The 72,089-nt window shown below is 43.7% G+C and overlaps 1 protein-coding gene across 3 annotated transcripts; it reads right to left on the bottom strand.

The window, feature by feature from the left end:
• Positions 1-22,415: 22,415 nt before the first annotated feature.
• RNF152 (ring finger protein 152) lies at positions 22,416-71,632 on the bottom strand. 3 transcript variants are annotated; one of them, XM_032992018.2, is made up of 2 exons: positions 71,592-71,632; positions 22,416-27,341 (listed from the first exon to the last, which is right to left on the bottom strand). In XM_032992018.2, exon 2 carries the CDS (start codon positions 27,189-27,191, stop codon positions 26,580-26,582), a length of 612 nt encoding a protein of 203 aa, XP_032847909.2. In that variant the 5' UTR covers positions 27,192-27,341; positions 71,592-71,632; the 3' UTR covers positions 22,416-26,579. The 3 variants fall into 3 exon arrangements, with proteins under 3 accessions (XP_032847909.2, XP_042662882.1, XP_032847910.2); XM_042806948.1 differs by lacking the exon at positions 71,592-71,632 and adding an exon at positions 70,987-71,101; XM_032992019.2 differs by lacking the exon at positions 71,592-71,632 and adding an exon at positions 70,261-70,331.
• Positions 71,633-72,089: the final 457 nt, after the last annotated feature.

Raw genomic sequence — 72,089 nt, 5'->3', positions numbered from 1 at the left:
TTTATCTGCTTTACTTTCTTGCTACTAGTAAATCTGTCAGATGAGTTTTCAAAGTACTCTCTAAATTCATCCCTCCCAATGATTTCACGTATCTGAAAGCACTGCTCATTACTGCAGAAGTGGTAGATGAAGCTACAAACCAAATTCAAACAATTTTGAAAATACTGTTATTTATCTTAAAGCTATCACTATAGCACAGGAGAGAATGGTTCTACTGAACCATACATGGTATCATGCAAAGTTTTTATTATGAAAAGAGTTAAATGTCTACCAGTGAGTATAAACCAGAATACTATGGATCAGCTCTTGATGGAAATATAAAGCAGAGTGAGTTTTGTGCTGGGAAACATTCCATGAATGAGTCCAACATAGCCATTTCATTTGATAAAGGAGATGTCAGTCTGTAATTCATAAGGCACTTCAGTTCTGTGAGCATTAAAACCTGAGCCAGCTTAGAAGATTGCATATATTAATGTCCTGGTCCCTTAGTCAGGCAAAATAAAATACTTTGCCTTCATCAAGGAAAAGCTTTGCCTTGAAGCCTTCAAGATTGGACTATAAGGGGGAAATATTGCCCTCTCCTCAGGCAGTAAAAGCCTGGCATTCAGTGTGCCAGTACACTTCTCAGGTATAACTATCACAGGATTTCTGAGCAAGGCGTAAGCAAAGCCATTTTGGAGATGCATCTGCACACTGATCGGAGTCTGAGAAGGGGGCTCTCCTCAGTGCTGTGCAAACTCCACTTTAACTGTAAGACTCTACTTTGACTAAGTACCCTTTTCAAACTTTGTTTTGAAAGGTAATTCATAAGGAGTAATCACACATGACAAACAGTGTGGGGTTGCTGCCTTCAAGGAGCCTTGAATTGTAATGACTCGGAACTATCAAATAGCTTCTGCTGAGGAGAATGAATTTGACTGAGGGGAGATGATTTGCACACCAGGGTCACCTATCAACACACCAAGCCAGCATGGGCCTAAGCCCTTCAGAAGTAGCTGTGATGTCCCCTGTTGACAATCTGTTGCGTGGCCAAAAGAGGTATCTACCAAGTCTGGTCAGAGCATGTGAGCACAAATGCTTTTGCCTTTATCCTCAGAGAAGTTAGGAAACAGCCACTCACGGAAAAGCAAAGGTGCTGTTCCACCTGACCCTTTCCCAATCATATAAGCCTGTGCAAAAAGACTTACAATTTGTGACTGCGTGTGGATGTGTATAATAGTGAAACTGTCTTTATCAAGCCTACAAAAAAATAGCTACAAGTGCTAGCTCTCTAGAAAAAGCTAGGTCTTTCCATGATGTAAAAGCTCTCTGAGGTCAGAAAGTGCTTCTTTCTCCACTACCTGCATCAGCTTGCAGGGACTGACAGAGCTACTACAGAGCTGACACAGACCAGTACTGAACTGGGAGGCAACTTCTGCACATTTAATTCAGAAAACAATTCAGTGAGAAGGACCATTCCACAGAAGAATATATTTCTGCTGTCCCCAAAAAATAGATACTTATCTAGCGCATTCTTTAAACTCCATATTTAAGGAGACTGAGCAGCAAATTATCAGGATAGAAATCTGCATTTAGCCAGCAGGGAGATAAAGGGCAGTCTGCTTACCCAGGACTTTCAGGGCTGACTTCCACGCAGCATCCTGACTTCTGTGAGTGAGAGCAGGGAACTTCCAAGTCTGCTGTGAAGACAAAACATATAAGGGTCGGGGGGAAATATGAGGACCACAACAGGGAAGTTAGGTGCAGTTATCTCAGTATTTCTGACACCTGTGGGTTTCAAGCAATACTGTTTGAAAAAGAAACTCATCAAGCAGTCATCTACTCCCAAGGTGTCTTGCAAGGCTGAGGACATGTGGCCAAGGCCTTCATAACGTAGGATGACTCTACTGTTCTCAAATACACGGGTTTATTTTTGTAACTGTACTGAGCACTAACTGTAACAAGACAAAAGTTTCTATGATTAATAGTGTTTCAGCTAATAGTGTATACTAAAAATAGAACATATTGAGAAAGACACAAGGAACTCCGCTATTTGTCCTGTGTTTCTTCATTCAAATGTTAGAGGTAGTTTTAGACAGTTAAGATGAGCATGAGAAACAAGACTACACAATACCAGCCTCAAGTATATCACAGTCTTACCAGAGAAGGTAAAATTTGGGCCTGAAAAAAAAAAAAAAAAAAAAAAAAAAAAAACAAGCTTCAGTGTTAGCTAGCTATTTTCCTTCCATTGGCATTTTTGAAAACACTAGAGGATTTCCCCCTCTGCTCCCCAGAACAGCCTACTCCAAGTAATTGTTTTCATATTGAAATTGAGTTCTAGTGAGGAAAATCCTACAAGCTATGAAAATACTCTGACATCATTGTATTATTTTTAAAAATTTTTCTCCATGATTTACCTATGAAATACCAAGTCTAATGTGATCTGGTTTTCTCCACAACTTTTTAATAAATCTCTCCTGTTCCATAACAACCACTTAGGAGGATATAAACAGAGTCAATCCCATACAGAAACCTTTTTTTCTAGTGGCTTTCCAAAGCCATTGAGTGCAGTATTTTCTTCATCACTAAAACTGAATGCATTGCTATCCTCAAAAGGTTTAAGTGAAAGGGATAATAAATAATTCCCCTGATTTTATATAACAGTGATGACTTAAAAGGATCACAACATGATTTGTTATTTAGTAGGTATTACAGACCAGATTTAAACTATGTTATAATCAGTGGAAATCTTTACTTTGAGCTTAAGTTGGCTCCGTATCAAGACACACACTGAAATTCCCTCCTCCTCTCCAGCACATCCAAAATCTCTCAGGTGAAACGTATGATCCCTGTTACACCAGTTGCTGTAGCCTCCCAGTTTAAAGGGAGATGGAAGTGTCATGACTCAAGCAACTCAGTGCTGTAAAGTCACAGCTGCCTACCCTCTGGGAAAAGGGCACATAAAAATGGAGAAAATGTGTATATCCCACATACACAAACTGCTCATATCTGCCTGCACCTCCTGGTGCACGCAATTACTGCAAGAGCAGTGGTTGCACAGCTGGGCCACCTTCACAAGGCTCCTTCTTTTTACAGACACCACTTTAACTGACTTGGCAGCTCTTCCACTTTGGTGCATGGCCAGTGCTAGGTTCAGCCCAGCAGGCAAGAAAAAGCGGTTATATGAAATGCCCTGACCCCCCCACAAACCAGCTGTTCTCTGTTCTGACTTCATTCTTCACATCTTTCTCTTCACACTTGTATCCTCTTCCCACTTACCTCCCACTGTCAAAATGCTTGTTTGTTCTACCTCCCTCTGGCCAAGACTTCTCCTATAGCATCCTGATCAGAAAACTCTGGTACGCTAATTCTTCCACATCTTCCCCTGCAAGAACTAAATTACTGGATTTCACTTTGGGGTAGAACACATGATAAACAGCCAAGCCTGAGACCGAGGACACCTTTGACCCTACAATTAACTTCCTGTGTACCAGGGAGAGAGCAGCTTCATCCCACACCCATCTAGGAGGAAAGCTTCCCAGACCCCACTCTAATTTCCAAAAACAAAGAACAGCTAAGTAAGTGCAATACCTCTTTTGTGTTCCCCTTACACTTTTAGCCACTGTTTGCACCTTTTTACCTTATATCTAGAATTACAAATGCTTTTTCCCAGTCTTTATCACTCCTCATAGAAATTAAATAGCAGCAATGGGGGAATACAGTTCTGAAATTAGATTTATTTTATTTTTTCCCCTCTAAGAGAAACTGCAATATAGAAATTAGATTGTGTTGTACAGAATGTGACTGGTCATTTTGTGCCAGAAATTATCTTATTATATTCATTAACCACAGGACAACAATATCTCAAGGTTAGTGTCCAAGGTCTAAGAGTTTACAATTTAGGTGACAGCAAATGCGTGAGCCATGAAAAAGATCACACTCAGTTAAGCACTCTTTAACATGTTGTCTATGTCTGCATGGCAGAAATTATGGCATTATGTCCAAATCCTGTGATAACATCCATGTCTGAAACTGAAATCCTATATTTAAATGATAAGACAGTGATGAAAGTTACAGACTGTATGAGAAAGAAGCATCCACAATCTCAGTCTGAAACTCTGAGCTGACAGGAGAGGGAATGCTAAAGGAATTTATCACTTTTATATTCTACATTCATGACACAGAGAGAAGATACTACATCTGAACAAATAATGCACGATGATCCTGATCTCTGAATACTTTGTGATTGAAAGGAGTGAGCATAATACATTCACAGAGCTGAAGGCCACAAAAAGCAGAAATGCATCGATCCAGTATGGCTCTCTGTATTTTAAAAGTGATTAATGCTCACCTAACCTAGTCTTGTACTGGAACCAGTATTTTGTACTTGAAGTACACTTTCCAAAAAGAGGTGACATGAATGTCAGAAGATGGGGAAAAAATCTATGGGGTTTTTGTTATGTTGTTACAGAGAGCTCCTAGTTCAAAAATCTGTGCTTTATTTGCTGTCTCCACTAGTGTAATTTTAGCTTCCAGCTACAAGATCATGTCACACGCTTGTCTAGACCTCATTACTCTCTCTCCTTGAAGGAACTTCTGCACTGTAAACCTGTCACCTCTTGATTCTCATTGCTGATAAAATAAACTGAGATACTTTAGTCTTGTTTCAACACCAGATTCCCAAGCCCTCAAAAAACATTCACTCACTTCCTTTGTGTTTCCTCTTTAGTTTTCCAAAATCCTTTTGAAACAGCAGACACTAGAAGACTCTATAACAATCTCACTGTGTCCAGACATATCATACGTCACAAACTATTATTTAATGAGTAAATTGGTCACAAGTATTTATATTTCACCACTGCTAAAGTAAAAACAACTCTTGCTTCCTTTATATCCTCTTTCTCTATCCTTCCTCACCTGCTTTGAAAGAGGTGCTAGTTTCTGAATTCCAGTGTTTTTTCAAGACCAGTACTTCACTCCAGCAAAGCCTGTTTATACCCATAACTATAACTTACTAAAACCAAAAAAGTACCAATTTCCAACAGTGTTAAGACACCACAAGTTTGACACTCGTTTCACCTATGTTTGTTAGCCACTGTTCTTTTTTCTATAACAGAATAAATTTTGCTCCTTATCAGCCAATTGTATTACTCTGGACTTATATCAGTGAACTGTACCAGGTGCTAGGAAAGCTCACAGGCTTTTCTGATCACACTTCTGAGGGCAGATTTCATTTAGATCTCAAATTTAAACCAATTTCCCTGAATATTACACTGAAAAAAAAAAAAAAAAAAAAAAAAGTTTGTCACAAGCTGGGATGTTCTGCATGACAATAACTACTGTATGTAATAAAGCACTTGATAATCTCTTGGGACTCATTATGTCTCAGAATAAAGTCTTAGCCCTAATAGTAGTATTTTGCAGGTCTATAAATTTTGATGTTGACATCAGCAGTAGTTAATGGGCTTGACTGAGACCTTGATTGTATAGATAGAGAATATGATTGAAATGAAAAGAAGCTGAGTAAATCTGGAAAAAGACGGCACACTGGGGCAATGTTTTTACATTAATATGTGGAAGACAAAAGTCAGACTGGTCTTTTGGTGATGTACAACAAAATCAGTCACTTATCAGGATTTGGAATATTGGTCAATGAGCAACAAAGAACTTAAATAATATTTTGAAGTTTATAACTTGAATTCTACCATTGGGGAGTGAATTTTCCTATTAATTTTAATGATCTGAATCATGCACAGTCCTGAATCTCTTGAATCAGCAAAAGTAGTGGTGGCATTCTCATGGTTTACATTTCCAGTGTTCAGCTCATCCCTCTCTTTTCAAGCCTGAATACAACCTCTGTTCTGTTTGGGATATCTTTTTTTGTGACAGTTGTCTGTAGCAGACTGTCCTTTTCAAAGATCTCCCTCATGATCCTAAAAACTGAAACTGGTACACTCCCTGCAACAGAAGGAAGACATAAGATCAGTGAGAAGAGACACTTTGGAGAAGCAGCTGACCCCTCTCAAGACCAAAAGCTCCTTGTCATTTTCTAGTGACTTTGCCGAGCAGGACAAAGCAATTCAGATTTAAGAGCTCATTTATAATGTCATCCTCCAGGTCAGTCTCAGACAAACAGTACAAAGCAAAAGCACTTTTCTGTTCAATGAATCATGTTGCAGGTTTTGAATATGGAATGTGAATGAGCTTGTTGCTGAGGGAGAGCAGTGGGCAGGAGACTGAAGTGTCAACAAATGGAGAAGTAGATATGAAAAATTAGGTTGTTTGCGAGCCTTGTGAATGGAGAATGAATGGTCAGCAGGATGAGAATGAACAAAAATGAGAAATCACTTGGCAAAGAAGTAGCATTATTTTCTACAAAAAAGCCAAGATGAGTATCTGAAGAGCAATCTACAATCTCTTCTCCCTGACAATCACAAACTGGGTAGGCTTAAATTATGAAGTTGCAGAAAGCTTCATCTAAGGCCAATATTACTATGGGTAGAGGGTGCCACCATTTTAGGTTAGCCAATGTGAAACACTCTCATGGGCAGACATCTGAAGGGCGTGAAGGCTCAGCAGTTTCATTCAACACGTCTCAGAGCACCAAAACAATGAGGCTTTGTTGCTGCTGACAGACAGAAATAATCAGTCAGGGATAAAGGAACAAACATGAACAAAGCAAACCTCTCATTTCCTCAAAGAAAGCTATTTTTAGGTGCAGAATTCGACATAAGTGGCATACAGCCAAATTTCAGTAGATGAGTGCGTGAACAAATGTGCACATGCAGGTAGCCACTCTGATCCTGGAAGAATTTCCCCCTAACTTATCAAAGAGCAGAAATAGACACTAAAATCTAATTCCATGGCCTGGATTCTTCTGATTCTCTGAGCAGCTGCATCGATTTGACCTGTGAAGTATGGGGCTGCTGGAAGTGAGAAATTGTATCATCATCTGGACCCAAGGATTTTGTGAACACATATGACTTTGAAAAGAACCAAAGATATAAACATTTTCTGAGCTCTAACCACACAACTGGTCCTTGTAAAGCTGTCAGTGCAGCAGACTGACAGACAGCAGTTGAAAGGTCATAAAAATTGATACACAGAAAGTCAGCTCATGGAAAAGCTAATAGGAGAGTAACTGCCCTTTGGCTCAAAGCAGGAGAGAAAGGTACACATCCCTGATGGTTTCTAGGTGGCATCTTCTCCACTGCTTTGAAAGGCCAGAGGGGTGTCTTTGTTTTTCTACGTCCAGCTTATTTTTGCAATCAGTCCAATTAGCGGACACCAGAATAAGAACAGTTGTTAAATCTGGAGGTAAACACTATCTCTCCTGGATGATTTATGAGTAAGGAACAAGAAAGGTATTATATGATTTTCAGGCTTTCTGGATGGGCCGCAAGCATACCTCCTCTGTGCAAACTACAAAAGGAGCAGAGCTGGGGTGCAAGCACAGCCTGAACAAGCCCTGTAGCACAGCAGTGCTTTTGAAAAGCCCAACGTTCGTTCACTCCCACCCCACAGCCATGAATGATTTCAAGACTCTGCTCTTCCTTCCAAGGAACAAACAAACACAGCTGCATAGCACTTTTCCAATCAACAATCTCTGTTCTGGGACATGTCAATGGAAGGAAACCCATCCTCTAGCTTATCAGTGTTTTTCAGTCTGTGCCTGGACAGTTTTGCACAGTGGCCAAAAGTCCATGGGCAGGATTACCCTGGAAATTATGTATTTGTTCTCCTACATGAGGTGGCAACCATAAAAAAATAGAAAAATGAACTATCACACTGCAGGTGAGGGGAAAAAAAGTGAAATACCCACAGAGAGGATTACAAAAGATATGACACATAACTTGCTATACTGTAAGAAACCCCAGTAATTCAGTTTAGGTTACATGCACATGTGCATAATGCAAGGGGCATTTACTCCAGTGGCCTTTTCCCAGCAACCTTCCTGCCTCCAAGCCCCACAGCCTAATTTATTTTACCTGGTAAAACCCCAACACAAGGTCTCCCACAGAATGTTTTGCCCATTTTCAGCATTCAGCTCCAAGTTATGCAACTTACCTGGGCATACAGATTATTCCTCTGCGCTGTTTCCAGTGCTCTGGAGGGGTTATAGACTGTAAGTGTGAGAATGTGGTGCTCTAGCAACAGCTGTACTTTGGAGAAGCTTGAGAGAAAAAAGTCCAAGAAGTGTTGCAGCAAAAAAGGAAGGTCCTATTAATCAACAGAACAACCAGAAATAGGCAAGAGTCTCACCTGCATTCAACTGGCAGTGAAAACACACTGGCAACTACCCCCGTTGCTGTGTTAACTGGGTAATGAGTTCTGGAGTGTCCACTTGTGTTTGCTTCCCTCAAATACTTAGCCAAGGGAATAACAGCAAAAGCAACCATATTAAGAGTATATTGGCAACAAATGATTTTTTTATTTTGAATGTTAAAAAAAAAATCAGCAAAAAGAAGACAGATCCATATGATCTCCACTGATCCACAGTTCACCATACTTTTGCCTTTCACATACCTCTCAATTTCTGATGACTGATGAGCAAAAAAGCATGGCTGAGAATACACTGGGGTACTCACAGACAATATGTGGTCTACTATAAAGTCCACCCAGCTTTGTTGTGAAGCATTACTCCAGTTTTTCATGTGCATATATTACATCAGTGTATAATATAGATCAATTTGTATAGGACATTCACATCAAATTATTTGCAAGATGAAAGAGATATGGAGATGGTATTTTAACATTAGACTACCAGTATCTAGTAATTTGGAGTCACATCGTATGAGAAGGTATAACCATGTGTGTGCTTGCATCAAAGAATAAAAGCACAGAGAGAGAACGTTCCTTGCAAAGCTGAAAAGCTCCATGTTGAGGTGAGTTGCATTGAAGAGTAAAATATCCAACCTTATTATTTTAGATGAAAGGTTTTTGCAAGCTTTTTCCCTATGAGTTTTTTATAACCTGAAAAAAAAACATATTCTATGCTCCCAAGGCTTCTCAGGGAATGCCATGAGAAATTTCACAACATATACATAGCATTAAAGATAAACATACATCTATATGCACACACACACCCATACATGTATATATATACATGTACATTTATAAAATATGCGTCAGCTTGTGCTATTTCTGAATTTACACATAGGTTTTAGATAAATGTGAAGGAATACCTGACTCTGACATTTTTAATTCTTTTTTTTTTTAATTTCACACAAACACTTTCAAAGAATAATTGTTATTCACAAACTTATCCAGTTCTGACATGATACCTCCATAATACTTGCTGTTTGACTAAAACCATACAGGCATACAAGAGGAATAGCTCACCAACACTGATACCTATATTACCAAAGTAAAGGACAAAATCATGTTTGTCTGAAATTTTTACTTTTGTTTGCCTTTGAATTTATAAACCATTAAATATTTTCCAGAGCAATGGTTAAATGTTTTAATTACATTAATATGCAGTTTTGATTTTGATACATTGATATACAATTCAATTTTGTAGTGGTTTTCATATAAACCATATTCTGAAATGTCTTTCTGCATTAAATAATGCATGGCAATATTTTAAACAAGTTTTAAGCAGGTTATTTTGAATTCAGCCATGTATTCTCAAGTGATTAAGGTCAGAGCCTTCATTTAAAAACAAGACCTGAACATATTTTTAAAAAGGTATTTTAAGATACTTGCTGCACAAGATCTGCAGGATTTGTAAGCTGGAGGATTAGTAGTTTGGTCAGATTTTTTAGTCTTGCAGAAGTAGGTTATCCTACATCTCAAAAAATACATCATTATAGAACCTAAAGTTAGCAGGGATCATTAGAGCACCTAGCCTGATCCCATCCATTTTCCCAGTTTCATCCAAATATCCTGATGCTACAGGTATGCATCACTGCTCCAAAATCCAAGTCATGGGTCATCTGTGGAAATCAAAAAAGAGGTATCATCTCCACCTGACACCTCTCCAGTGTTGGATCCCGTGTGGTAGATGTGTGCAGGTGAACCCAGCAACTGAACCTCTCTGACCATAAAAATATGGAACACCAACACCCATCTGACCCTGGAGGGATATTTTCTTGCTGCTCTCAGCTTTGTTGATCACCATGGCCCAAAGCACATGAGCAGAGCATGATCATCAGGCATCTCAGAGGATACTCAGCACCAGAAGTGAGCTGCTCCATTTGATATTCTGCCTACAAGCACTGAAAAATTCCGTGTGTTTATCAGCAAGGTCATTATTAGCTTCCCTACCATGTTCAGGTGCCTGCATACATTTACGAAGTCACCTCCAGATCTCCAGCCAAACCAGGGGAGGAAGTTGAAATGTTCACCCTCCTCTCAGAACTGGCTCTCAACTTTGGCAAAGTAACACATTTTTTAGGGCAACAGATTGTCAAACACAGGAAAACACCTACAGCCTAATTTCCTACCTTCCTTAAACCAAGCCAGCCACTGGGGAGGAAGAGGATGGGGACAGGATCCTGACACAAGGGCTACCGCACCGGCAGTTGTCTCCACCCTCCTTTTGCCACGGCGGTAGCATGCCCAACACTCCAGCCCTGCTTCTTTTGCCCAGACACCCCACGTTGGGAAGGGAGGTCGTTCTCAGACCCGAAAGCAAAATGGCCCCTGGGAAACAGCACATCAAAGAGAGTAGCCAAAGCAGGGCTGAGAGGGGAACCGTGAGACAGGACAAGGTGGGAGGGATCTGCCCAAGGGGTTGGTGGGGTTTCACCTATGGAGAGGGGCAAAGCCAGAGCTGCCATGTCAGCTGATGCTGCCCCAGCAAAACCAGTCATGACAGGAGAACATTTGGGCCCCCACCACGCTGCTGCCCACCTCTGCAATGCAGCCTTGGTACTGGGTGTCTGCCTGCAGGCTGCCTTCAGCAACCCCATGCCAAAGGGGATCTGTGTTAATCTAATAGCACACAACTGTTTTGATTTCAGCAAGATCCCTTTCAATACGTCCCCGGGGAATCTGGCCTTGTTTCAGGCTACAGTTTGCTTATGCTAGCTCTTCCTGGAAAGGGAACTCTTTACTAAGCCATTGTAAATTTGTTTTCTTGCCTAGGTACATTAGTACTTCAAACCCGGCCGAAGACAATAAGAGGTTAAGTATAGCCTTAAGATTTAACAGCTGAACTCCACCCAAGTGCTTTTATTTTACTGTGCTACTCAGACCTTATCCATCCCTTGGTCTCTGTGTAGACATCTCTCTTATCAATATTTGAATACACACAGAAAAAATAAAAAGCAAACAAAACAAACATAATTGGAGACAAGAATCTCAGGGTGTAAGTAGAGGAAAACACTTAATTTCAGATAAGTGCTTGGCACAGTGTCCTAATGTGCTGTTCAGTAATACTTACTCATGCTGAGAGTATTTTACTCACCATTAGCCCCAGCACTTCAAACACCTCTCCTTAGAAGGCATCTTGCTGCATGAGAGTAGAGGTGGCAGAACTGGGCCTTCATGATTTATCCACCCTCCTTGTAGAGCCACCACAAAAAGCTGCACAAGTCGCATTATTCCCCTTATGTAGGCATGACTGAGGCTGCTCAGAAGTGATACATTGGTGCAATTAATGTGCCCATCTGCACCTGTGACCAATTAATTAGGCTGGGGACACAGCTGAGCTGAACAGTGGCTTGGGAGCTGCTTGCATGCCGCAGACAATTGTCCTGGCTTTCTAACCAGGGCAGCAATGGGTGAAAACACTGGTTTGTTTACTTATGTGTGTGCTTTGATTCTCCTGAATATGGCCTAAATTATAGCCTTTCCTGCACCCTCCTTTTTTTTTTTTTTTTTTTTTTTTTTTTTTTTTTAATTTCTTCCCAAATACATGTAGGATGCAGAGCTGGCTTACTAACTCTGCAGGAGCAATCTCATTTGCTGAAGTCTTGGAATTTTGGTCTGTCCAGGACACATCAGACTTGAAGACAAGACCAAGTATTCAGATGCCTCAGCAGCAAAAGCTTCATATAAGGCTGATGAAAGGCTCAAATTAATTCATATGAGTTTGGAAACTTGATATTCTGTGGTAAAAGATAGTGTCAGAGTGAAAACCACTGCATATTCATTGTCAGCTATGCCACTGTATTTATTCTACTAATACATTTTTCAGACGTGCCGGGGAGCACAACCAATACCCTTCTGCTCAGTAAGGCTTCCCGAAGGATTAATTTAACCCATTGTATTTTGCAGTCAGCCCCTGCCCTGGCAGCCTTCTGACTGTTGCTTCACAGGTCTCAGGCCATGAGAGATGATAGAAGCACATAGAGAAAAAAAATGTGATAACCCCACATTAGGATAGTGCTGGCAATAATCTGTGTTGATGAAGCTCAGCCCAGGGTGTGTATTTACCTAATGCTGACAGCAAAACAAATCAGCTAGTCAGTACTATACCTTCCAGTTAGGACTTTACAAGCTCATTTGCAGCCACTCCTCTGAGCTCTTTGCTTTGTCCCCCCTTCCTAGTGCCATAGAAGGCCTTACGCTACATCTTTAAACACAGGTCATGCAGCCTAAAATACCAATGAAACATCGCAGCCTTACTGCTCCTACTGCAAGGTCAACTTGCAAGCATGCCTTTTGAAAGTAGAGGGAACTCACTCTGACATGGCTGCAAGAGAAAGGAGTAACAGGCTCTTAGCTGGGGAAATTGTTACAGTATCATCAAGCCCAGTGAAAGAAGAAAGTAAAGTAATTAAAACCATCCATGTTAAGAAGGCTGTATTTTGGGCATTAAACACACAAAGCAATATACTCACCTGTGTGAAGCTTAAAAATGCCACAGATGACAAACAGCAGGCAGCAAATCAATCCTTCAGATAGCAGAAGAAACTTTTGAAATCAGTCGTTAATTTGGCTACCGTGATGAATTCCTCTATGGTGAAAGCAACAACCCACTTCACTGCTTCACAGATTCATTGCCGAGGAGGCTGTGAGGAACACTGTGATAATTTAACCTGTCTTCCTGCATAAGACTTCAGCTACCAGCAATCTTTCATAATGCCTTCAGCTGGCAATAAAGCCATGGTTTTGATGAGACAACATCTTTCATACCTTTGTGTGCAGCTGTTGCCTCGCTCCACTTCTCGTGGGGAGCCTCCTCACACCGTCCCACATAGGCAACGGCAAGAGAAACCCCAGCAGCAGAACAGCCACAACAGGCCCTCCTTTTCTTTACTTTCACACTCAGTATGGAAACATCGCACAAAAAGGCTCCAGCAGCAGAGCAAACCTCCACTGCACACTCTCCCTACGTGCCCCATACGAGAGTTACACAAATAGCTGAGCAGGTTATGGGTGGCCAGATGCTCACCCACATTATATGGTGCCATATATGACTCCCATGTTGCAGACACAGCCCTTGTTTGCAGCAGTGTAGCCTAGGGCAGACACAAGTGCAGGATTCAGGGGAACCTGGGTCTCCTGATGGACCCCCAGAGAAGCCTAGGTCAGTCTTTTAATTTCTTTCACCCTTCTCCTTCTCCGTCTGTTTGTAGTAGTAACTGCCAAAACACAGTTTCTGCTCCCCAGATGTGGTTTTAGTGCTTAGCACTCTTTAAGCTATTCTAGTTAGCTTGATAACATAAAAAAGCCTTTTACTCAGTGAAGCACTTCATCAAGTCTTAGAACAAATCTCCCTTATATGAGACTTACACCACTTAAAAACATAAACTTCTCTTTTTTTCAGCTTTACTCAGAAGCCCTATTTGGCATTACTGAATTTAAAGACACTGGAACCATCCATTATAGCTGTCTGTTGGTGGCACAGAGGAAGAAAAAACACTGTTTGAGAATGTTTCCATCTAGCCTGGGAATTAACAGTTGTACTGGATCCTGGATTTCCTCTTCTGTTAGACTGGGATCTACTGAATATCAGTATTTAATGCCACATTAGAAGTCTCCCTCTGGCCTTTTCTCCCTTAACCACTTGAATTTTTCACTGGTGAAATTGCCTCTTTCACTCTCTACCTGTTCTGTTTGGCTAAGAGCTTTCATGACTCTCAATAAAATTTCCTCTCTCCTCCACAAATCACATCTCCCTTACTCTCTCAGTACTCCAACTGAGTAGCATAACCAAGGCAAATTCAGGCCAATTGTCATCTGGCTGTATCTAGTTTTGATGTAGGCTACTATTATTGCATGCTTGAAGAAGATGAGCTTGTGGGCACAACTCATGTTTTTTCCTCAGTTTATCACTTCACCTGACAAACCTAATTTATACTCTAAGTTCATCCCAGGTAAAACAACCATCTTTACTAAGCTATCATAAATGACAGAGCACTGTATGGTTTTGCCTTACATTTGACATTAAAAAATAATCAAACACATCATCTTCAGGCATCTCCCTTCTTTAATGATGCTCCTGTATGGTTCTGCCAATTGGTATTTGTCCCATCACACGAAAATTGGGTGACCCAAGCTTAATTGCTTCAAGTCACTAAATGCAGAGCCATGTCATATAAGTTGTGTCATGGCACTACTAATTAATAGATTCAGTCTTTTGGGACTACAGAACTCCACTTGCCCAAGGCTATATACAGGCAACACGTACCACCATAATTCATTGCTCAAGACTAAAATATATATATAAAATGCTAGAGGAGGCTGCATTTCAAAAGAAAAGGAATTACATGAAGAGAAGTAAAAATAGAATCTAATTTCCTATTCACTGTTGTCTCACTGTTCACTGCAAGCTCCAGTTTAAGTTTTTCTTCTGCTTGAGTCATTTATTAGGGAGCATCTCCCATGTGGTCTTTCTAATTTCTAATAAAGTTCAAGTCTACACTGTAGCTTTTCACAGTTTTGGCATATGGAGGATCTGTCTCTCTCTTCCATCTACTCTTCTGTCCACACATCATCAAAACAGAAATTTAATTATCTTTTAGATGGCTATCACTGTGTTAAATTTGGTTTGAAAGTGGAAAGGGACACACAGACGCAGAGCATGACGGCGCGTGTCTGACTTCCACAGGAAACCAGGCTTAAAAATGGAAGGTTTTCAAGGAAAATGAGCTGCACTTTTGCTCACAACAATATACTCATTGGAAACACCAGAGATTGCTGAGTACAAAGAATTTATATCTATTGGTCCTCACCCTGGATGTTGTAAATCCTCCAAGCTCCTCTCAAGTCATTTGGTTTACATTAATTAATACCAGCAGACCATTAATTTAATGTTTATAAGGACATGTGACAGTTAAGGAGGTAAGAGAGTATTTCTAGACCTACACACGTAAGTGTAGGCATGTGTGTGCAAGAGCACATGTACACTCAGGTCTCACAGAGGATTTACAGGGAGATGTCACAACAGCTCCCATCCCAAAGGACAGAGATTTGCACCCAATTTAAAGCCAAAGTTTTATCAACCTTGCAGTGGTAAAGTTGCCCAGGGAGAGAAGGGGAGCACAACCCATTCATTTTTCTCCCTTTCTTTCACAAGCTCATAAAAGCTGCTTTCTGATGGACCACTTGAAAGTCACCTCCACCCATCTGAAACTTGGCTGAGGATCTCAGTCCTCCTTTATTACTGCGCAACTCTATTAAAGCTCTCAGTGGAACCGATGAGTGAATGTCCCAGCCAATTTTACTTTTTGCATTAAAAAAGAAGAGCACGCACTAGTCTATTGAAAATAATTTTGAAGAATTTTAATCATAGCAAATGTGTCTGAACAGTTCTCATAAAATCAGTGCTTCCACATGTAAAAAGGACAAGACTCCAGAGATTGGCCTACAAAAATACCATGTATTAAAACTGAGCGGGGGGAGGGAGTGGTTAGAAAGTCAGCAATGTTTGAGACGCCTTCTAGGACAGACAAAGCAAGCAAAGAATGTTTCTCCAGACATTCAGATTTATCAACAGCACTTTGATTTCACCTTTATAAAGTCAATATTTGGCAAGATTTTGACACAGTTCATGTATCTGTAGAGGCTGGTTAGCCCTTCATGAGAAAAGAAGGGGGAAGTCATCTAAAACCAAGTTATATGTGTTCTTGCTTCTGAAACGTGTCAAGGACTTCAGTTCACAGCCAGTGAACAGTGCCAGCCTGCTTGTTTAGCTAGAATATAATTAACAAGGGGCAGGGAGAGAGCCCAGGGAGGGCAAGGGACCATGTAAAACGGAGTGTAAAACAAGTACCAGAGATGGTGGCAGAGCTGTAGGAGACCCATGTGATATCCGTGTGCCCAAGGCTAGACCCAACCTTCCAGCTTCTGGTGCAACTATTAACGAGCCTGAAAGTCCAGAGTGGGAGGGAAGAGGACATTGGCACTACCAGGCAGAAGGAGGCCTTTCTGCCTTCTATTTTTAAAATAAGAGCTAAACCTTCATTCAGGTCTTGTTTTAATTAAAATACTATGTGCATGAATACATACACACATCCTGAAGGTTGGCACTGAGATAGAGAACTAGCTCTCACTTCAAAGCTGTGCTGAGGACACTTCAGCTGACATAAAGATTGTTGAGGATTTTTCCTTTCCCTTTTTGTTTTAACACCCGTCAAAGTTTATTTGTCATCACCAAAAAAAAAAAAAAAAACAAACAAACAAAAACCCAACCATCCAACCATCCCCACTCCCTTCTATCTTCCTCAGTAATACAGAAACCTTTGCTAATAAGGGCAGTACAAAGACAGACCCTGTGGGATGGGCTTTTTAGGTCTGCTTTAGATTACAGCTTGCAGTGCCTTTGGAGCAATTAGGGACACTGTAGCTGAAGTAATCTAAACTGATATCAACTGCAAGTAGCTTGAAATACACACTGGGAAGCTGACAAGCAGCTCCCCTAGAGAATATGTGCGTGTGTGCAGTCAGTCCTGCCCTCCCTGCTGCAGGCCTGCGCCGCACAGGCCCACAGGTCTCCAACCACAGGGACTGCAGCAGGGACAATCGCCTTGCTGCAAGGACTGCTGCTGCTCCCTCTTTGCTTTCCAGCAACCAACGTCTGCATCTGCTGACTCCTGGGACTTAAAAGTATTTTTTTTTTCGGAGATCCTCTGCTTAGCAAGGTTTAGGCTCCAACACAGGAAGCCTATTGGGATTCATTTGGAGCATAGCTGAAATTCAGGGGCACCTCTGCCTTCCCTCAACAGAGTTTAAATAGATACAGAACAGATGGTATAAACATGGCCTGAATGAAGAACAGCTTTACCCTTCTTTTTGTTTTTCCAAAACAATTATAAGCAAAACAAGAGTGGGGGAGGAGGAGGAAGGATGAGAAACACTTTTTAAAGCCTACCACAAAAGAGCATCTAAGCAGCACACCGACCCTCAGCACCGCGACAGATGCAGCACCCTGCCACGAGGCAGCCCACTTTGGGACTACCTTTCTCACTTGAAGCTGAAAAGAAGGGCAAGTTCTCCAGTTTGCAGGATACCAGGGGGCCAGGAGAGCTTTACATTTACGATGACATAGAAAGCTGAAGGAATCTTAAAGAAAGGTTCTCACAGTCCTTTTAAACCTTAACAGTCATATCTACATCAGAGGAACCGTACAACCCCACACTCTGACCAGAGATGTTACGTTGGACCATTACAGCAAAGGAGAGTATTCACAGCGTGTCCTTGCAGGGCCATTGTTTCAACATAGATTTGTGGTGGGTCACATCCATGTTTCACCTGGCTCAACATCTGCCCCAGCATGCCTCCTCCTCTTGGGCCACCGAGCAAACGCAGCAGGAGCAGACTGTGTTGAAATGATTTAACCAAATTCACATCCTCCTTTGGCAAAAGTCAGGTCACTGACCTGATCAAGGATTTAACAATTTCTCAAGGAGGTGGATAATTTGCCCTCAAAATCAGTAAATATCTCCTTATCGAATGCTGCTTGCTTTAGATCTATAAAATGAGGACTGCCACTGCATATGGGACATATGACAGAGATCCTCAGAGGCCAAGTCCACTAACGGCTTTAAATGAGGCATAAGACTCAAGTTTGATCTCAGAGAACTGAGTCAAAAATAATTCCACGTATAGTGCTCTGTGTGCTCGACATCCAGAAAGTCCAGGCTCTGCACATTTCAGCAGGCATTTTAAACGTAATAGGCAGCACGTGACATTTCATTAAGATTTTGGTGCTATTGCAGTTTTCAGCTGTTAGGTTTATGAGGTATTACAAAACAGAAGCACATACATACATTTCAAAACACAGCAGACCTAATCGAAGCCATGAATATGGATTTTCTTATTCCTTATCTCCCTCCCCCACCAGAGGAAGTAGAATCACAAAATTAATGTCACTGATACACTGAAAAAAAAAAAAAAAAAAAAAAAGCTGTTAATGAATTATCTTATCTTAAAAATCAGATTGTGAAAATAATTTCTAGTCTCCAAGTTGTTTTCTCTTGTTTTGTTATTGGTTTGGGTTTTTTTCAAAAATATTTGGGCTATAGTAAACAAAAAATAATCCAAAATACTCATTTAGAGAGGACCTGTGATAATAACAGCAGACAAAGGGGTATTGCAAGTAAGACACTGTGTGGAGCCTGAAGATGTTCCTATTTCTGTGGAGACTCGCTACCATTTTCATCACTGAAAATGCAGTAGAAATTTGCAGTCACTCATATATAAAAAGGTAAGTTTCTCCTTGCAAATCTGCAGGGAGACAGGATGGCCAAACAATGGGCTGGAAGAAGAGAAAACAGGAGATGGCACGCTCATAAGAAAGTAGTATGAAGTGCTTTTTAAGCTCTGTGTTATAAAGGACAAAAGAAAGAACCCAAACCCAAAGATGCCACGCATCAGCAATAACAAACACAGACAATACCTGGGGTATTAAAAAATATCCTCATTTATCCAGTACTCCTGACAACATTTCTCTCAATCCCAGAGGTTTGCTGGAGTTGCTGCATGCTTGTTCTGCCTGGATGGCTGCCGAAAGACGTTCAGTGTTGCAATCCTTTGTTTATCACAAAACCACACTTCTTGCTGGTAACATTTTACAACTCTTATCACCCTGTTCAATCCAGCTACAACTGTCCAAATCTTGTCTTCTCTAAACCAGAAGAGGTCAGAAGGGAAAAGAAAGAACACACTATGTATCCATTGCAGTTAGCCAGTTTAGCAACTATAATCATTAAGCAGGGATTCAGTTTTATCAACCTGCAGGTTTAGCAAATCCCTCAGCATTTCAGCACAGCAAAAAGGAAGTGATTAGAATACAATTTATTTCTCCTGAGTTCTTAAAATCATCATCACACTGGATTCCTAGGGTGGGTTTTGGTATGGGTTTGAACTGCAAGCTTTTTTCTTTTCCACTATGAGTTACAAATTCTCAGCTATGTACAATGAGCAATTAAAAGTAGGAGTTATAGAAATACAGGTTTCTACACTCAAGTGCTTGAAAACAGCTGCCTGGGGGTGTTACAGTCTCTCCTAGTCAACATGCTTTCAGATTTCAAAATTAAACCTTCTCAAAAGCAACACTTATTACTTCAAATGTTCTTTAAGAATCATGCAGACTAGCCAAGTATCAAGAAACAAAAACCTAAGTGTAAAGTTCACCTCTATTCAAGAAAGTATTTAATCATGTGTGACCAAAAACCTTCATCTTCCTTAGATTTAATGCTTTAGTGCTTTCTGCTAGCATATTTTCCTAAATCATGTCCCAAATATTTCACTATATTTCTTAAGCAAATCTTTGAGAAACATCTGTGACTATTATTTCAAATAACTTAAGCAAGAAATTGTTCATTTGCAGTTCAATCAGCAAATTGGCCATGCTTGGGAACTGAGCTTCCTTTTATGCTCAGTCAGCCACACACGTCTACCCCATGACACGCTGCTTTGAAAGTATTGTAAGATTCACCATCGTTCTTCAATTCTTCAAAGTGAGATCACACACTTTACAACAACATGAATTCAAACCATCTTGCAGGGAAGATGTTCTCCGATCTTGAAGCAGATCCAGATTTCTCACAAGCAGATGCAAACCTCAATGATTCAGACCTAGTCAGTGCATGCAGGCACCTGTAAGGCAACGATTCCAAAACTGATCAGCGCAGTGACAGCACACACACATCTTTTTGTAATTCTTGAGAAGGCAAGTAAATAACATTCAGCACAAAACTACTTGGGTCTCTCTTTTTATTTACTCCATCTAGAAAACCAAGCCAGAAAGCTACAGACCTCTAAACTAATCCTATTTCTTTTGAGTACAATTGCTGTACCAAATAGCCACTTCTGTTTTCAGCTTCTCAGACCTAATAGGTTCAATAAATCCTGTCTTTAGCTGTTTGGCATTATCAACTGTCAACTTCATTATTTGTCCTAGGAGATGACCACCTGCTTTTGTACCTTTGGTCAACACACATGCAAATAAAACAAGTTTTTATTTTAAACAATGTGATATATCTGCACACACGAAGAATTCAAGGTTTTGCTTTCTTTTTTATTCCAGCTTCTTCCTGCTGAATTCCTGTTCTGCTTGTGTCTGAGTCTTGAGCTTCAGTGATGATTCAGCACCCTAAAAAATTTCTGCACATGCATCAAGTTTCTCAGTCAGGTGGAAAACTGCACTTTTGAAATAGGCAGCTTCCCAGCTCAAAGGTGTCAAAGGAAAAGCAAGATCTGGAGTTTCACTACCATTCTCAAGATAGAATTTGACAGAAATGACATATGCAGGGCACTGCAAAACATGCCCAGTAGATTTCTTTTTGCACATACAGATCTGAATTTTCAGGCTACTGCCTAATCCATTTGCTCATTTCCAGCTGTCCTTCTCCTTCTACACCCTTTCTTTACTCTTTCAAACCAGTTCAGGGCAAGTATGTATGTTGCCTTCAAGCTCTCAGGAGTGCTTTATGCAGTTCTGTTCCGAAAGACCTCCACTTGAACTTACAGACCCCATATAAACTAAAAGCTCAGACATCTGTCTGTTCCTTTTTGAGTGGACAACCCAGCCTGGAGAAATGATTTGGCTCTTCACCTGAATCCCAGACAAGGCATCACCTGTGGAGCAGTGAGTCCCATCCAACAGCAGGAGTTGGTTTGCAGGCAACAGCTCAGAGAGGGGGCAGCAACTCATCCCACAGGAAATCCAGGTAGATTTCATGCTACCAAGCTCTCTCAGCACCTCGTGTACATGACCTTCCTGAGAAAAAAGAGCCCGAGGCCCTCTACTAATCCTCTTGGCCTCTCTACTACACGTGAGCACGTGCTGTGTGCAAACCTACCCCCAAGCACAGAAACATGTTCCTGTGTTCATATGTATAGGGGTTCCATACGTGCCCATGAGTTCCTGTTTGATCCCCGCACTTAGGTTCTTCAGTGTGATATAGGTGAGGAGAGTAAAAACAGATTTGTGTAGATCTGAAGAGGACTGTGGGATGAATGGAGGGGGATAGGAAATATTTTCTTCTGGCTGTGGATCTTACCTAATCCCTCAGAATTGCCTCTGATGTTCCAGAACATGCTTAGCACAAAAATTACAGGAATTATTTAGAACCAAAATTAAAATGTATTAAAGCATAAGGGAGTGCTTGAAAGAAGCATTTTCTGAACATTTATTAAGCATTACATTTCACTTAATTTTTTTCATTAGAGATGCTCAGGGCAACTTAAGAAATGTCTGTAAAATTGTTCAATTTGAGGATGAAGCAAGCAGCTTTGCTTGTGGACGCGAGCATGCAAGACCTAAAGTAACACAGGACACAACAGCCCCAGCTGTCAGGCCTATGGACAGTGCAGAGCACCAGAAAAGTCACTAACATGCCATAAATCCATTGCAGCGTTTCCAGACAATCTTGTCCTACAGAAGCTCTTGCACAAAAACCTTTGCCTTCAGGGCCAGCAGATCCTTCAACAACCTCCCAGATGATGCTGGGGCTCAGCTGTTGCCAACAGCTCATAGGAAAAGTCTGGGGGAAGAAAAAAAAATCTCAAGCCACGCTTTCTGTGCAACTAGGCTAAGGAAGTGTTTCAACTCCAACATTTACTTGAGATGTGCTCACTTGACATACAAATGTCTCCTGCAGCACTCACACAAGTGTCTCATGCCAGCAGGCCACGTTGCCCGGGGGCAGTTTAGCTGTGGATGGTGGGTACAGCCCCTTTCTATGACTGGGAGGAGGCAACAACCTCTGCTACGTGGCATTGCTGTGAAAAGATCCAGGGAACACAGAGCCTTGGACCAGTTTACACAGTAGACTGGTGCCTGGAGCTTTTGATACAGAAGAGCTCAAATCATGTATGAATTGTTTGGTTTTGGTTTAGCCCTGTTGTGAATGTAACAAAACCAGTGCAACGTCAGCCATCTCTACTCCAGAAAACTGTTTGCAGTATTAGAAAGGTTGGCTGCCCAGGGATTCAGCAATAATAACCTGACTGGGAAGGGGGGGCTCAAAGGGAACGGGGAGCCGGCGTGCCTGTCTGTACAATACATGCTTAAGTCAAGGCCAATAATCCCTCACTTCCATAAGCAAAACATTTACTTAAATTTTAAGTCATCTGATTAAAACAGCAAAAAAAATTTAAAATGTTGCGTGGCTCAGCAGTCATCAGCTATAATTCTCTATTCCAAGGTAACTAAAACATGAACAACCTTCTACTGTTTACCACAACCCACATTTAACACTTTGCCTTAAAACACTGAGAGTTGAATTTCAGCCACCCCCTTAGAAAATATGGAGCAATTCTGCCAAATTCCCTTCCACGCTCTTCATTTGATGTCAAAGTAACAGAGGTACCATAATTCACGTGATACCATTCTTTTCCTGCTAATGTTTTATTCAGACCGAACTTCATTAATAAAGATGAAACTTTGGACTCACAATTGCTCCATTTTTACAAAACATCCAGGCTCCTTTACATCTCGGTTAAGCATGAACAATCACTTTACACACAATTTCCTAAAAAAATCCCACATACCAAAATTGCATATTTTGAATTTTTAAAATTCACTAAACAAAATTTCACAGAGTGAACCCTAAAGTCTATTTGCCAGGAAAGCACAAGCCAAAAATGGAAGTTGGGATCCCCAAGGGAAAAAAGTGAAGCTGGACCCCAACACACACATCCGTCCCATTAAACAAGCAAATAAATACACATTCATACAGAGTAATTTGCTCTAAAAATGCAGGTGCTTGAATAATTTTCCACAAGTTTTAGCATAAATTTTGGTTGCTCAAACAGTACTGTGTCATAGTAAGTTTCTTTCTTTTTTTTTGGTGGAACTGGGCAGTGATTTCTGAGTGGACACCAGAGAACAAAAACTAGCCCAGAACCCGATGATTTTGACACAAGTCCAAATGTGTTTCTCCACAGAAAAATTACAAAGACAAAGAAAAAGAAAGTTAGAGGTGTATATAGCCGTATCACTTTTTAATGCCAGGTATTGGACCAAGGAACGTGACAGACTGCACTGCATTTTTAAAGTAGTATGACTATCAACATACTTGAGAAACATTTTAACACTGTATATCACAACAAACTATTTAGTGCACTTCTACACAAGTCAGCAAAAAAGCTAGGTGATTAAACATGATATGGCAGCTGCAAATTAGAAATGATAGTCACAGTCGAAAGCCAGAACAAAAACATCTCCCGAACTCCTACTTACAGAATTGAATGAATGTACACACCGTGCGTGCACACGCAGGCAAAAATCTTGAGGTTTTACTTATTGCTCTTACATGAGGCTGTGAGCAGGCAAATGTCTGGATCAGAAATTAGGTCAAACGTGCATTTCAGCAGGCACAAAAAGTACAGGAAATTCGTATTAACAAAACGATGTACTGTGTTACGTAATACAGGATGGTATTCTGCTAATATAGTACTTATGTCACTAATACCAGATAAACTCCAGGGCTGCCCGTCGCATGTGTTATGCAGTATGGTATTTTAACCTAATTTCTGATTTCTCTTTCATACTGCACCCTCCATGTAGCAACAAAGAGAGTGATTTTCAAGACAGCCGTTCTTTGCAACACCAGAGAAACCTTGGCCTCAAGAGCTTCAGTCAGGCAGGTTCAGCTGGAAGGAGGTTAACGTTACCAGCAATTTACCTCCAGGACCTGCTCTTTGACTGCCTCATGTTTTTGTGCAGACATTGACAACTTGGATAAACAAATGCAGAAGCTGATGCAAAACGCATCAGCACTGTTCTCAGAGCATCTTCCAGCTATGCTATCTGCTCCTGGTACACTTAGCAATTGCTACAGGGGATAAGGCAGTAGAAGGTCTGGTCCTGTATCAGGTCATATCCTCCAGAGTCTTATAAAGGCAAGATTTTTCTCTGTGAACTGGCTTTCCTTTACACAATAAGCAGCATAACATGGACGTCATTAGAAATCTGGCTACCTACTGGCAACAAGAGACTACCACGTTCAACAAGACACATTTTGGAACACCTGCTGTTCCCTACTGCAACCAAATCAAACAATGGTGGCCATGTAATTACAATACTCATAAGCCAGGTTCAAGGCATACTGCACATGATCCTTGCACAAAAAAGGCATTGAACGTGTTATCTGAGGATTTTTTTTTGCTGTGCTATGCATACATATGACAGTAGATAAAAATCAGCACAATGGTTTCTCTCCATACATGACCCAACACACACCATAACAATTAAGCACCGTATATGCTATGCTATTCTTCAGTTAAGAGGAATCAAGGAATAAAATAGTGGTTTGGGAACAGGGAGGGAAAGAAATCCAGCATGAAGTTAGAGGTGTATTCCTGACAGAAGTCCTAGCTGAGAATGTTTATTGTGAACCAGCAATTGGATTTTGTGACATAACCAGAAAACCACCGTTGTCCACAGGGCCAACTTGGGCACCGTGTAGTCAAATATATGTTCTCCAGTGTTATAATGTGGCATTGAACAATCTCCAATTAATTATTAGAAAGAGCAGGAGATATATGATAAGAGGTCGCGCTTCAGGGAGGTTACACTTTGTACTTGCAAAAAGCAGCAGTGCAGATCAATATATTTTTCTGTCTTATTAAGAGTCTGTCATGTGCCCCTTGATCTAATCCCTAAATCTCACATGAATTTCAGCTTTCAGACTTGCCAAATACCCAAATTCACACTAAGGTCTATTTTACTTACAGGCAGTACTAGTAAAGTTAGTGGCACTGCTTAGAGCAAAGCACTACTACAGTGAAGGTTCAGGAATTTGGCTCTTTCCAAGAAGTGAACTGCAAATCACCAGGGTCTCATGACACTCACAGGTGTTTGGAAAAAAAAAACAAAAAAAAAAACAAAAAAAAAAAAAAAAAACAAAAAAAAACACCACAACACAAACAAACCACTCCTTGTATTTTTTTCAAATCTGTCCTTACGCACACCAACATTTATAGGACTGGAATGTGGGAAAAGGCTCCCCCATTTTGACACCAGGACAGACACACTGGTTTAGGAGGGGTAGCCCACCCAGCAGAGGGTTAGGCTGGCCTGGGTCCTCCTCCCAGCTGTGTCACTGCCTCTTACTAGATGATTGCATATAAGGGTCCTTGGTCTCAGTTGGGATGGTGGGGCTTCCTTAGAGCAATTCCTCTGTCACACCATCCATTGGTGCACAGTTGCATCTACTAGGAAAGAGGGAGGCAAAATAGGTCTAAATTCTTTTAAAATAATTATGAAAACCCAACCTCTAGAAAAAGAAAAACAACAACAATTTGCTATCACATCCTTGCAGGAGTCGTCCTAGGACTTCTCATGACTCCATTTCCTCACTAGTGGCTATGAAGGCCATGTTTTTGGAAAGCCCTGCTGCCAGATTGGAGGTAAAATAGTACATCCAGTGTTTGCCATTCAAAGCCATCCTTTGCGTGAAGCCAGCTAGGCAGAAATGTTTTGGCTGCATTTTTAGGTGTTCCTCCTAGCCCACTTTGCTTCCCTGCTTGGAAGCTCCTTCAAATAAAAGATGATGGAAGCACCACTTCCCTGTAGTTGAAAAAAATGGGGAAAAAAAAGAGGCAAAAAACACACACCATGGAATAAACTATTGCCCGTAAAACATTTCCTTTTAAAAATTATTGTACAACTCCCTAACTTGGTTTAATTAATGTGCAGTTTAAAACATATAAAATGCTTTACCAGCTAAATGATTTCTTGGTTTTTACAAGTCTCCCCCTTCCCCCCATTAAAAAATAACGCATGTCTGGACTGGTATTGAACACCTTGTAGAGAGTCACACGCCAAATCTCCTTTAATTCTACATGGAGCAGTTTTGATTTTAATCTACTGTGTTTAGAGAAAAGCTCATACTGTATACTTTACAGTATAACCAGCTACACAGATGTCTTTAATCTTGTAACACATTAAAAAAAAAATCACTGTAAGTTGCAGTCCCTTTGATAAATGATTATGGTGATGCATGCAGTCCTCCTCAGTGCCATTGCTGCCAGACACGGGACGTGATTTTCCCCGCACGCTGCCGAGAGGCCTGAGGCTGCACCATCGGGGGCTGCGGCCAGGCCGATGCACCCCTGCCCCGGTGCACAGCGTTCTGCAGTCACTGGGCAAAGCCGAGGTGAATTGTCTTGCTCAACACCACCACCACCACCACCACCACCGACCCAACCCAACGCCTCGGGGAGCACACCCCCCCCCACCCCCCCCCCTGGCCTCAGCCACAGGAGATCACTGTGAAGCGCTTGGAAATGCATGACATGTTGTGGAGAACGATGCCCAGAAGAAAGACCAGGACGCAGGCCACCAGGATCACAGTGCAAACCCCCGACCAGGTGGAGCTTTTCACAACGCCCCTCCTGTCCGGCTCCTCTGCTCCCCCCTCAGCGGGAAGGCCGCTCTGCAGCGGCTGCTGCTCTGCTGGGATCGTCACCACCGCCAGGGACTTCTGCTGGCCACCGGGCAGGAGGCGGCAGCCAATGTCTCCCGGCAGTAGTGCCCTCTCCTTGGAGAGGGGCAAGGGCAGCATGTAGCACCCATTGCTGGGGAGTTTGATGAAGACAGGGGTGTGCTCTGACGTGTGGGGGATCGCAATGACGGCGATCACCTCAGGGTCATCGGGCAGCTGCGACACAGAGTACCCCGGCGGCAGCTTGGTGATCCCGCGGCACCAGGGGCAACGCAGGTCCTTCTGGCTGGTCCTCATCTGCTGCAGGCACACCGAGCAGCAGGTGTGCTTGCAGTCCAGCAGCTTGGGCCGCCGGCGGGGGCTGTAGTAGTTGAAGCAAATCTGACACTCCAGCAGAGAGTCCTGGGACAGGGTCTCCATGGCGGCTGGCACGGGGAGGCCCGGCGGGCCTTGCAACGAGCTGCAGCCAAGGGGCAGCCCCCGCCTTCCCACCGCCGCTTCTCCTCAGGGCGGTGCCGCTTGGCAGCTATGGAGAGTGAAGGAGAATCTCCGGCCTGAACCTTTCAGTACCTGAGACAAACATAAAAACGTGAAGGAACAGGTTACTTGCAGGAACCAGTGGGAACAGAAGAGTGCAGCTACGTGGAAATGAAAACTAGCACTGATCTTGCAACCCTCGCTGGCTTCACCAAACCGCCCAGCAAACCTTCAGGTCAGCCATCACTAGATCTCTTTTTTGGTTTGTTTTGGGGTTTTTTGTTGTTGTTGTTTTGGTTGGTTGGTTTTTAGTTTTTTAGCTATAAAATCTCTACCAACCTGCCAGTCTGCCACTCGCTGTTATATTTATACCCATAACAGCGGAGGCCATAGTTCACTAAGCAGGTCCTTCAGCATCAACCTCCTATCATATTTTCAGGACTTTTCAGCCCTTCCCGCACCTTAACAACTGTTCTCATTTAATCCTTTAAACCCCTGAGGATTTTTAGCAATTTGGTTCAACCGCTAAGTCTACGTGAAAGGTGAGAGAAAGAAAAAGATACATTTAAACACATGCATTTCCACAGGCTCCTGAACTTATGCCTGTGCATGAATGAGCAACCAAGTAACTATACTGAAACATCCATACATGCTCACAATGAAAAGGAATGGCATCATTTTCAGTCAAGTTAACTGTTTGCCTGGTTACACAAGCAGCTTGTTGAACATGGCCCTCTGAAACATAAACCTTCTCACTGATGAAAACCTCACCAGAGACAAAAGGCTCTGTTTAGACCCAAGACCACTGAATGTCATGGAGAACAATCTGCTAATGCACTGAATTAAAGGTAAATTGTTACTAACCTTGTTCTAAACTATTCATCATAAAGGGATTCTTTGCATTTCCCCACTTATTTCTTATAGCTATGCAAAAAAAAAAAAAAAAAAAAAAAAAGCAGAAAAGCAGCTGTGTTTACTTTCACAGTGAGTTGTTTAGCTTGCTTTGATTTTGGTCACTCCAACCCATGATAAATATGAAGGGGGGGGGACGGGACACAACATTTTTACAACTTTTTACACTGCCTTATTTGCTGTATTTGAAGAATTATCAGTCTGAATTTGCATCCAGAGCATACAATAAAGAAAACCCAAAATATCTGCACTGTGATCTTTGATCTTCTCTTTTTGCAGTATTATTCCCAAAATAGTTAGCACCTGAGAACCACAGCTGTCAGAGGACTTCTTCCTTTCCATACAATTATTTCTCGCTCTTCCCTCCAGATCATAGCAACTAGGTTACAACATGTTAATCGATGGGTGACATCAGCAAAACAGAAATAATGTCATTCAAGGAGAGAAGGCACGCATAGATGTTGGGTTTGCAATGCAGGAGAGCCCTCTGGACCACACTGTCCCATATGCTGGTTCTGGCAGTTCTGTTATTTGAATAGGGAAAACAAAATACACGTCATCTCTTCAGATGTTAATGACCGATATGACTGACACCGGCAGAACTGGCCCTGCTGCTGACTTTGTAACAGCAGCGGATTTTGGCTCACAAGGCGCTTCAACAAACACACCGTGACAACGCTGACTCAGGAGGGAGCCGGGGGCTGCAGTTACAAAGGCAGGAGCTTGTGAGACACAGGCAGCGCCTGCAGGGGGAATCGGCATGTGCCAGCTGCCTGAACGGCACTGTGGGGATGCTTTGGCTGAAGGTGGCACAGAAGCCACCGCTGGGAGAGACCCCCGCCGGCACGAAGCCAGCAACGGGTCTGTGTGGCGCTTGCTCTGCACCAGCACCATGTTACACAGGGCATTAACAGAGACTCCGTGGGCTGAGGGAGCCTAACACTGCCGCAGAAGGACTATGCATTCACCGCCCGCGTGCAGGCCGCACCAAGGGGAAGTGCAAGAAAATGAGTAGAGGTTTTATCTTCTTTATCGTCTCCTTCCTGTTACTATCACTGCATCCCTGTGGCACAGGCAGGCACAAAGGAAGACTGCCAGAAAGGGTCATTAAAAGACTAGCGTGCAGCTGACGGAGAAAAATGGAAGAGCGCTGTGCACAATGCTGGACAATTTTGAGAAAATGCCCCAATGCCTGGAAATTCAGAAGGTAAGGCTTATGTTTAAAAACAGAATGGAAGTAGTCCTTCTGCAGATATAAATCAGTATCTCTGCATAGGAGTTATGCCCTCCACATTTTGGATGTCAATGAACTGACTGGTGAAGTTCTCTGACCTCATTTAGCTGTCATCTACAACCATCCCTCTCCACTTACAGTGCTAAAGGTAAACCAGTTTCTATTGATGTGTTGGGGATCAAGATAATTTTTCTGACCCCATAGCCTTGTCCAGGAGTCAGATACTCATGCACTATCAAACCCCTCATTTCTGTCCCAATGACATCCTTATAGTAGATCAGTGCTAGGAAAGAATGAGATGAGGTATTCGGAACTGAAGAATCAAACAGAAGTCAATTCCAGGCAAACAGTGCCCTAAGAAAAAAGAAGAAATCCATCCCAACATGATCTTGGCTGGTTTGAACACTAACAAACGCTGTGAAACATTTCTCCAGGAAGTCAGAGTTTTAAAGTATTAGTGTAATCAATAGGAATAAAGAGGAAAAGAATGGAGCCAAATTAAAAGGTTAATATAGGGCTTACCACCTACATGACATACATTGTTCACTTATATGGGGATATATTTGCAGAAGCTGTAAATATAGTGACAACCCCATTTGACTTGGTGCTGAATCAAGGAAACAGCCACTTCCAACTGAGTCTTGAAGTTACACTTCTCTTTTTTTTTTTTTTTTTTTTTCCCCCCCGGAAGAACAGCTATAAACATTATTTCAAGTACAAGGTTGCATTGTGCCTACACCTATACCAAATTATGACATTTCTTACTTTCCAAAAATGTCTCAAATAACGGTCAGAGGTGTATCTTGACAGATCAGTAGTAACAACCAGTAAGCAGGGAGGTTAGTGTGATTCCTTCAGAATATGTCTAAAGGAAAGTTAAAGAGTAGCCACAGCCATCTAACCCCTTGGCCTTTGCTGACACTGCCTTGTTCAAAGGTTGGACATGTAGCTTCATGGGTGCAATGTAACTTTATTCCCAACTATACTGAAAGCCCCACAACCCTCCTGCATTCTGCCACAGCTCAGTTTAGGGATAAGAGGAAGTCAAGCCATCATCTACAGTCAGAATTAAACTGCATAATATCTACTTGATTCATTTTGCAGCACATAGGAAGGAAAAAGCCATGGGAGATCTCAGTACTGTTCTACCACTTCAGTAACTATGATGAGATTTAATACTGCAGCAGACCTCCTCTTGGACAGGGGACTGAACTCTCCAGTTTGTGCTCAACGCACCCCCAGATCAGTTGGAGGTACTGAGCTACCACAGGCAAACACCTTGCTCAAAGCTTACTCAGACTGGACTCTTTGTGGCGCTTTGAGCACAAAGAGGCAGCTGGGCTGCACGTGAGGGCATGGCTGATGTCAAGCATTAGCCAAAAACATTGTTTTGTCATTATTTGATCTCATCACCCAGATATGCCCAAGGGGGGCAAGGGGACTGTTGACAGGAAAACAGTGGGGAAAACATCAGAAAAGACCGTCAGGGATATCTGTAGGTCTCCGCAAGGAAGACAGCATATGTACGTGTGGATAGGGGCACGCATGTGGAAGGAAGAGCTGGAAATTATGACAGTGAAACCATGTACACAGAGGCAACTGCAACTGCCTGGCACAAACCTGACAGCAACTGCAAGTTCTTCAGGGCTAAGATCTAACTAGTAACAGAAATAAAAGCTGGGCATGAAAATCCACAAGCTCCAAAATTCAAGTGTCAGAAAGGTGCAGCAGGAGCCAGGGAAATAAGAGAACAGCTTTACAAAGACACATCAGGACACCTCTCTGCATCCTCCACATCCTCTTCCTCTCGCTGTGGGTCTGACCAACATCCACAGGGCTGCTGCTGGCTTGCAAGACAAGAGATTCACAAGCGGGTTACAGAGACCCAGGGAGGAACCTGCAAAGCTGATGACCCCTGTAGCAGAAGATCAAAGTACAACCGAGTGGCTGAGAGCATGGCACAAAGGTCCTCCTTGCAGATTTGGGCTGCCCTCTGTACAAGCTAAGAGTTTTTAAGATTGAAGAAGTGATTGTGTGACTCGAGCAATAAAAGTGTAGATAGAATAAAATGGGTATTTCAGCTGCTTGTCAGTCATGCTATCTGTTCTGCCAGCATCTTGTCAGAGGCCAAAGCAGAGTCCCAAACTCTTTTTCGGGTGAGCAAGAGGCCAGGAATGCCAAGACATCAGTTTCCTACTCCCTGAGGATAAGCTGGAAGGGGCATTTGTTGCTCTCTTCCAGTTTGTAGATTCCCAGAACCACGTAAGGAAGTGCTGCAGGAGGCAAACAGATGAAGGTTGCTGCAGCTGGTACAGCTACAGACAGTGAGAGGAAGAAGAAAGCACAGGTTTGCTGCAGAGAAAGCTCTGCACAAACCCTAACTATAAAGTGGTCCCCAACTGGCCAGGTCAGAAAACACAGCTATTTTTGGAACCCGGTGCAAAGAAAGACATTGAACATCCATGACAGGAATTGGACAGGTCAGAGTAATGGCAAATCCCTGACTATTGACATAATATTTTTCCTATGTAAGGACAGCCCCAGTGGGACTAAGCAATGGAAGCCACAACCTTGAAGGGGTGCTGCTTCCACTATAGAACTTGGAACTATCTTCACGCATACTTTTTAACTTATTAGGGCCCAAAATTATATTGGCTTGAAAGCCCAAAAAATATACTTTAATGATGCCTGTGAAATCTGCTACAATTCACAGATGATTAAACATCATACCACATTTTTAAAGACCGGCTTCAGGGCATGATGATGTAGTTAGCGGATCACTGAAAGAAAGCCTCAAAAACTTTGCACAGCCTTATGCACGTATTTAGGCATGCTCTACTTGATGTACAGCAAAGTTAATAACAGACTTTCAGCAAGGCATTGATGATACTTCACCTTTCTCAGGAAGGTTCATTACATAAACTCCCCAAACACATTATGAATTCTTTGACAGTATTACTGAGTATGTATGATTTATGATGAAGAAAGATCCATTCATTCCAGGTGCCCTTAGGCTGGACAGGAGATGAGGATGAGGGGGGGAGTACTGTTATCAATAGGGGAACTAATTGCAAGAATCATCTGCCCACAGATATGAAAGGAAACGTGTGCTAGAGTCGCTTCAAACTGATAGTGAGGAGGAAGGAACATATTTAATATTTGAAGCATTTCTGCTACAAAATTCAGCATCCACGTACATTTGCAACAAATTCATGTTTGGACAAAACACACTGCAGAAGTTGCAAATGCCCAGGACATACTACCTGATTTCCTCTGAATATCCTTCACTAAATGATCCTATTTATTTTTAGGCTGTTCTGTAGCACTAATTACCATAGTAACTGAGACCAGCACGATTAATTAATTTATTCATCACAACACCCTTGTTAAGGAGATAAGTATTATTATCATTCTATCCTTTCATCATCTAAAAGAAGAAGTGCTGGGAGATGAAGCAGTAGGTCCAAGGTCATGCAAGCACCACCCTGATTGCCTCAAAGCTCCTGGACAACTTCACCATAGCTCTACTTTTCACCTCATGAGCCACTGAGCAGAGGTGACAGATTCTGGACAGATTCTTTTTTTGCAATAGAGCATCAACAAAGCTCAGAAAACCACCCACTTCTCCCCATCTCTTCCAGCTGGCAGCATCTTCACGGTATGCCTGAGATTTTGCGGCTTTCATTGAACATACCAGCTTTTCCACAGACCATGAAAATCATGAGAGCCTGTGATCCAGAAGTTAAAGTATCTCCACAGACACAGTTCATCCACCCTGTAGATTACAACTGAGAGGCTATATGCATTTTGAGGGACAAAAAGCTAACAATAAAACAACAAAGTTAATCCATTCTTCTCTCCAGAATTACCTGTTTCCCAGGCATCTTCCTCTAAGTCAGGTAGCCTACACCTACCATCCTTTCTTCTTATTTACAATTGCACAGAAATATTCCAAAACAGAAGTGTTTTAATTTGGCCAAATCTTTAGCCCGTGCAAGCTGGCACTCTTCCCTTAGGTTTAGTCCACCCCTTGCCAAGATGAGAATCAGGTGCACACACTCCCAGATGCATAAAGCCATAAAAAATAAAGCTGAGTGAAACTGTGATATATGAGCTAAAACATCCTATGAACCAGCACCAGGAGATCCATACTGATGGAGAGAGAATCTGCTCTGGATGATCTCAACAGTGCAGATCAAACAGGACAGCAGTTGTCCTGCCTCCCTGGCAGCTGAGCGACAGGAGGTGGATCACAAAAAAGGAGCCCAGCTGCAAGGTATCATCCCACAGCATTTACCTTAGAAATTGTCACCAGCCAGCCCTAGCAACAGGAGACGGAGGCAGAAAGGTCACCCACAGGAATATAACTAGATGTAGAAGTTTACCGTTTTGGAGCAAAAACAGATCAGATGAAAACACCAACCTTTGGTGTTTACAGAAAACAGAGACTCACATGCTGCTGGTTGTTCCATCCCACCTCACCAGCTGCGCTGCTCCCTCCTTTTATCTGCAAACTTTGACACGTCCACATTCTCTGGCTCCAAAGACCTTATTTTGGTCAAATATGACCAGGATAAGCTGCACTTTGTTCCAACAGCAAACACTACTAATCACCTGCAACATGCCAGGTCAGCAAATGACGGGTACAGTTTCTTACTGCTGAGTCAAAACAGTACAGCTATGCTCATCAGACAGTTCCACGCGAGGTGCTTTACCAGTGAGAAACACTATGTGAAATCAAAATATTCCATAGAAATGTGCCTGTTTCAGAGAGGCAGAGACAGAAAGCAGACAGCTTTCCTGCCCACCCAGCCGCTCAGCAGCCCTCCACGCACGTGGTCCTGGAGCCCAGGCAGTGGAAGCCTGACCTGCTCCTCACCAGCTCAACTCTGACATGTCTGGAGGTTTCTGACAAGGTCACTTGTCAAGCTGCTATGGTTTGCTAAAGCTCCCATGCTCCCTCCAGCCTGGCAGAGCACAGGGGACCCCCAGGTGCAGTTCATCCCTGCCAGGAGGAATGTGAAGGTACTCCTCACTTCTGCTGTCCACAAGTCCTGGCGCTTCTCTTCCTGCATGAGGGGTACACTGACGGGATGAGAGACTTGACTGTTGTCTTAAGACATCCCAAATCTGAAAATTTCCCAGCACGAGATATTAAAAGGTTCCTCACAATTTGCAAATAAACAAAATCTCCACCATTCAAAGCATCCCAAGGGATGGCAGCCCACTCTGAGCACAACACTTGCAGGGCCATTAGCACTTATTCAGTTTTATTGGCTGCTCTTAATTATGCCTGACTCACTCCTCAACCCCGGGGTGAGAGGAATTAAAAGCCAGGTTTTTCCACTACTGAGAGACCCATTTGCCATTCAAACTGACATCAAGAGGAATGGGGGTGGGAGAGGTGATGTGAAAACAAATCTACCCCTCACCCCCTGAATAAAAGCAGCACCAGCAGTTATTTATGACCAGGACATAAGGAGTAGGTGGTTAGGTGGTTGGCAGAGACAGATTTAGAAGTTGCTTCCAAACTTAAAGTGAGGTCACAAGTTAAGTCACTAAGGCCAAAATCCCACATCCTTACAGGAGGCTATACGGATGTTAAACTCGCGTGCAATGCAACATCTTCTAAGAGATTTTCATTTATGGCAACATGACAGAATTCTGTGGCATTCAAAATCACTTAAATGACAAATTTTGCTCTCCCATTAGAGCTTTATGCTTCATCTGCCATTGATAGAACTTGCCTGATACCTGAAGAGAAACATAATTAAAAGATCCTTCCCTCCCTCCCCTGAGGATTTGGTATTAGACTTACAAAAGTATTTTAAATAAAGCTCAAATGCAGACGATTCTCACGATACAGGTCAGTGGGTAACTGAGTGGGAGTCAGCTAGAATTAGTGTATTAAGCCACCAGTCTATAATCACCAGAGAGAGTGCTACAGCTCTTCCAGGTCATTGAGTGGGTTGTGATAAAACTGGGTCAAAATCTACCTGACTATGGGCCCAGAGGAGGAGAGAAGGGAATCGATACTCACATGTTCATACACTGCCTATACAATGCCAAAACTGAGGTCCTTCAAATGAGTTTTAATTGTTGCAACTCTGCTCTGCGCTCCCACCTCATACCCACCGCCTCCTTGGCATGCTCTGCACTCTCTGCACTCGCCCAGTGTGGCTTCCCGAGGATGTGATTCTGCAACTCACCGTCACTGAACAGCTGCCTTCACATGGCTGCTCTCAAGGGCTGGGATGGATTGGGGTTTGTTTTGTTTGTGTGTGGGCAGGGGTTGTTTGTTTCTTTCTTTGCTTCAGAAAAAGGAAAAAAAAAAAAACGCAACAGACTTAGGGGAATCCAAATAATACATCCTTTTACATGGTATTAGGAAATTGGAAAATATTTTATTAGAAGCCTTACAATAATAAGGAAGGAAATTCTCTTCTTTCATAGACTATAAAGAAATACAATATGGTTTGAAGGACATTAGATAGAGCAGGGGAAACTTTTTTCATCTTTTTATCTTTCTCCTGAAATCTGCTAAATGGGCAGCACAAGAGAGTAAAGCCCCCTGTTTATCAAGAGAAAAGGTGTAACAGATGTCCTAACACAAAAGAACCACTTCCAAGAGCTTATCTTCACAAGAGAGTGGAAGATAGCCAACTAGTATGTCTCCTCAAGGTCAACTGCTCTGTCATTTCCTAATGCAGACAAATAGTGATCTTCATGCGTTTTCAGTCTCTGATAAGCACTACAGCTACTCCAAGTCACAGCACTGGTCATTCTGGTTTGCAGGCTACACCAAAAGGAACTGGAACCCATCCAAAAGCTCCTTTCTTACTGGAAACTAATCATTCACCCTGTAACGCTCTGTCAGCTAGTAATATTAATACCACCCTCACTTCCTGAATTTTGGGAACTGTCCAACTCTCACTGCAAATATGGATCACAGGCAGAGTTTGACCAAGCCTGAACTGCGTGCATATTGATGATTTCACATTTCATGATTTATCTCTCTGTCTTCACACCAGTAAAATCTTCCAAAAGATATTTAGCATGCTGTACTGGATAAGTAATTTCTTCCAATACTTTTCTAAACCACATGTTTCTGTCCAAGGCTATAAGCACTCCACAAGCTCCAGTTCAGACAAGTTATGAAGTGCATGGCCTGACATTAGCCACTGAAGTTAACGGGATGACACACTCTCTTGAGGTCGGTTTGCATATTTACATACTTAACACACTATTCATCCACACAACCAAAACAGAACCCAGTGTCAGCAGCCACAAGCAGATCAAGATAATCTCTAAATGCACATGCCTTCGCTTCCCCTGTGCTACCCTAAAAATATGCAACCTGGGGAAACACAACATAACCTTCCCAAAACAGCTGCAACTAAACCAACTGGTTGCACGTCAACTAACCTGACCAGCTCCACATCATGGCTCAAAGCCCCAGTACTACAAGGGAAAATTTCAGACTAGTGGTGAGATGACAGACACCAGGAAAGGCTCTCAGCTCTCTCCTTCATGCCCATGCACAGGGGCATACCCAAGAGAGAAGTGAGAAGACTCCCATGGATGGACTTCTAGGATGGAGCCTCGAACAGTGAGGGGATTTGCATCAAGTCCCTCTCTCAGATGAACTGTGGAGCCGCGGACGAACGACACGCCGAGACGGGTTCAGTGTGGGTGATAGAGCATCAGTCAACGTGTGTGTTTATTGGTCCAGGGTACATATATTTATACAGACAATGATAATTATTATGCCTACTAGTCACTAGCTGATTGGCTTAAGCTCTAAAGGTCGTATTCGCACGGTCCACCCACCTGCAGTTAGCTTACAGCACAAGCCTCTCACAACACTAAGTTTCTCACGCTACTATTTCTGATTCCTGTTGACTTGTTTTCAATACACGACAGTACCGTAACACAGTGTTTCTCAGACCACCGTCATCATAACACTGGGTTTCTCAGACCACTATTCCTAATTCCCCTTAACCTGTTTTCGACACACCACGGTACACAGGGCTGAAGCGTCCTTGACATTCCTCCTGTATCAGCAGCTGTGAGCAGCTGCAGGCAAACCCTAGTGAGGCCCAGCATCAGCAGCTAGAGCAGGCTCTGATCATACAATTGCTCGGTGGGCTCAGGACCCTTGTCTCTGAGCCATTCTCCAACAATGAACCAGCACCATTTGCAACAAAAGTAGTCTTGCAGCTAAGCAATGTGGTGTCCTTGATGGTGACGACCATAACTCAGGTTAACAACTCAGGTTAGCACCACCACAACCCTCTCCAGTGGGCTGAGATAAATTACAGCTCTGGAAGACTGAGCTCAAAGCTGCAGAGCTGCTAGCCTGTCTGCTCCAGCAGTCACGCTGTGATGGGGATCAGCAATTGGTTGCTCAAATGCTCAGGCACAGGAAAATAAACTATTTTTGCCCATATTATGTGAAATCTAGTGTTGCTTTTCTTCACAGAGATGGTATTCAATTCCAAGAGCCACTCACCTTCTGGAGCTGCAAGAAGCTTATCAGACCTGCCAAGCTTTGTCAGGTTGTCTTTCATTCTTTACATTGAGTTTCGAAGTTCAGGCCAGACATCACCCATCATACCTCTGCCAGTCAAAGTCTGGCTGCTTTTGAAACATCCTGGTGTGAAAGTACCCTCCATTTGGCAGCACTTAACTAACAGTATACAGTGTTTTTGCTGTATGGAGTGCACATGCTTGAAAGGACGGTTACACTATATTAGAGCAAAACAATCAAAATGAACCAAACTGCTTTACCTCTTAATTTTGGGTCTAGTTCTGCAGTCCTTGCAATGTAACAGCAAAACAAACTTAGAAAAGACAACTAGCATAATATTGTTAATGCTCAAGATTTCATCACAATCCCGATAGTATGCAGCCACAGTGAGTCCTAGGATCACAGGATTATGGATGATCAATTCAGTGCTCAATAAAAAGAAAGCTGCTAGCCCCATTTTTCCTGAAAAAAAAAGCCTGAAAACATGAAATTCAGAAGCCCCAAATCCCAGTTAGGTAGAACCCCTAAATTTCAGTCTCTGTCTTGCAAGCCAATCTCATGATTTCTGCATGAGTTAGTGCTAACTAAAGAAATATAGTTTTGAGGTGAACAAATTGATCGGCAGTTTCAGATCAAATTAAGCAAATACCTTATCCTTAGGCAGAAATAGTAATTTCAATTAAAATGTCAGCTCATTTCAACTTTCATTTCATTTTGACTATTTTTTTTTTCAGAAGAAACCTACAAAAAGCTAATGCAAAGGGCAAGCAAAGTTTTTTGTACTGACCTTGGAACAATTTTTCTTCTGATGTGGTCAGCCACTGAGTGAGACAGAAGTATCTCTTACTCTCATCACTGTACTGCTGACCGTGGAACGGTTAGGTCTAGCAATACACCATGATTTCTTTTTCTTTCCTAGCCTAACAAAAGCAAATGAGATAAATACAGTCCAAATATCAGCAGCAGTTTCATTGCAGCATCTTTTCAAAAACTGTTATTCAGCATTTTTTGGTTGTTGGCTTAAAAAAAAAAAAAAAAAACCACAATGTGGGGCCTTTTCAACAAACAAGTCACGTTTCATGGTGTGATCAAAGCTTGAAGATGACTACGTGGTACACAGAATTGCTGGTTTTTACACGTGTTTCTTGGTAAGGACCTAAAGAATCTTACTTTGAAAGGGCAGGTGGTTCAAGGCTTTCTAAAAAAGTCACACTCATCCCAATGGTCTCAAGAGTACATCCCAAGATCAGTAATTGCTTTTGAGGATTTACATCAGATAAGCTTCACCATTTATTTCCAACATGTATTTCACCTCAAACACTGTGGTCAGTTTTGGGCCCCTCACTACAAGAAAGGAGGTTCCGGAGCATGTTCAAGAAGGGCAACAAAGCTGGTGAAGGGACTAGAGCACAAGTCTTACAAGGAATGGCTGAGGGAACTGGGGTTGTTTACTCTGGAGAAAAGAAGGCTCCAGGGAGACCCTGTCACCTTCTACAACTACCTGAAAGGAGGTTGTAGGGAGGTGGGTGTCGGTCTCTTCCCCCAAGTACAAGCGATGGGAACAGGAGAAAACGCCCTCAAGTTGTGCCAAGGGAGGTTTAGATTAGATATTAGGAAAAAATTCTTCACCAAAAGGGTTATCAAGCATTGGAACAGGCTGCCAGAGAAGTGGTTGACTCATCATCCCTGGAGGTATTTAAAAGATGTGTAGACATGGCACTTAGGGACATGGTTTAGTGGTGGACTTGGCAGTGTTAGGTTTAGAGTTGGACTTGATGACTTTAAAGGTATTTTCCAACCTAAATTATTCTAAGATTCTGTTGCATGTAGCATCACACAGAATAGCAGACAGGAAACAAAGAGGTACCTTAGGGACTACTAAAAGAAAGGGGGAAAGGCCAAAAGTCTGTGTTGCCACTCTAGAAAGTGTTGCATTGGAAGAGATGATCTAAGACAACACAGTGTGTGTACAAACAGCTTTACACATCTATACAGGATTTGATCAGAGTCCACTCAGTTGAGGTCTTTATTCAGTTTTTGTTCTAGTATTACATCTGTATGCCTTACAGTGGTGCACTGAACACTGGAAACATCAATGCACATAACCAAACCAATGACAAAGGAACCACACTGACTTACTCCCACTGAGGATTTGGCCCACAGACAAAAAAAACAATGCTAAAGAACAGATTCAAAAAAATACCTCTTTTCTACTACCAAAACAAGTTCTTGACTAGGATGAAAAAATTTCAGCTCTGAACCTAGATTTGCATTGTGCCGCAAACTACAATGTCCCTTGTTTTCCAGCCAAAAGGTGTTCAGAGTTAGTTTGCTGACAACATGTCACTTTTTAGAGTTGAGTCAGTGTTTTCCTATCTTTTCCTTAACTGACTTCACTGTCAGGTGTCTTTCACTTTAACAATTACTGCTTTTATTTTTTTGCCAACCACAGAAATTATCAAAATATTTTACTAAATCAAGACATAAAGAAAAAAATACTTCATACTTTGCCGAATAAGAGCATGGATTGGAAAAATAATTTTCTATTCTTTAAACCACTCCTTCACACCGTGCTTTGTATTTTTTAAGCAGTGAAGCCTCTGCCAGTTTCTTTCACACTGAGTTTGCAGAACACCTGCCTGAGTGAGGTCTTTGCCAATAAACAGTGCTCTTAAGTGCTATGACAATTTAAAAAATAATGTAATGATCAATTCAAATAATTAGTACTATCATTATTAATAACAATCATGCTCTTTGGTCTGAGCTCTCATCTTCTAGAGCAGATGCCTCTAGAAAAGAGAGCAAGTGCCAGCAGGTGGCACCCCAGAATATAAAGCATTAGGCACCAGGACTTGCAGGACCAAGAAAGCCAGTTCTGCTTGGCTGTCCCACTAGCGTATTAGCACCCTTCAGGAGGTTTGGTTTGGATTTGGGATGACCACCACCACTTTACTGCTCCCAAACAGCAAGGACAAATGCTGCCAGTCCCAGCTTTTAGCACCATAAGATTATCCTGGTGCTGGACAGGATGCATCAATGAAGTGAGGTGCACCTTACATGGTCATTTATAGAAGAGAGTAGGGTACCAGCACACTCAAAGCACTGAGCTCATTACTTGCTCCCTGGCTGAGGGGAGAGCTCCTGCAGGACAGATAGACTTGATTTCGCATGTTGGGCATGGTGGTGGCAGGCTCCCACTGCCTCCCACCACTCTTCTACACTCCTCCAAACAGGCAGCAAGCTGGGATAATGCTGGCTTTTACTGCTTTAAGACAGCACCACCAACAAAAAACACACCCTAACGATCAGGAAAACAGTTTCCCCTATGTTTATTTTTTGCTATGCCCTACACATACGTAACAGCTACAGTGTCCACCTGCATGGTTAGGAAGCATCACTACAGATGGTTCCTCAAGGCACCATCCACCTGCCTCTGAGCCTTTTGCCTTGCCCCAACAACTCACACTCCTCCCGCAGCAAAGTCAGTCAAACCGGCACTTCTTCCAGTCAAACGCTGACTGTCAGGAAAGTCTCTGCCTAGTAGTCTCGTCAGCCAGAAGAAATAAATCCACCTCAAAGAGCTGTGGTTCACCTGGTCTTTGCAGCTCTCATCCAACTCTAAGAGCAATTGCTTGGTTTGCTCTTCCTGAAAACCCTCTCAGTCTTCAAAATGAGGCTCTTAAAAAAATACATTCAGTCTTCAAAATGAGGCTCTTTAGAACACTGTGCAACTTGGGGGTGATAGGAGGAGGTACCCTTAAACCTAGGAAGACTACGCTATTCTCTTTGAAAATTAAATTTTAAACAAAAACTGTGAAAGCCAGTTGTTTTGTCCAACTCTAGGCATCAAGCATAGCAGTCAACATTTAAAGAGGTAATGAATTGTCTTAGTTGACAAAGATGCAATTCCCACATCATTCTCCCCTGGAAAAGTTCAGAGTTTAAAACACTGAAGGTCATACAACTGGGTGGAAAAAAAGCCTGCATTTTTAATGAGAAGTCTTTATGAATTACCTAAAAGCTATACAAACACGGAAAATAACCAGCCCTCTTGCAAAAAGCAAAGTATTTACTGCTTAAACTCTCTCTCCTTAAAAGGCAAACCTGTACCATGGGATCCATCTGCTCACGTGGAAACAGCAGAAAAGATCTGTCAGAAAGTAATTTCCTTTCCTCTCCTGTATATATCAGTGGATCACTGGCATTTCACCCCACTAATTGACCCCAGATATAAATAGGCACAAAACTGGAAAAGTTTAAGGTCATCACTGTGGATGAGAGCAGCACACTAAAGAAAAAAAAAAAGGCAAAGTAATGTGACCTTCTTGCAGAAGGAGGTCTACAATCAATGCCACATAGTATCCATTGTGTTTTAGGAAATTCATTCTTATCTAGAATTCCAAACTCATTTCCTCACAAACATAAACGCATATCTTTTTTTTTGATGGTTCACTAACATCACCCAGTGAAAGAAGCATGACTCAGCTCAAGGTTTGCGTACTAAATGCACTGCACAGAAGTTTGCTCAATACATGCTTTTAGAGCAAGTCTCTTTTAATACACAAAGATGGGCTGATAGCATGGAAAGAAGAATTGGGCAACTTACTCTTGCTTACTCTGCCTTCCTAGTTGCCATCCCAGTGTGGATTTGGTTCATAAAATATTCACCTGCGGAAAAGCAAGTCATGAAGCATAACTGTAACCCATACCAACCTTAACACTGAGCAGCAATGAAGCGTGTAACTGTCTGGTGATTATCATGAGACATCAGAAATATTTCCAAGTTAGCAAGTTGCACAGTTGTTGCTGGAAAAACTTACTTGGATCTCCTGTTCCCACGGATCTCCCTGAACAGATGCATGGATGCTCTCCTTGATATTCCACCCACCTGATCGGGAAGCAGAACTAAGGGGTGCCCAGTCTTCAGCATTCTTCTCGCTATTAGGTACAACAAACTGCCTTCTCTAATGAGCAAACTCTCTTGATAGAGGAGACTGCCATTAGTATGGACTCTTGGGAGCTTTAATGTTCCGAAGCAACAAAATGTGGGCAAGTGCATTGTAAGTGGGTTCAGAAAGGCATGCAAAATTCCCTGGCACTGACTAGCCTATAGATATGAAAAGAGCCAATCCCTTTGTAAGTTCTCAACTTAAATTTAGAAGAAAGTATATATTTAACGGAGGTTGGGGACCAAAGAGAGAAAGAACATTAGAATGAGAGCTTCTTGCTTTAAAGACAATCATTCTATCCACCTATATTCTTTTTTTAGCTTGATTTTCGCAAATGAGCTCAGATTTTGCAAGTAGACTTTCAGGCTCCTCAAAACAAGAGTGCAGGTGCAAAACACGGGTGCTTAAATGAGAGTAGTACAACTGCAAGAATGCAGGCAATAAGATCTTTTTTAAGAAAAAAAAATCATTAAATATTTTCATTCCCTTATGTCTGATTGCATAACCCCTCTAAAGAAAGCAGTAAAGGTCACTGAAATGCACAGGTTTTTGCTGATGGAAAAATGATATTGTATATTGTTTAAAATTACACAAAATAAATGAGCACAAGTGTGAGAAAATGAGACCTTTAAAAGGAGTGAACTGAAAAATTCCAACTCAGCATGATATCCTGATTTAAAATAGTACGTGTACAGGTTACAGCCACCCCTGTGTCTCTCCATTTGAAAAAGCAACAGTTTTATAATCTTATTAAGGGACAAAGTTGTAGATTCTTATCACTTCATTAAATTGCCAGTGCATGATCTTTTATTGTTCTTGTTTCATAACCACCCATTAACATAAAGAGATAAGAGTTTCTCCATTGGACCACACATAGAGAAGTTTCAGCCATCAGAGGAAGGAGTAGCACAGGAATGTAATGAGTCAGGTTCCTCAAAATAGGAAGGGTTTTTTGCTGTACCTCCTCCAAAGGCTACAGCAGTAAAGTTCCTATAGGCATGGGGTCATGTTTCCACTGCCCTTCACCAACTGCCACCACCACACAATTTTGGGTCATGCTGACTCAAAAAAAGTGGACATAAGGAAGAAAGCAAACATGTCACAAAATTGTAACCTGTCTTTAAATAACTTCTCATTACCAAGGTGAGACTATAAGCTGCCCTCTAGCTCATGTCTTCTTGTGTCAGAGATGTGACTGCATCAGAAGAGAGAAGACCTGGACTGTAAATCAGGACTCCATGAGGGAAGTCACTGTAAGGTTTCTTCCCTAAACTATTTTTAACATGGGCATAATATCCTCCTAAAATGCACATTTCCTTACCAAAATCCTTTTCAATGGCTTACTTTTCCCTTTTGCAAGAATGTTGAGGAGTACCAGTATGATAGCATGAATTAATTTATTTTACATATGAAAATAATTATAAATTTACATATGAGTTTAGAAAAAAATAAATCACAAGGACTTTGCAAGTGGATAAACAATTTTTTTAAAATCTCATTTCTTTAAAGTTGTGAAAACCAGCCTGCATCCAGTCCTGCCAGCATTTCTTTGTGCCAGTGATACCTCCATAGGAAGCAGTTCCACTCAGCTGGGCAAAGCCTCTTTTGCAACAACTGTTCTCAAGAGCAAATTTGGACCAAACTTGCCCAGAAATCCTTCCAGTGGAGAACAGGTCATCCCACAAGCGGTCCTGCATCCCCCAAATGCCAATGTATGTGACATGCTCTGTTTGAGAGGAAAGCCTCATTCTTCCCAACATTTACATAAAGAAGAGGGAGGCTAAATCTCAAAATATTCAGCAAAAGCTTTTGAAAAGGCAACTGCTGGATTTTTAAGACCACCTCAAAATCATCCTGACGTGCCCTAGATTTCCCAATCTATTTTAAAATTCCCTTTCAACTGCTATTACTTGTCTAACAGGGAGAGTGGCAGCTTGCAAGAGGTTGTAAACTGAAAGGCAGAAGACACCATGAAATTGAGAGAATAAAAAGAACAAGTTTTTGTACACTTGAAGACTTTCAGGAGGGTCAGGGTTTTTTTCTGAAGGAGGATAACAACCGTAACAGTAGCAACAGTGTCCTTCTATGAACAGCTCACTGCTTATTGAAAGCAAATTTGGGAGCAATACAGCTTCACTGAACTCTCACCAATTAGCTATTACTGATCAGCTTCTGTCTTCCAGACATGCTTAAACTTCATACACTGACACACACATTTCCTACTCCACAGACTATGTATCAGTCTCTTCAATCAACACAACTCCAGTATTTCTGTTGATTTTAAGAAGGGAACCTACTTCAGAAAGTAAAATCTGAAGTCTAAAACGTACTTTATTCATGTTCCCAGTCCAGCTCCATTCCACACTTCAGAAATATTTAGGCCAGACCAGCAAGAGAAGTCTCCTCAGGCAAATCAAATCACCTTCTACTTGCTGTACTTGGAACTTACAACAGATTCCAATATCCTAGTATCACACTTATTACTGTAAGGCAAGCCCCTTAAAAATGGTATTTTGCACTTGCAAATTAAGTCAAGATGCTGATATAAAATAGAGAAAAGTGAGTTCTAATGGAAATTTGGGGTTTCAAATTAACATCTCATGAATTAAGTGAAACAAACAGCTCTGTCACCTGTACTCAGGGTACTAAATACTGGAAATTCAGCAACCCATTTCCAGACCTGTGAAATGCTGCTTATACCAGCTCCAGGTACTTGCATACAGGACGACCCATGTTCCCATTCTCCAACAGGGATTGTGTTTCCCAGCTAGATTACATCTCCCACAACCACAATGGCAACTCAACATGAAAAGAGGAGATGGAAGCCAGCCATAAAGCCAAGCCCCGAGGGAAGAATGGGAAAACAAAGTATTCTAATTACCGTTCCCATGGAAGATGGTTCAAGCATTCCTAAGCCTAACCCTTCAGTCATGTAGTTCAGTGAAAGGAGATTCAGGGGGTTTTTGCCCCCTCCATAAAATAAACCAATGAACTTTGACAAAATTAGGATGCAGAAAAAAAATTCCAAAAGGCAATAAAGGACGAATCTTCAAACCTGCTGTAAAACCAACTGAAGAGGCTAACAGCTTCACCCTTTTACTGCTCAGAAGCTAAGGAGGAGGGATTTTTCTGCTCCAGGAACATTCTTGAGGCTTCGTAGCAATGCATCCCTGACTCCATCCTTCACCACACAATTCTTCCCATTTTTCATTTAAAAGAAAACTATTACACAGGATTGGATCTTTAAACCCTTATTCATCAAACCCCCTCAAGGCTTTAGCTAGGTTGCACCAGCATGACAGAAAGACCTTGATCTGCGCTCTTCACAGTGATGTCCCAATGTTTTACACTGAAATGAAACAGAATTAGAGGGGCTCACAGCTTCTGGATGCTGCAAGCACCCCATTTCCTCACACTGCTAACATCATCAAATTAGAAAATAAATGGATCTGTGCTTAGCAATGGGACAAGAACAGCCAAAATACAGTACCCCATTAAATGTGAGGGGAAGCAACCCCTTTCATAATCTCCAGATCTTGCAAGTTACTGCAATGGGAAAGAAAAAAAAAAAAAAAAGATTCAGAGAATTAGGTACAAACAATCTAGCCTGATGAAAAAATTCAGTATTTCAACACAATTCAATAATCTGGAATATCAGTAGTGCTGACTACCTGCTGTCTTCAATGGCCCCTTGTTCTTCTTACTCCAAAAAAGTTATTCTGAGCTGCAATACAACTGAAGGAGCAGTGAACATGTCAAGCATGGGTCTATCACAGGGCTAGCTCACCTACACAAGGTGCTGGCTTATGAATTGCAGCAACCTCTCCAAGAGGTGGCTAGTACTTACTCTCCTCAAGGCAGAAGCTCAGGCAGAAGAAAACATTTGAATTAACACTTTTGCAGATAGTCCCCAACAGGGTCTCAACAGTGGCTTCCTCAAAGGGATCTGGAGAAGGTAACTAAGAAAGTCTGTTGACTACAAGCTTAAATTCTGAGCAAAGATTACACCATCAGCAGTAAAATAATTAAGGAGTACTACTTAAGAAAAAGTTTAAAGACACATAGTTGCAATATTGGGTCTGTGATCTGCAACTTAGAAAGCATCTCTATTAAAAGTTATGCATGGGGAACAAGCATCTGAAGTAATTAATACTGCCATTACTGGACATCTCAGCTTTACTTGCATCAGTAAAATCTAAGCTCACCTAAATTTAGCTTCAAACAGACCTTCCATCTAAACTAATCTGCATGCAACAGAGCCCGGACTTGCCCAAGCCACATGCCAATGGCAGACTCAGTGAACCCACACAAGAACCTGCGTACGCTCAGGAAGGCAACTTTCATTCACTAAGGGTAAACCTGACAGAATTATAATATTCTTTTCCCTTCTCCCAGATGAAGATTTCAAGTACCAGCAATTTCAGTAGCTCAGCAGAGCTCCACCAACGACTCCTGCTGACCCCATTCCACTTTGAAGTGCATAATGCAATATTCAGGTCAGAAAGGAAAAGTGATTATAAGGGGAAGGCAGAGACCTGGGTTCCTGTCCCTGCTCCAATTAATGTTTAATTATTTTATATTAAAAATTAATTTGGAGAAGGGCTAGTCTAATGGATTTACCTTGAAGAGAAAAAGATCCATGATCAAATGCTACCAGGCAAACACAGGAGCTCAGTCTTATCTTCCTTTGGGCTGAGTATCAGACCTAACTGAGAGCGCAACTGCCAGCTTCTCCAGTTTACATCTCAGCGGAAGGTACCTAACTCTAGAAAGAATTAAAAGCAGTTCAGCATGCTTTACTGGAACAGAAAGAGGGCTGCCGGCCAAAAGGACATCCTCTTGTTTCTCCCTTGTTCTAGCCAGCTCATGTGTATCCTTATTTGGGATGACGGCTTTTGCAAATCCCAGAATTGGGCCAACTTTTCTCCCAGCATTGCACAAGAAGCCTTGTTATCTGTATCCCATAGAATATGGTACCTGGAAGTTTGATACCACGGTACTTAAGGTCTTTTGTGGGTCTACTCTGTTGAATATTTTCTTGAGTTGCTTTGGTGGTTTAAAAACTTTTAGCTGTGTGACTGACGTTGCAAATGACAGCCAACCCAACTGAGCTAAACACTGAACATCAAAGTGCTACATGTTCCTGTCCACTGTTCCCCCTCAAGTGAAAGAAGTCGAGGGGGTGCAGCGGTTCAAATACTCACTCACATCTGAAGACTCACTCAGTGTAAAGAAAAAACGGAGCTATTCAGAGGCATTTCACCAGCAGAAACAAAAAGTCAGCAAGTAAATTACCTGTAGCAAACAGCCTGTATGCAGGTAGTTTTTGATTTAATATTTCTCAAAAACAAGGGAACGTAGCCGATTTTCTTACTAGTGAATGTAAGCCCTCCGAATAATCATGCCGCCATACAAAGGTTAAAAAGGGTGGGTGGAAGGAGGCATTCTCTTTTCAGAAATCAGGAGCTGCATCTCCTGCGCAAACAGGAAGCCTCCCCCCGGGCTGTCCCGTCAAGCAGGAGCCAGGACAGGCACTCGCTGAGCCGTCTGTCTGTCCAGCCAGGCACCACCAAGTCAACTGGCATTGTGTCAGCCAGTGGGTGGGATGCTGAAAAGCTCTGGTAAAAAACCTGCCCTAAAGATGGCCACCTTCCACCAGACACTGGGGTATGGCTGTTAAAATCAAAGCATGTGTGACCGTGCCTCCATCTCAACCACAAACATGTCCGTCCACAGCAGATTTAACAAAAATTCATATTCAAAACAAGCTGCTCAATTTATTTTTCTTCTGTTATTTTTTTATGATTCCTCATTCAGCAACTGGCACCAGCATTGCCTTCAGCAAAAGCCACATGTAAAGGATGACATCCCAGGCAGCTTTTGCTGTGTGACATGAGGGCAGACAGGAGGGGCATTTCCTTTACTTTCTAGAAACAGATGAACTCCCACGGAATATTAAATTAAGACCCTAAGCTATTTTCATCAATCACTTGAAAGTTAAATAATTATCCCGTTTAAAGAAACCTAGCAGTTATATCTTGCATTCCCCCCCCAAGCAGCTATTGCTGTTGTGACAATATTCATCTTGTCCATGATGACTATTATCTGCTGTATAAATATTGATGATCTGAGTAATTGCTGTTCTGTACATATGCTTCTCACAGATATAAATTTCTCTGCCTGAAGTAGGCTGCTGACAAAGTGCTTCCCTCCTTTTGCATGGCAATGAAACATCACTGGAGGTGCCACCCAGAGTTGGGGGGGGTTAGGGGTCAGAAGCAGTGAATAACCATCTTTGGAGAGGGGGAATGAAGCGGTATTTGTCTGCACTTGGAAGACTGAAGAGTCCCAAAGAACAACAAGTTAGTTAAGACGGTATTCGGGCGGCTTAAGTTTAGCTTAGGCTGTGCCAACACCAAACACAGCTCAAAGCAAAAGAACTGCTCTGGACTCAACGCTTGGCCAGCACTGCTAACTGGACATGCCATGCTCTTGGGACACGTCAAGTACAACATGCACATTGGACCCACCCAGTGGTTCAGTGATGACAGGGGTTACTTTTTCTGGATCAAAATCCAACCTGAAAAACAAGCCAGTCTTGTACTGGAGGAAGAACACCAAGCTGAACGTTATGTTGGGACAAAGAGACTCCCAATGCCACCCTGTAACCTTTGCCAGCACACAGCCAAGACATCACACAAAAGCAAAGCTTATCTTAAGGTACCCAACACCCATTCATACATATCACAGGAATACAAAACAGCATCACTTCAAACTCTTTTCGATGGTTAAATGCATTTGCCTAGTCCTCTGTCTTCCTGCAATTGGCAAAAAAAAATCACTAAAAATACCCCACTGTGTGTCCTGGCTAATCAGATCATATTGGTTGCCCCACAGTCTGGCAGTACAAAAACCTGGTTTTGATAGACAAAGCCCTCCCACAGGCACTCACAGCTCCAGACTTGAATTTTGCCTCTGGACTTTAAACAGTCAACAGTAGATGAGAAATGAAGGCCTTTCCTTAGTGGACACAAACTTTATACAATATAAAACCTAAGAGTCTGAACATCAGTAAAATTACTGCTCTGGAATTACAGGTCAAGAGATGAAGATTTTTTTCAGCCATGTAAAATTTGGCAAGATTTATAGTGAGAGTTTCCTTGTAGAAATACTCTTTTTCTAAGGTCTCCACCCATCATTTACAATATCTGGAAACCTACACTGGACAAAAGTCTTTTTTTAATTTAAAAAAAAATTCTAACTTACATATACTACAGAAAATAAGAGTAAACTAAAAATCTGCCTGATGTACATCTGTGTTACTGAAGATTAGGGAGAGTACAGAGAGGATGCAGGAAGCAGCAGGAGAAAAGGCACCGGATTCCCTACGGGAGCTGGAGGCCAGGGCAGGAACAAGAGGTGTGGGTAGGGACAGAAAGCAAGCAGGAAGCAAAGGCGAATGCAGATAACATGCAAGCAACATTTGGAGTGCCCAGAGGTGGAGAGGGAGGAACTGAACGTTTGTAATGAGCAAAAGAAGTAAGAGTCTGCAAGTCTTAATTTTTCTCTTACCTTGTTTAAACAACTACATAAGACGTTATACGTAATCACAACAGCCACTAATTTATATATATAAATATATAAAATAAATATAAATATATTATATGCACATGAACAGACTCTGTTAAAGTAGTTACTAAACACTGATAAAACCAATCTTCTCCCCGTGACACTGAATGTTAAGCTGTCTGCTTGTTCAATTTGGCCCTCATCATATAAATAAGTCCCCTCCTACTTTCTGCAGCTTTTTCTTCCCCCATAATTTCTACAGTGCCTTGGGGCTTAATATGTTACAGTCTCTAATGACAACAGCTGTACATCTCTGAATCTTGAAAAGAAGTTGCTTCCAGAAGAAAATTAAAGGCTGAACTCTTACCAGTAACTCTGGGCATGCCTAACTAATACTAAGCCACATAACATAGCCTAATTAGTCCAACAGGTCCTTTAAAAAAAAATCCACATGACCTCACTGTCAGTTCTTACACTGAGTCATATTGGAGACCAGTTGAAACAGAGCCCTGCAGTCTCTAACAGTGCGCTGCGTTGATTGAAGCGGACTGGATCCTAACTAAAATAACCTGGTAACCCCTACTCTCTCTGCTCCAGCTTTTTTTTTTCCCCCTTTATGTTTTTAAGGCAGAACAAAATCTAGCAGCCTCCAGCAAGTATCCAGTCTCACCTACATGGCTTCCTACATTTCCTAGACCTACTTTGTTTGCGTGCAGATTAGTAATAACACGCACTATATGCACACGGAATGCTCTACTGCTAATGCAAATTATTTTGCATGCAAACACAAAATGCAGGTGGCCAAGCCACTAACTGCTCAATTCACAAGCACAAACAAAATTAGTGCTCTCAAGCTTTTACATGCATATTAATTTGAATGCAGTGAAACATACCCATAACTCTGAAAGCCCTGTTAAAACACCTTTAAAAAACATGACTCAAATCTTAAGTGTTCACATTCCTGAGTCACTAAAAAATGAAATCAAATTTCCATCGAATAATACTCTATTTTCAAGCAGTTATTAATCCTGTGTTACACTCTGAAATCATGGTCATGTAACTTTGCTAAAGCTATGCCTGTCCAACATGCCTTTTTCTGCATAGCAATGTCAATTTGGAGTGTAAAGGTCTCCCTCCACATCAGCTGTGTCGCCATATTTCCTCAGAGAGGATGTAAAACAGCAGTATTACCAGCTCAGTGTGTTTTCATCAAGAGAGTAGCTAGTTTCATCACATCTGTGCCAAAGTCACTATGTTCACAAATGCTTTGCTGGGTTTGCATCCCACTGAAGTATCTCTCATGGAGATGTGAGAATGCAATTTCACTATAAAAATAAATACAGTGGAGTTAATAATTTCTTGCACTGAGCACACGGCCACCTATTTTCATTGCTTCCAAACATCCATCACACTCTTAAAATCTAGGAAGCCAACAACATGTGGACTCCTTCTCTAGCTCTTTCTGATTTGCATCAGCTTTCCTGGAGAGAGCAAGGGTAGCAAGATGGTGTTTGTGCCTCCCAGATGCCCAGCACCTTTTCTTAACAGGTACGGGCAAATGGATGCTGCCTTTGCCTTCCTCTACTGGTGTGAGATCTGTAAGCAGGCCATGCAGTTGCAACCAAGGCACAGTGAAAGAGGGACTCTCGAAAAGTGATGAAGGAATATCTAAATAATGTGCATGCATCTTCAGAGTGGCACAGAGACCTATATGAATTTGGGAGGTGAGGAACATCTACTAGTCTGTCCCTTTGCTAGAACAGGATTATTTTGCACCAGCTCTTCACTTGAAGAGGTTTTGCCAACACCTGGAGTTTTGTGCTTTACCAAGCTAGAAAATCCAGCCAAAAGACTGATGCAAAGTGTATGAGCACTATTCTAATCAAATTTCTTTACATTACGTACTTCTGAAACAAAATACCATGTACCAAGTAACATCACCCAATAATTCAAAGAAACCTAATAAGCAGTTTGTGATTCCAAACAATCTCCTGAAATTGCTACTCCTACAAACCTCTTTCTTGTAGCTTTTTGCTGGCAGAGGGTAAGGTGCCAGCAGTATATCTCAGAACAGGAGCTGATGAAATGGGGACCTTTACAAAAAAAGTAATATAATACAGTTCACAAACTGGTTTTCTTACCAAGGAAACATGTTTAGCAGTTTCCTTTTATGTAACACAAAGGAACTGCAATTTGTATTTCTTCTGTTTATGATTTTTGCAGTGGCCTAAAACGTTTTCTTCTTCAGCTAATGCCTAGGTGATTCCCCATTTCACATCAAGAATATTCAAGCTCCAGAGTCTAAACACGTGTATCCTGATGCATGAGAATAACCCCCACTTCCCAGATGCACTACAACCAAATAACAGTTCTCTTTTCAGATGAAGCCGATCTTCAAAATCTCAAAAACTGTATTACAATAAGCCAGCATTGCATACAGGAGTGTCCTGAGGAACAGTAGCACTCAGTCCTTTCTGTAACCACCTCCAAACATTGAAGTTTTGGTAGGGTTTTGTTTTTTTCTCTTGCAGTAAAGCTCAGCTGGCTTAATTCCCCACAGTGTTCACCAACATGGGAGAAGAGAGGAAGAGCTGATGCGAGATGCTGTTCCTTTTGGGCAGTTCAGTGCTTTTAGTGCTCTGGCTTGTAGGTTGCTGCCTGCTCAGGGGGCTCCAATGGAGAACACTGACAGGATCCACCGGAGGTCACAAAACACTGCCAGGAATCAGATGTAGACAAGAGAGACACACTAAAGTGCAATAAACAAAAACCCAAACAAACTAACCGCTCCCTTACTTTTTTTTTCTTTTTACCTTCTTGCCTGTACATCTTGCCTACAATTGGAGAAGGGGCAAGAAAATAAAAGGAAACGTTAATGTGGTCACAGAGGTAGTTATTTAACCCACAGTTTCCCAATAGCAGTACTGTCAAGGCTTTTCATCTCATAAGACATACATTTATTTCACATAAAAGCTTGTAATTTCTGACTTGTGTGACATTACTGAAACACTCAGAGATGGTTTCATCCACCTAGGTGACTACATGTGTTTCTCACGTCCTCTCCACTGAATAAGCAAGCCATGCTGAAATAAAACAGGATCTGCACATTACCCTCTTTGATTTGATTTGCAAAAGGGGGAAGCTAATACATCTCAGGAATATGCAGCATATCACACCAGTGACTTCAGACCCTCTGAAAGCAGTTGCTGGCTTTTGCTCAGACCCGTGTGTCATGAAAAAAATGGAGAGAGGCTTCTGAACTGTGATGCAGGGACAGCTAAGCAGCAAGTCAGGTCACTCAAAGAAGTGCACAGCACACTTCAGATCTAGGAGTTGCCACCATCTAACTTAATATTAAAAACAAAACAAAAAAAAAAAAAACAACCTAGTGAGCTAATATGAAAATAATTGGACATGGCTACCCAATACCCTAGACTACTTTTACATCAATGCAACTGTGCTGTAGTTAGAAAAGGATAAAGGAGAAGAAAGTGGAGAATCAAGCATATGTTCATGTACCACCAGAATACAAAGTGGTATAACTTTGTCAATGACCTCTATGTCAGTGACCAGGTGGAGTGCATGGAGTTCTACCTGGCAATGGACGAGGAGCCAACTGAGAACTTAGGGGACAGGATTAAAGGGAAGGCAGGGACGGGAGATGTTATAGTGAGGGTCTGATACAGGCCACCCGACCAGAAAGACCGAGTGGATGAAGCCCTCTATAGACAGATAGGAACCACCTCATGTTCACAAGCCCTGGTCCTCATGGGGGACTTCAACTACTCCAATAACTATTGGAGGGACAACACAGCACGGCATAAGCAATCCAGGAGGTTCCTGGAATGCGTTGATGATAAACTTCCTTCTCCAAGTGATAGAGGAGCCAACAAGGGGGAAGTGCTATGCTGGATCTTGTTCTCACCAACAAGGAGGGGCTGGTGGGGAGTGTGAAACTCAAAGGCAGCCTTCGATGCAGTGACCATGAAATGATGGAGTTCAACATCCTTAGGGCACTGAGGAGGGCACAGAGAAAGCTCACTACCCTGGATTTCAGAAGAGCAGCCTTTGGCCTCTTCAGGGATCTGCTTGGTAGAGTAGCATGGGATAAAGCCCTGGAGGGAAAAGGGGTCCAAGAAAGCTGGCTGATATTCAAGTATCACCTCCTCCAAACTCAGGAGCGATGCATCTTGACAAAGAGGAAGTCAGGTAACAACACCAGGAGGCCTGCATGGATGGACAAGGAGCTCCTGGACAAGCTCAAACAGAAAAAGGAAGCCTACAGAGGGTGGAAGCAAGGACAGATAGCCTGGGAGGAATACAGAGAAACTGTCCAAGCAGTCAGATATCACGTTAGGAAGGCCAAAGCCCTGACAGAATGAAATCTGGCCAGGGATATCAAGGGCAACAAGAAAAGCTTCTCTAGGTACATCAGTGATAAAAGGAAGACCAGGGAAAATGCGGGCCCTCTCCAGAAGGAAACGGGAGACCCTGGTTACCCAGGATATGTAGAAGGCTGAGGTACTCAAGGACTTTTCTGCCTCAGTCTTCACCAGCAAGTGCTCCAGCCACAATGGCCAACACATAGAAGGCAAAGACAGGGACTGGAAGGATGAAGAACTGTCTACTGTAGATCATGTTGAAGACCATCTAAGGAACCTGAAGGTGCACAAGTCCATGGGACCTGCTGAGATGCATCCATGGGTCGTGAAGGAACTGTTGGTGAAGTGGTTAAGCCACTGTCCATATCTGGGAAGTTGTGGCAGTCCAGTGAAGTTCCTGCTGACTGAAAAAGGGGAAACATAACCCCCGTGTCTTTAAAAGGGGAAAAAAAAGATGACCTTGGGAACTACAGGACAGTCAGTCTTATCTCTGTGATCTCCAAGATCATGGAGTGGATCCTCCTGGAAACTATGCTAGGGCATATGGAAAATAAGGAGGAAATTGGTGACAGGTAACATGGCTTTACTAAGGGCAAATCACACCTGACAAATTTGGTGACCTTCTACAACAGGGTTACAGCATTGGTGGATAAGGGAAGAGCAACTGATGTCATCTACCTGGACGTGTGTAAATTATCTGACACTGTCCCACATGACATCCTTGTCTCTAAATTGGAGAGACAGAGATTTGATGGATGGACCACTCCGTGGATAAGGAATTGGCTGGATGGTCACACTCAAAGATTGTGGTCAATGGCTTGATGTTCAAGCAGAGAACACTGACCAGGGGTGTTCCTCAGGGATTGGTATTGTGACTTATGCTGTTTAACATCTTCGCTGGTAACACAGACAGTGGGATTGAGTGCACCCTCAGCAAGCTTCCTGATGACACCAAGCTGTGTGGTGCAGTCAGCATGCTGGAGGGCAGGGATGCCATCCAGAGGGACCTTGACAAGTTTGAGAGGTGGGCCCATGCAAACCTCATGAAGTTCAACAAGGCCAAGTGCAAGGTCCTGCACACGGGTCAAGTCAATCCCATGCAGAAATACAGGCTGAGTGATGAATAGATTGAGAGAAGCCCTGCAGAGAACTTGTAGGTATTGGTGGGTGGAAGACTGACTATGAGCCAGCATTGTGCGCTCACAGCCCAGAAAGCCAACTGTATCTTTGGCTGCATCAAGGGAAGTGTGGCCAGCAGGTCAAGGGAGATGATTCTCCCCCTTTACTCTGCCCTCATGCAACCCCATCTGGAGTCCTCTGTCCAGCTCTGGAGCCCCCAACATAAGAAGGACATGGACATGGTTGAGCAGGTCCAGAGGAGGCCACAAAGATGATCAGGGGGCTGGAGCACCTCCCTGATGAGGACAGGCTGGGAGAGACAGGGCTTTTCAGCCTGGAGAAGAGAAGGCTCCAGGAAGACCTTATAGTGGCCTTCCAGTACTTAAAGGGGCCTACAGGAAAGATGGAGAGGGACCCTTTATCAGGGAATGTAGGGATAGGATATGGGGCAACAGTTTTAAACTGAAAGACAGTAGATTTAAATTATATGTAAGGAAGAAATTCTGCACTGTTTGTGCAATGAGGCACTGGCACAGGTTGCCTGCCCCGAGCAGCTGTGGCTGCCCCCTCCCTGAAAGGGTTCAAGGCCGGGTTGGACGGGGCTTTGAGCAACCCGGTCTGGTGGAAGGTGTCCCTGCCCATGGCAGGGGGCTTAAACTAGATGATCTTTAAGGCCCCTTCCAACCCAAACCATTCTAAGATTCTATGAACTTGCAAAGTTACCACGAGTTGCTAAATGCATCTTTTTTCATAAAAGTAAATTTACATAAATCACTGGTTTTCACTAGCCTTTTTTTTGGTAAGTCAAGAATATCCATATATTTTGGTTTTATCTCCATACATACATGTGTGAGTGTCCATACAAAACTTTTTCTTCAACTTTTTGCTCTTCTTATTTTGCCACTAAGAAAAACATAGAAGAAAGAGGGTGAGAGAAAGAAGCAGAGAAGAGGGATCTTTCTGTATTTTGTTTTTAAATTTTAAAATGGGTGGAATACATTTTTTTCATGGAAGTTTTCTGGTTTGAGAAACAGCATTTTCCATTTGAACTAATTCAGTCAGCTGAGCATGCAACAAATACCAAGAATAAGTAGTTTTGGACCGAAGAGCCTGACTCTTTGATTTCACCTATAAAAATAAGGGTATTTCTACACCAATTAAGCCAATCATCAGTTTTAAACAATCAGAGGAAATGAAAATCAGATGCCCCGGCAATACGCTGCTGAACCGCCAGCACTGAGGAGCATCAGAGCCCCTGTGGAAAGTGCTGCAAGGGCCGCCTTCGTTTCCATTTGAAAGCACACGCCACAATTAGCATTTCCAGCATCCCTTCCCCATTACACACCTAAACACACAACCCCACACCCACCCAGTCCCCCCTTTCTGTTTGATCCCAATCTTCCCCAGATCTCTAATGAGAACCACAAACACCGTCTTATCAGTAATACAAATAACCCATCTTGGCCCCTCATCAAGTGTCTCACCAGCTTAAACAACGTGCCCTTACGCTGTACAGCCCTGGGTGCAAAGCTGCCACGTCCCTCTGAAATAACCTCGGCGTGACAACGCTACGTACATCACACTTCTTCTTCGGCTACGTACATCACACTTCGCAGCAGTGGGCAGCACCCGGCTCAGCACAGACACGTAGGGGGAGCCTAAGCAATCCCTCAGCTGCTGTAACAGCTTACAAGCACTTCTGTCCCTGGCTCTGCACCCACCAAACTGCCAGACATTGCAAAGGCAGGCATCTCATGGAGGAGGCGGTGTTCGGCTACAGCAACGTACCTTCAGGCCTCCTGAAATGAAACGCTAAATAAGCGACACAGCAGAATAGCTATAAAACTGGATTGGTGCTTAAAAAATAGAAACAGGACCTTGGTTTTAGTCCCCCCAGGGCCATCACTCCCAGCTCCAAGGATGCTGCTGCAGCAGTGCTGTTCTCCAGCCCAGTCCCTGGATGGACCTCAGGCTCACACTTGCAGCCATGTCCCCAGTCCCATCCCTGTCCCCATCTCCTGCTGTGCACAGGCCCTGGCACTAGTGCACCGCTTGCCATGCCGGGGGCTGCGGATAGACCCCATTAGAGCACTCTGAAATCAAATTATGAGAAAGGCATACTTCTGTGAAACATCATTACCACCCTGCCAGAGAAATGTGGATCGCAAGAGCTTCCAAAATAAAAAGAAATGTATCTGTATTAGCCTCTTACTGTTGGCATCGGGCCCATACTGCCAACTCTCATAACATTTACAGGGAAACTGGCATACAGAACAGTGCAGCAAACAAAAGGAAATCCTGCAAGAATCAGGTCAAAAAAATACAGAACGGGACTCTATCCCACAAAAGCTAAGACAAGCTCTACCCGGACAAGCAACTTGTAGCTGTAGTCACTGATGTTAACAGATCTACTATAGCAAAAGAGAGAAAACAGGCTCCCGAGCATCTGCAAAATAGCATAATTCAGGTTTTTTTAAAATAATTACATTTGGAAAGTATTGCTAGGGAAAAAAAGCTTGAGGAATTTAAATATTCCAAATAACAACGCCAGCACTTCAGCACCCCCGATCCTGCTGTGACCATGCACACGCACGTCGCCGAGCTCAGCTCAGCCAGCGGCAGTTCCCTTCCTCACTGAAGGGAGGATTGCTGGGCTTCCAGTGCCACTCTCAGCAAATTTCTACCTTCTAAGCAGCAAGTGTTTGTACAATAGAAATCCTCCTATCAGCATTACCAGCTGTGCCCAAAGCACAAACAACGCAAGCACGTACACTGCAAAATCTCAACACTTGTGCGTGTGTAAACAGTGCACTTCTGGAAAGGCAGACAGAATATTTTCAGAGTAAACACCGCAAAGATTTTGGACCCTTTAGGAAGTCAGAAGGCTGTCATGATCTGCTGCTCACCTTCATTACTTACCACCTGCTCAGTTAAGGCACCTCTAACTCACAGGGATTGCAACCACATCTCACCAGTGCGTTTTACCATCTGCGAGGACACCACCTTTGAGAACAAAAGAAACTTTTCCTCTCGCAGCAGTAGGGCTCTTGGGTGAACTACCCTCCCTAATGTTGGTTTGAAGCCATTAAAATACCAACCAGCACTAGAGCAGGAAACGGAGCAAGAGGAACTAATTTCTAAACCTCACCACTCAGACTGCAGCCGCTGCCCCACAGAGATAAACAGGTGAAAATGGGGGAACTCCTCACAGCCAGATAGGACCTCAGAAATCCTTCCGGAGGTATGAGAGAGGTGGAGAAAATAGGCATGCTAAAGCACTCGGGCAGAAGACGGTCTCCACCCCAAATTACTCACTTTTAGAAACAGAGCAGCCCTCCAAGCCCCTGAGAATACGTCCTCTTACGCAACTTCACCTGCAGCTGATGGGAGTGCAGGGCTCGTCTGCCAAAGATGCCAGGACTTCGTAAGACTGGGACTTTAATTAAGAACCCACTTCTGAACAGGAACATCTTGAAAGGTGTCTCCTTCTCAGCTTTTGACTTGGGAGAAAGAACAAGGAGGCAAGAGAAAAGGCTGATGCTTTCTTCTCTTAACTAAACCACCTACACATGTACTTTTTCTAAATATGCACAATTATGGGGAGTTATGTTTGGGTTAAGAAGACTGTGGAGAAAAGTTCTCAGTCCCAGAGGAAAGAAAGGCTAGGGAAAAATACTACAAAGAAAACTGTTTTTGTTAAAGTGTGAAGGAAAACAAAACTGAATGAAGAGTGTGTTGATCCAATTCTGGATGAAGCACGCTCAAGCAAAACACCTGTCTCTGAGAAAACCCCATGCAGCACACAAACATCTGGGCCACATTTTCAAAATAGCACTCATTAGAAGTTAGCTATCCACTGCCTCCAGTTCACCAACATCCATTATGCCTAAAATCATTATTTTCCTGCTGTCATAGCCTTCCGCTTTTCTTTGCAGACCACCTAAATACACTACTTCTGCTTAGAGGAAAGAGTTTGACCACAGCAGCTATCAGGCCTGCACAAACTGTGGCACAAAGACACTCTAGTCATGCAAGCCAGCCTACCAAAATTATTGAATTACATTTGGCAAAGGCATCAAATAAAAAATGAACCTCTGTCTCACAAAGAGAGACTACAAGCACACTTCACCGCATACTTGCTAGACCTTCTCTGCATACTGCAGTGTTCAAAAGCCAGACCCATGAGGCAAAGGGAGCTGTACCAGTGACAACAACAGCCCGGCCATGGACCCAACCAGGCCAGAAGCAGCCCCGATAGGTGCAGCATATGTGCAGCCTCCATCCCTTCTCAAGAACAACACATGTCTGCATCTGACATTCAGTGCAGACACTCCCCAGGACCAGGAAGGCGTTCCTCCTAGAAGTGACAAGAGTAATAACAAGGAAGGCAAGAGGGAAGGGTATAAACTGAAGTGTAAGAACCCTTCCATTGTAAGGCAGGCCATCCATTTAGGAGTGCTACTTGCGGACTGAGCAGGGAGGCTTCGTCAGCTGAAAAAAGATCTTCCCCAGGTTAGAGGCAAGTGGGTGTCAGTGCCAGAAGGCTGCCATGCAGCATGGTGGAAGCACGGGCTCACACTGCTGGTCACCACAAGCCAAACGGCTTCAACATCCTCACTCCTCTCCACAGGGATGAAAGGCACACAGGGGACATTACAAGTCTAGCACCTAGCTGCCTCTTGCAGGCTTGGGCACCACAGGTGCTTGCAGCAGACCTTTTTTTTCTCTAGCTGCATCAGGACAGTATTTCAGATCTGATTTACTGTCTAGACACAGCATGCTACCACGCAGTACAACTGAAGATTGAGAGCACCAGAGTGTGGAAAACAAGACTGGTCCAAGCTTTTTCTTTTTCCTCCTTTAAAAACAGTACATTGTGCAGTCTACATCAACATCCTCACAAAAACGCTCAATCTGTCCTGCCCCTCAGAATCTGGCTGCTGAAAGAAATCCAGAATGCAATTAAAACATGGATTCCGTTAAGTTACACTCCTCTCTGCAATTTTATAATCGTCTCATCCATCAATTTTGAAAGAATAGTAATACTGGCATCAGCTGGCTCTCCACCTCCTCTGCTGAGCCAGCTTTTTCAAAGGTCTGTCCCTGCCTCTCAGCATCCAACCAGAGATGCTGTGAAGAAGAGGAGGGGAAGACAAACCGGGGGTGGAAAGAGGCCAGCATGGCACACCCAGCACGGGGGGCCACCCCACAGGGGAGACACTTCTGTCCCAGGGGAGCTAAATCAACTTACGGTGCCTGAAGATCTGCCAAAACATGCTTACCTCAAAAGAAAAACACACGCACAAAATACAGAGAACAAGGTTGTGCCAGGGGTTAACCAATGCCTACCCAAACTCAGACCAAATCCTAGGCATGCAGGCTCACTGTCACTTTCCAGGCTAGAGATGGCTAGGCCAGTGATATGCAATTTTTTTTTTTATTTGCAAAACCTTTTTTCCCCCTCTGAAAGATGTGTAGATCAGTGATAAGCCACTTCACCTCGTTGCCTTCCACAGACTAGACAACATCCTTGGCCTCCAAGTACCTTCAGAACAGAGATGAAAACCAGTCCCACACTCCTTTTAGTAGTCTCTCCTTTTCGAATACATTAAGTTCTGTACTCAAACACTAGCTCTTGGACATACTCACACGCAGGTGATGCAGGGAGAATTTGTTGGTGCCAGTTTTTAGTATCTGGCCTATTAATTATTTTGTAAAGGTGTACAATCTGTTGAGTCATCCGAAACTTTTTAAGACGCTCTGTCATTATTTTATGACTCTAGTTTGACATGGTTTATATCTATCATGGCCATGATTTATATCACAAACTCTCAAGAACACAAGTCTGACTTTAAAATCATTCTCATTCTGACTGTTTCATTGCAGGTCAGCCTGGTCTGTTCCAAGACCAGATTCTGTTGGCAAATCTATTTTCTTTGCATTCACTTTTCCTCATCTAGTTTAATGAAACAAAAAAGGCCAAAGTACGTAAAGAAAGCCAATTGTTATGCTCATTTGAACATAATCAGAAATTTCTGCTTCATCCTCTCTTACTGCAGCATGAGGTTTATACTAACACCCCCCCACACCTCCTCTGAGCAAAGCTGTAGGAAGGAACTCACTGTAAATTGGTCAGAAGAATGACATGCAGACTAAAAGTATCTAATGGCTTTCTGGGACTACAGACATCACTTCTCCAGGAAGCAGCTGAGTTGCACCAGCTTGCATTTCAGCTGGAAGCCCAGCCTCTAGAACCTGCACACTCTTGCTTGCACTATCATGTTTCTATTCATTCTCAGAAAACAAAAAAGCACAAGTGGCCAACTCACTATGAACTGATGTAATTACAATCTCGTATTCAACCTTATAAAATGACACGTCCACCTAGACTTAATTATAGAAGGCATGTGGGATCAAGCAAGACTGCACACAGTGAAACAATGAGAAATATGGCAGAATGCAGCATATTCTTTAGATGCAAATTATTTTTATAGAGTTGCCCTAAAGAAGCCATTTACCCATTGTCTAATCTCAGAGAATGCCCACAGTAATGACTCTGGACTGAAAGCAAGGAAGATGAATCCCCTAAAATGCTTCATTCAAAGGTATTGGGTTGGCCTTTACTACAGTTTGAATGAGCAAATATTACAGATCTAAATTGGAATCAAGATTGCACACAATTCTACCACAGTGTCTAAATCTAGGACCGCTGGAAAATGATAGGTGGCACCACTAGTAACAAAAGATGGGCACAGGCTAGAGCGATGGTACCAGAAAGCAAGTAGAAAAGCAGGTGGCATTTGGTAGGGATGCACTGGAACAGAGGGGAAGGGAGGGGGAACTGGAGAGGGTGAGTTTAAGGGGATGAGAAGGTAAGCTGCTATAGAGGGAAGACCTGGATAGACACAGGCAAGTCAGAGAAGACTCAGAAAGCACCAAAGCTCTGCCCATCCCATCCTTAAATGGGATCTGACAATATCCTGTCTCTGTACTACAAAACCCCCCCAGAACAGCAGCAGATTATCTGCTGAGCATGTCATCCCACTCTGGCAACTACCACTATCCACAGTCAAACAGTGCTCTTAAGCAGGCCATTATCTCACGGGTTAGAAATTAATGCCACAGACCAAAGGTGTGTTGCCCTCTGGATGACCAAGGTCACTGCAGATTCATTTGGCAAGACTAATTTTTATTTATCTCCTCATTTTCCCTTTGTACAGTTATAAAATTACATTTCAACTCAGCCATGTTAAATTTTTAATACAAAGACTGCAAACTTAAGCACTCCAAAATTAAGAGGTATCATAACGAAGACTACCATGCAGCCTTCACCCAGCTCCTGTATATATCTGCACTGATTCTGTCTCCAATTCAATGAACACAAATCACCTGAGCCCTGGAAATCAACTGCTTTGGGAAAAAGATTAGGTTGTGTCATAAAAGCAACAGCTGTCTCTTAAACCCCTCCTCATTCAGTGGAGGTCAGGAAGATCAGTGAACAAGACAACGCCGGAAGAAAAAGAGAGAACCACCTTGCATGAGGAAGTCAGACGTACTGCCTGCGGGCAGGCATTACCTCTTTTTGGCTCCACCGTTTTGTAAGATGCTAAGCAAGTCCCTGGAAAGACTTCTTCTCCAGGTGACCCCTAACGGGGCACTCCCCACCCTCTGCAAAGTCACGACATCTCGGGCTAACCTCCAAGAGTGCCGAGTCTTAGAGCTGAGGTCAATCGTCCTTGTGCTTCCGACAGATGAACTGCTACATCGTGCCAGGCATTCTGAAGTGAGCAAAAAATAAAATCATCCCTAAGTATCTATTTGAGGCAGCCAAAATTGAAGGCATTTCAATCATTTAAGCTTTATTTGCTCTTTGCCTCTATTCCTCAGCTATGAAAATGAAGACAGTACCTGTACCTGACATGTTGCAAGAAGAACTTGCCCACCTGCGAAGCCCCCAGGAATTAGCAGCACTGCTCGCTTCAAGGTTTGGGTGGGATGTAAAATAGATATGGAGACACACGCAGAAAGTAAATATGGGGAAGAGAAAATGAATTATGCAGTAATTACCTATCCACTGAAAGAGGGACTCTGTGAAAGGGAAAAAATGATGCAATTGTAGAATTAAAGATTGTATCATAATGCAGATGCAAATGGGATCTATGCAGCGTTAGTCCTGGCACTTCCTTGCTTTTGTCCGCCTGATTTTGTAACCCCATTGTTCTCCTAATGTCATTATTTTGTAAGTAATTTAGACGCAACATAATGATGAGTTCGTATGTTTGTATCTTTTCATCATTAATAACGTGTGGAACAACTGGCAGCCTCTGCTCCCAGCATGACTGATGCCTCCAGCAGATGGCTGTGAACGACTCCCTTCTTCCACCTTTAACCGAGGTAAAGAGCGGGGAGGAGAGAGGGAGACTTTATATTTAAAGTTCAAGTCCACGCGCAAACATTTGGGGATTCTGGGGTTGTTTCAGACAAGGAAATCAAGACAAATATCAACCAATTGCTCTGAAACGAGTCGTAACGGATCAGATCTAAGGAGCGGAGGCACCGAGCAGCTGATGTGCTTTGCCCAAGATCAGAAGGAAAGCTCCCAAGGCCTGGATCCCAAATGACCCCACTGACAGCCTTCTACCCAAGCTACTGAATCCCTCCTACCTCCCACATTAAAACTTGTTGAAGTATAATTATCGCTGTTAACTGCAGGTCAGGGAAGAAGCTGATCCCCTCCAGGCTGTGTTTGCTGGTGAATGCAGTCAACAAGCAACTTCTGCGTGTGTCATAAAAAATACAACTGCAAGCAAACATTATGGTTGTATGTGTTCATCCTAGATGATAATTGTTATATTGGGTTTTTTAAGTAAATTACCCTGCGCGCCTCGGACTTCAGGCAAATTGCCAAGGCGTTTCTCAGAGTCAGATGAGTCTGGCTCACCCTGCTTCATGAGGGAAAGCAGCTGCAAGTGCAACAACCTAACTTGTTTTATTCGCAGATGATATTAGCTGGCAAGAGGCAGAGTGTCTGACAGCATGCTCGCTATGTAGGTTTCATGCTCTTTAAAAAGTCTTATTTGTCTTTGTATGCCCCTATTTGTAAAGATACACACCCCTTTTCCTTTAAGTAATATTTTTACCTTGTCTAAGGGGTGCTGCTGGCAGCTACTACCAAAAGCTTTACATGCTCTTTTGTTCCTAACAAAGCAAGCTTCACTTCCATCTTTTCCCATCCTCAAAGAGCACAGCCTGCAAAACCCAGAGATATCAAGTCCCTGAGGTGCAGCCAGTCAGCGCCTGCAGTGTCCCAGGCACTTGGGACACACCAGCTCTCCCCAGTGTACATCTTTTGGAAAAGCTCCACCATGGAAGAGTCCATCCTAGTAGTGGAGGCATTGTAATCCTTCCCTCTTGGCATGCAACCCACCCAATGTGGTTTAAAACCTAACAGTGAAAGCACTACACCATCACTAAAAGTAGAGAGCACAACAACAGTTAACAAGAACAGGCAGTAACATTACAGCAGCAACATTTTAGCCCATGACTGCCTGTTTCAGGATTTCTCACACAGAAGCTGGGGTGGCTAGCACCACCAGAGGAGGGACCTGCCCGGGATGTCTGGCCCAAGCCCAGGAGTCCATTCTTAGCTACCAGTCACCTACTGTGCCACACACTGCCAGTGGTACCAGTCGGTGACTGTGGAGGGGAGACGAAGGGAGGGAAGAAACATTCTCCTTCACTAAATGCTGCATCTCTAATAATGTAGAGACTGACACTCAGATGCCAGAGATGCCCAGCCCCATCTCCGACAGGCAGTTGGGGGAGGGGGGGGGAAGGGAACAGCATCCCACTTCACCCCCTTGGTGTGGCTTGGTGCTCCACATCCTTCGTAACCCAGGATGGGGAGCCAGCCACACAGTTCCTCCCTTCATCTCACCTTGACAGATGCATCTGATCTTAGCTGCATCGCAGGCTGCCTGAAAAGGAGTGTCGTACGGGTGTTTGAGATTCAGCTCGGCCCTCAAGGGTGACACTTAATGTTTTGACATTAGAGAGTGACACTGGCGATCTCTGAAGAGCCACGCTCTGTGCTGCAGGACAACAGGCATCTACTGTCTGAAGACCACCAGCAACAGAGAGGTGGCAAAACATGCACTGGCTGAAAAATGGTATGTGCTTCCCACACGCTCTTTGACACCTTGACACCCCTATTTCTTATGCCGCTGCCGGAGCAGATGCCTGTCCTTTCCTTCAGCCCAGGTCTCGAAGAAACGTGCCCGCCTCACCCAGCACTGCTATACTAAAAAGCTGTCTAGCACAGGCATAGTCTACGTGAGGGCAAGACTGCTCTTCCTAGCATAGTTTTGCCCTGATTTCAGAGGCATATCACCCAAGACAGCCACACCAGACCAGCTGCATCTACACTGGGGTGTTTAGCAACACAAAAGCACGTGCCTGACATCTCATGGCATTGCCTCAGCCCAAGTACACACCTGCCTAAAGCAAATGTGGGGAGGAGGCTGTGTGGGAATCGGAGACTGTATTTGCTCACGGAAGCTATTTTGGGAGAAACGTACAGCGCTGAATGTCATCTTTTCATCAGTGTCAAATTATCGTTCAATTCAACAGGACGACGCCGGTGAACACCCAGATAATCACACTGCCATTGCACACGTGCAAGTTTGTGCGCACACACACACCTGCCTAAGTCCTGCCCAGGCCACACGTTCCCATCTGCTTCGATGCTCACCTCCGTTCAGCCCAAGGTGTCCTGAAGGTCAAGAAAAGCAGGCTCCAAGCTGTGGCTGTCAGCCTGCCAGCCTTCCTAAATCTCAAGTGGCTTTAGCATGACAAACAAAAGGGTAGCCGCGCTGCAAGGAAGCGTAACAAACAGGCCCCGTCTGCTGGAGATCTGTGTCCTCCACCCTCCTGCCCCTCTGTTGCAGCCACTGCAGCTCTTTCCGATGTTCTCCCACATCCACCCCTGCCCTGGAGACCACCCGCACCTCACGAGGTGGCCAGAGCTACAAAGGTGCTGCTGAATGTTTGACCACCACACTTGCAATGCCTGGCCAGGCAGCTGCCACCAGGCAGAGTGGAGAAGAGCTGAAAACAGTCTCTTTTTCTCCAGAGAGAGCGCTGCTTCAAAGATGTCCCAGCTAGCCACTAATCTTATCAAGTGGGAAATTAATGATCTTCAAGACTGCCAACCATTGGTGCAATCTGGCCGAAACTGGCCAAACACAAAGGGCAGGAGACAGACAGCACTCATTTGCTGGAGAAACTAAGTTAAAATGAAATAAAATAAAACTAGATGAAAACTATGGTGCATTTAATTAGTCGCGTTTCCACATTCTGGTACGTCCCAGGAAACGACAACTTGCTGAATCAAGCCTTGGAGTTGTACAGCACACACTGCAGTTAAGCTCGTAACTGCCCAGCTTTCAGGCATCTGGAGCAGGAAGGGGCAAATTACAAACTCATTTACATCTGAAGGTTACTCTGAAGGGGGACTTTCTGCTGCAGGGAGGTGGGGAGGGCAAGGTCATTTCCATCTGATAAGGGTGAAACGCCTTGTCAGGGCTGAAGGACTATTACTCAGCTTTAAGTGTGGAAGATGCTAGGGCTCCTCTCTCCTTCAGAAGCCCCAGCCCTGGAGGTGATCTCATCTCAGAGATTTCAGCATCTCTCCCCCCCCCACCCTCAGCCCACGCTGCTGGCACTTGGCCACCTGCACCCAGAGGGTGCCTTTGAGGCAGGGGTCGGCTCTGCTGCAGTCGGACCAGCAAATGCCAAGCCCTTGCCAGCCCAAGAAAGGGGGAGATGCTGCACGATTAGCCTGTGCTGATGAGGGCTCGCAGGGTTTCCTCCAACACCGCGCAGTTTGACAGACCATGCTACAGAGCTACATCAGTTCCAAAGGCTCCTCTGCTCCCTTCACAGAGCACAGCACAGCAGCAGAAAACCTATTTGTGTAGAAAACAGCATCAGCATCAGCAAAGCGAGCCGGCAACTCTGGACAGCCTCAGAAACGGCTGTGGAACTCCTCTGGAAGAGCTGCTTAGTGCAACAGGGGAGGAAAAGTGCAGCTTCCCATCTCACTTCCTGCCTACCCGCACACCGGGTAGAGGCAAAGCATAAGAACAGGAGGGAATTTAAGGCATGCCAGGATCCCAGGCTCTGGAAACAGAGTTTCCCACATTCTTCAAAAAAAGAAAGCACTCACGCCCAAAACCATCGGCCTTGAACTCAGATTGCACACCATTTACTCATCTGAATAACCTCGCTCAAGCCAGTGGAATTACTTGCCTGAGTAACTGCTATTTGATGTACAGAAGGGCTGCGTAACTGGCTGACAAATAAATACAGGTGTACAGAAGGCAATGTAAGACTACCCTTTTAAAAGGCTGGTGCCCTAGGCCAGGACCCAAAGTCAACGGCCATGTGGTCAAAAATATAAATCACCGGGTCTTTGGTAAAGCCATGCCAAATGATCAGGGCATCATCAAGATCACATGCATCCCTCTGGACCTATATCCTTCAGGCACCATCAACTGATTAGCATCACAGTCTGAAAAATATTTCACAGACTTAGAAAACTAAATTCAGCTTGAAAGGATAGCTTGAGCACTTAAGGTGTATAAGCTTCATTAGCTTCCAGCAAGACTTAAGAGTCCCAAGCAGAAATTAATCCTCCAGAAAACTCCAGCAGAGAAGCACCGCTGCTCCTACTCTGTTGGTACTGGCCCTAAGTAAGGTCAGCTCATCCATACTGAACACAAACACAATCCAGCATTCGTTCTCAGCACCATGCAAGCAAAAAAGATGTGCAGTTCACACCCTGGAAAGCTTACAAGAGCAGTCCTGATCTTAAAATCTTTGCATGCAGACTTGCTTGTGAGTATCCCTCTTAAGTTTCACTAGGACAACATAGATGACTCAAGTTAAAACTGTGGTGAAGCCTCCGTCAGACTGTGGCTGATGGAGCTCCTGCTCCAGTTCATCTAGAGGTCAAGGTGAGAACCCTGAACTGGAGCAAGGAACAGGTACAGCAAAAACATAACCAGGGATTTTGGCAAGGCTGGAGGCCCAAGTGAGGTGTTTGGGGAAGGGTGAGCAGTGCCCAGAAGCATCTACCTGCCCGTTCCCTGCGTGCTCTGCTAAACCATAGTGTATCTTTGGGTGAGCGGCTCCTTCTGAGTTATTGCATTTGCATGTATAATTTAAATACATTATATTAAGGCCAAAATAATATTTACTCCTGCTGGCACTTCTAATCTGGATATTCCACAGCACTGTCCAGTCCTCCCAGAAACTTCATAAGATAAAACTTCATCAGGTGTGGCCCAGTCGACTTTCCTTCCCCCAGAGAAGCAGCAGAAAACAAACATCTTTTTCATTTGTCTTCACATGCCAAGCAAGCTGTCCAAACCCTCTGACAGACCTTACAGGTTTGAACCAGAGGGCTGGACTTCTTAACTATACAGCCAACAAAAGCCTGTGCATGGTGGGAATTTTCCACAGAGCCCCGTCCCGACAGACACGGGCACACCAGTGCCACAGCCAGCACCCAGCTCTGCAGTCCTGGGTCAGGGCTACTCTTATGTTTCGCCTTTCATGCAATTAGCAAGAAGCTGAAATCCAGTCGCGCACCGTTACATGGCCAGGAATAGCATTTCCATCAGATTTTTTTCCTAAATTGCTATTCTTATCATCCCATGAGCTCCGTATTAGTTCCGGCTCAGTGGGCATTTCAAAAAGGCCCATGAACCCAGCCTGGGTACAGGAATGATAAAAACAGGACCTTCGTATACATCAGAAGTTGGAAGGTTACAAATATTCTCCTATGGCCTCAATCAGACCTAAATGTGTATCAAAAGAAAATATCTCTGAAATGTACTGTAACAACCAAAAAAAAAAAAAAAAAACAAACAACAACGTGAACTATATCGGTGAGAAGGAGAAAAAGAGTTTCAGTGAGGAAACGAACAGATGAATTACTGTGCTTATAGTTCAATCGATAGGACCTTACCAACAGCCTGTTTGCTTTCTTCTTTTTTTCAGACACCTATTACACAAACACACACCCTGACTGAACGCCTCCCCAGCTCACAGCCTGGTGCACCCATCTTAAGCGTGTCCCCACTGCAGAAGGAGCCCCCCCACCGGACAAAAACCGGTCGGAACAAAGCGCCCGGGGGATGGATGTCGGCAGGGTTCATCAATCCCGTTTTTGCAGCTCGCCCTCAGTCGGGAAGCAGCATCTAACGCCGTAACAAACTCGGACTGCTGCCGCTCTGCAGAGCGGGGATCCTACCTGGGCAGGCGGCTTCACGCCTCTCCTCTTGGCTGGTTAAAAACATAAAAGCCGTTTTCAAAAAAAAAAAAAAAAAAAAAAAAAACAGCGAGATGTCTAGCACTTATTGACAGCGCCCGAGTTACCGCGTATCTTCTCCGCTAACTGCCAGCATAAGGAAGAGAGAGGGGAAACAGACCCCCCACAAAAAAAAAAAAAAATATAAAATAAAAAAAAAAAAGCAACCCAAACCCAACGCCAAACCCCCAAGAGGAACAAAGGACCCCCGGCCAAACCCCGTCGGTAAGTTATCCGGATTTACTTGCCCCGCAGCACAGGGATAACCCTCCTCCGCCGGCAGCGCCGCCGCGACCCCGCCGGGTTTCAGAGTCACCCCCGGGACGCGGCGGGGAGCGGGCGGCCCCACGCACGTTTCGGCGGGTCACCGGGCCCTCGCCTCGCGCCGGGCTGCGCCCCGCCGGGGCGGGGAGGGGACGGGCGGCGGAGCCCCCGGCTGTGCCCGCACCCCGTTACGAAACCCGCGGCTCCCCCTCGCCCGGGTGGGAGGGAGGGAGGGACCGGGGGGGGGAGGCGTGGCGGGGGGGCATCCGCGGCGGCCCCGCTCCCCGCCGGGAAGGGGAGAAGGGGAGGAGGGAAAGGCGCCCCGCCGCTGGATCTCCCGCACGCCGGCATCGCCCGCCGCCCCCCCACGAGGGCTGGGGGGGGGGGGGGGGGGGGTCCACTGACCTTGCCGCCAGCCGCCGCCGTGCCTGCCCGCGGGCTGGCAGAGCCCCGCCGCCGCCCCGGCAACCGGCACCGCCCCCCCCCCGCCCCACCGAGGTGGGGCCGAGGCGTTGGGGAGCGCCCGCCCCGGCCCCCGGTGAGCCCCAGCCCGGCCCAGCCGGCCGCCGCTCCGTCGTTTAAGCAGCGGGGGGGGGGGGGGGGGGGGGGGGGGGAGGCAGCCGCGGGCACCCCCGGCTCGGCCCCGCTGGGGGGTGGAGGGGGAATGGCAGAGCTTGGGGAGGGGGGGGGGGCTCCTCCGCGCCTGGGAAGGGCTCTCCGCGGTTTTCCGATGCGGGTCGTTACGCGTCTCGGCACGGGGCGAGGGGGCGGCGGGCGCCCCCCGGGGCGTCCCCCGTGGGGCGGCGCGGGGAGCAGCGCCGACCCTGCGCACCCACCGCGCTGCCACGAGGGGTGCGGGGCTGTCAGGCAGCCCACGCAAGGCAGGTTCTCCGGCTCAGGGAACTGGTGCTTTCAGCCTTGAAGACCCTCCATCCCGGCTGGAGGCTCAGAGCTGTATAACTGGCGCACGTTAAAGTCAGCAAGAGGTACGTGGGGCATCTGTGTCTTACCAGAGCAGACCCGGGGCTGGGCGAGGGAGCAAGGCTTCCTTTTCATGCACTGCACCAAGGCCTATCCCTCCTCCAGAGCACAGGACCACAGACTCGTTTCTGCTCTGCCTGCAGAGAAAACAATCCTATTTACATCAGCAGTAAAAGGAAAAAATGCGTATGTACCTCCTAGCGTCTCACATGGGATCAGTAATGGCAAGCAGCAAGAGCTACAAATGGCAAGGGCAGGCAAGCGTCTTTCCACTCTTCAGTGTCTCATCTTTCTGCAGAGCCAGTGTTGTTTTGGGGCAAGCAGTTGCAAGTGGTGTGAAAGCAGACCGGCAGGTTATCCAGGTGCTGGTTTTGGTTAGAACAGCCCTCTCCCCCCCAGCTTCTCCAGCTCCACACTGAAAGCATTGGCTGTGGAGGAGTACAGACCTCTATAATCAGCAAAATAAATAATTTTCACAAAAGTCTACTTGGTTTCCTGCCCTTCCTTCTCCCTACTCTCCTCTGCAG

The sequence above is a fragment of the Tyto alba genome, unplaced genomic scaffold (genome assembly GCF_018691265.1).
Source record: "Tyto alba isolate M040663 unplaced genomic scaffold, T.alba_DEE_v4.0 Super-Scaffold_48, whole genome shotgun sequence".
NCBI classification, from domain to species: domain Eukaryota; kingdom Metazoa; phylum Chordata; class Aves; order Strigiformes; family Tytonidae; genus Tyto; species Tyto alba.
The sequence above is the reverse complement of the archived record's forward strand: the minus strand, read 5'-3'. Positions and strand labels throughout refer to the sequence as shown.

Bases quoted from the DNA above. Each gene is read 5' to 3' on its own strand.
- RNF152 (XM_032992018.2), bottom strand. From the start codon at position 27,191: ATGGAGACCCTGTCCCAGGACTCTCTGCTGGAGTGTCAGATTTGCTTC.